Source organism: Nicotiana sylvestris, chromosome 5 (genome assembly GCF_000393655.2).
Source record: "Nicotiana sylvestris chromosome 5, ASM39365v2, whole genome shotgun sequence".
Classification (NCBI taxonomy): domain Eukaryota; kingdom Viridiplantae; phylum Streptophyta; class Magnoliopsida; order Solanales; family Solanaceae; genus Nicotiana; species Nicotiana sylvestris.
The window spans coordinates 122554848-122626936 of NC_091061.1; the positions used below are offsets into that span (position 1 = coordinate 122554848).

Below are 72089 nucleotides of genomic sequence, written 5' to 3' on the forward strand. Positions count from 1 at the left end.
GATTAACTCTCTTTAACCCTCATACTACTATTTCTCTTTCCTCAACTTTTCCAATATTCGTAAGTCGGTCAGCATGCAATTCCAAAGCAAATAAATGCACAAATAGCAAGTAGGATGCATCAGGATGGTCTTTTGTTTCGGGTGCACCTGGCCTAGACAGACCCAACCCCTGTGTTGAGCCTCTAAAGCCAAAATGCACATGATGCAAACAAACGTTCCTACTAGGGATCCGGCGTGAGGTCTTATTATACTAGGATCAAAACCTGGGTTCATTGTTCTAGACCTGTCTTACCCGAGCGGACAGCTCGAGCCGAGGGGGGGCAGCGTACCGGGAATACAAAAGCTTCACCGGCTTTGCAACTTGTCCGAACCTCGTTCTAAATTTGGAATATGACTCTAACAGAAAAGAAGTCACACAAAGTGCACACTTCTTCATAATTTAGAAGACTCAGAGAGAATAGGGATTTCGCAACAGCTTATATACAATTCACGGAATATCAAAGCGGTAAAAGCAATCAATTAGCACATTAGGCCTATATCATGTAACAAAATCAGATAATGGATAAAGCCAATCATAACATTTATTTTAATCTCAAATTCTTGAACCCTGAACAAGAGATTTTGGGTTCGATCCCCAACAGAGTCACCAGAGCTGTCACACCTCCTTTTACCTACACCCCATAAAGAATGTATATAAGGGAGTTTTTCCAATTAAAGGACAATGAAACGGGATTTATTTAGAAGATTCAGAGTCGCCACTTGGGAGATTTATGGTGTCCCAAGTCACCGGTTGAATCCAGAATTAAGGAAAAGCTTGACTCTGTTTAACAGTCCGCGAGCCAAAAATCCGAGTAAGGAATTCTGTTAACTCGGGAAAAGGTGTTAGGAATTCCCGGGTTCCGTGGTTCTAGCACGGTTGCTTAACTGTTATATTCGGCTTAATTATATTATTTTAAAATACTTTTAAACCTATGTGCATTTTAACTTTAAACCGCTTTTAATTATTTTAAATAAGATTTCAACGTCATCTAAAACATGTCTTTGGACCGTGCCACATAAAATGCACCCGCAATCCGAAACATATTTTATTCAACGTTTTAAGATTTGATTTGGGTCACATGAAATGCACACCCGAGTTTAGGAAGGTAAATTATTAAAATAGCGCGCCTAAAGTAACTACGCGCTTTAGCTTTGCGAGGGCCATGGAAGATTCGCTAAATGGTACGCCTCGATTCTAATTTCAAAGGATGTTTGAACTACTCTTTCGAGGGCCATAAAATGTATGTTTGGCTAATATGACACACCTCAACTAATTAATGAGCGTAAGTAATTGATTAAAAGACATAAGGGAATTTCTACTTATTTTAAGCCAATGTTTGAGTTAAACTTTAATAACTAATGAGCTAGCAATAGACAAAACCGATGTTTGATTGTTGAAAGGCCTAGTCATGGCCGTAAGCCCAACGACTGGCTGCCCAGCACGAGAGACAACTGGGCTCAATCCTGAGCCCAGATTGATAATCTAATTGCAGAAGGTGAAATCGATCACAACTGGGCCAACGATGGCAGCCCAATTTCAAGATTTGAAACTAATACTTGAAGTAAACTACATTGTTATGGAGATTTAGAGTTTGAACAAACACCAACGACCTTAAGCCAATGCAAAACACATTCTTGATGCTAACATACATGCTGAAATGAAGTTACAGTTCCTGATTATCAACAGCTCATATGCAGGTCGTTTCATCACTGCAAGTCACCAATTCGAATTTCCAGCAAGAAGAAAACAATTTAGAGTTTCAAAAGACTTCATTTATTAATAATGGACTTGGAACTGCCTAACTCTAAACCCTGAAAAGAAAGAAAACACAGGCTGATTTCACCTAAATCAAATAAGAGATTTTCCCGTACTGCAACATAGCACACTTCATGCTCAAAGAACAGCCAATCTTATGCATCTTAAAGTCAGAACTATTACTAATCAACATTAAAACTAAATAGTGACTTCAATAGAGTATTACAGCCATTCGAATCATCTATCACAATACGATAACATGCAAGGAATTTGTTCAAATGCCTAAACCAAAATCTGGAAGAGGTAAATAACCACAAGTTAATTAACAAGACTACATGAATATAGAACCAAAAAATCAAAAATAGACTGCCATAAAACATGGTATCATCAATATTCTCATTTCCATTTCAACATGTCATTTGAGGTCGAATGGGTACCTGGTTACAGCAAAGAATCAGAAATTTAGCTTGAGATTAGGAGGAAATAGTAATAGCAGCGATCATCAATATAACAGTAACAGCAAAACTCAAACCCAAACTTCTGAAGATCCAAAACTCAATCCATTTCAACCCAGGTGTAAGACTTTGGTATTTTCAGTAGTTTTAAACTAAACAATAAAGATCAGAAAATCAAAACCAAGCAGAATTTTTGAGCAGTTTCGACAATGAAATGCAGGTAATTCAGTGTTATTTTCTCAGAAATTTCAGTTGTTTTCTTCAATTTTTGTATATTTTTCTCTCTAAAGTTCTCTTGGGTCTGCCTTGAAAGGCAAGAAATGATGCCTTTATAGGCAAGGCACCAGGGCAGCAAAGAATGGGTTCAGTTTTGCACTTGAACCCTTTTTGAATTTTCATTTTTGCCCTCATGTCCTCAGTTTTAGAATCAGCATTTCATATAAGTCTCAGTCCCCAGCTTCTAGGAAGCTTCCTAGGCAGTTATTTGAGAGATTCCTCAACTAATTACCTAAACTACCCCCCCCCCAAATGCCCCTTAACCACACTCAACAACTCACAGGTCAAGCTGACCCAAAAGCCTGATTTGATACGGGTTAAAAAACCCAGGTTCAATTCCTTCTTGGGGTTCTGATTCCTCAGAGTCCATTTGAAATCAAATGATGATTCCAATTTTGAAAAACTGACCCAAGCTTTCCCTAAACAAAGAAGCCTGGAACCATTTGTTTAAAAGCAGCCGAAACCAAAAGCAAAATGAATGAACTAACCAATCTAATTTCATACCAGCAATTTAACTAAATTATGGGTCTAATTTCATTAACTAGGTGATCAAACTTATGATGAAAGACTTAGACGAACAAAACAAGGCGGGGCTAAAGACATCAGAAAATCAGGATTTCACAACGAAAAGAAAAGAAGAGAAAAAGAGAACAGGGGATGGAACCAATTTGATCTTCAGAGAACCCAAACAAACTTCGCCCAAACCAAAAGAGAAAGGATGAGGAGAAAGATGAAACGGTGAAAGAAAATACAAGAGGGGAGGAGGAACTTACCAAATCACGGCTCTAAACCTAATGGAAACACTGGCCTAACAAAATTAACACTGATTGTTTGCGTCCAGACTTTGTAACTCGAAGAACAACCCTTCTGACCATGCATGCACCAAGTCCGATAGAAAAGAGCTTTTGAACTTTCAAGGCTCGAACCCATATCTAAGATTCGATCAGCTCCTGCGAGATTCAAGGGAAATGGAGTGAGGGTACAGCGTGAGGGGGTCGTAGTGGCTATGTGGTGTTAATCTGGGGCCGTTTGGGAAAAGTCAAGTTTTGGTTTGATTTTTTATCAAAGATTCGAGAAATAGGGCTGGGATTTGAGAAAAACGGTTTAGGGTTTTGGAATGGGGAGGTAGAGAGGAGTTAGGGGTGTAAATTTGGTAGGGTTTGGACGTCGGACGCCGTCGTGGGTGATTTTCGGCGGGCGGCAGGCGGTGGTTTAGGGCGAGGCTATCAGAGGGTTTCGGATATGGTGAGACGAAGAGAGGGGGTCTGAAAGGTTTGGACATTTAAGTATCAAATGATCCCAGCTTCAGGACCGTCCGATCAAGAAACCTCAACGGTCCTGATCTGTTGCCAAGGAAACGACGTCATTTGGTTTGGGGGGAAACCGGACCAGGTTAGGGTGGTTTGGGCCGGGTATTGGGTGATTTTCATTTGGGCTAGGGACAATTAAATGGTTTTTAGCCCATATTTGGATTTCCTTTCACTTCTTTCTTTTCCTTTTTCAATTTCAAAATTCTTTTCTTTTCCAAAATTAAAATAAAACCTAAATTAATTAATAATAATTTTTAAACTAGATTAACCTAACCAATTAGATTAATCTCTTATCATGGTATTTACAATAATTAATTAAATCCTAAATTTAAAGTAAAATTATACAATTCAAAATTAAAAAGTAAAAATGCAAAATAAATTATTTTAGTGATTTTCATTTTTTTTATAAAACAAACTAATTTACTAATTAATCTAAATATATAAAATTAAATCGTAAATGCAGATGCAACATATTTTTTGTATTTTTCATGAATTAAATAAAATAAACGTGCACAGACAAATGCAAATAATTAACAGAAAATGCCACGAAATCCAACAAAATTGCAAACACTAAAAGAAATTATTTTGTTTTGAATTTGTTGGAGTAATACATATAGGGAAAAAATCACGTGCTCACAAATACTTTTAGCTTGTTTTACCTGAAAGTGATTTTCATAGCCAAATGATGAGGTATCAGGTCCTCAATTGGGCTTTAGCATCCCCAACTTCACTTTGTTTCTTTCAAAATATTCCCTACTTAATGCTTTGGTGAAGATATCTACAATTTGGTCTTCTGTGCTATAGAATTTCATACAGATCAACCCTTTCTCCACATTGTATCTCAGAAAGTGAAGCCTCACATCAATATGCTTGATCCTTTTGTGTTGAACTGGATTCTTGGCCATGTTGAGTGTACTGGTGTTGTCACATAAAAGAGGCACACTCTCAGTAAGTACCCCAAAATCTTCCAGTTGTTTCTTAATTTATAGAAGTTGAGCACAGCAGGATGTTGCAGCTACATATTCTGCTTCAACTATTGAAAGGGCCACTGAATTTTGCATCCTTGTTCCCCAGGAGATGAGACAAGATCCTAGAAAGTGAGCCATTCCAGAAGTGTTTTTCCTGTCCACAAGATAACCTACATAGTCTGCATCTGCATATCCAATGAGATTAAAACTATCGCCTGACGGATAATAAAGAACCAGGTCTTGTGTTCCTTTAAGCTATCTCAGAATTCTTTTGGCAGCCTTCAAATAAAATTCCCTGGGATTTGATGGAAACCTTGCACATAGCCCCACACTGAATACAATATCCGGTCTGGTGGCAGTAAGATAGAGAAGAGACCCAATGATGCCTCTATACATAGTTTGATTCACAGGAGATCTAGTTTCATCCATGTCTAGTTGAGTGGCCATCGCAATGGGAGTATCTATCACCTTTGATGCTTCCATGTCAAACCTCTTCAAAAGCTCCCTGATGTATTTTTGCTGACAAATGAATGTACCCTTTTAGGATTGTTTTACTTGAATACTCAAGAAGAAGTTCAGTTCCCCCCCCCCCATCATGCTCATTTCATACTCACTTCCCATGAGTTTTGCAAATTCTTCAGACAGAGACTCAGTTGTTGCCCCAAAAATGATATCATCAACATAGACCTGAATAATGAGCAGGTTCCTTCCATGTTTCTTTAGGAATAGGGTGTTGTCAATTTTCCCTCTTTTAAAACCATTTTCCAAGAGGAACTTTGATAGCCTTTCATACCAAGCTCTAGGAGCCTGCTTCAACCCATACAATGTTTTGTCCAGTTTAAACACATAATCAGGGTGTTCATACATTCTAATCCTGGAGGTTGCTTTACATAGACTTCTTCCTTAAGAATTGCATTCAGAAAAGCACTTTTGACATCCATTTGGAACAAGGTGAATTCCATATGAGATGCAAAAGCTATTAGAATTCTAATAGCTTCCATGCGAGCGACCGAAGCAAATGTTTCATCATAATTAATCCCTTCCTCCTGATTGTATCCTTGAACCACTAGCCTGGCCTTGTTCCTTATGGTATTTCCATGTTCATCAAGCTTGCTCCTGAATACCCACCTGGTTCCTATAATGGTTCGATCTGAGGGTCTAGGTACCAGGTGCCAGACATTGTTCCTTTCAAACTGATGTAACTTATCTTGCATGGCTATAATCCAATCTGCATCTTTCAAGGCTTCCTTGATATTCTTGGGTTCTATTTGGGAGAGAAAGGCTAAGAAGGCAAGTGAATTTCTGGCTTTTGACCTGGTTTGTACTCCGAAATCTAGAGGGGTGATTATGTTGTAAAGGGGATGAGAGATTTTGTGTCTCCAATTAGACGTTTGAGGTTCGTTTGTAGAGAATGTGGGTACATTTGACTGGTTTTCATGTGTTCTTCTCTCAGGTGCTAGTGCAGTACCCTAAATTGTGTCAACCACTCTTTCTTTAGTTTCAGTGATTGTAATTGAAGTACCTGGTTCCATTGAAGATGATGCAACATTGTCTTCACTCAGCACTTTTACTTGGCTCATCATATCTGCCTTTCCATTTTTCATGTCAATGACTTCACCAAGGACTAGTAAGAGTTCTCCATCTTAATCTTCTTCAGCACTCTTCTCACAGGATGGATAAAACTCATCAAAAATAACATGAACACTTTCCTCAACACATTGAGTCCGCTTATTGTATATCTTGTATGTTTTGCTTTGAAGAGTAGCCCGAAAATATTCCTTCATCACTCTTGGCATCAAATTTACCAAGCTGATCATTTCCATTATTGAGAACATAGCATTTGCACCCAAATATTCTTAGGTGAGTCAGCTTGGGTTTCCTTCCATTCAGCAACTCATATGGGATTTTGTTTAGAAGTGATCTGATCATGCACCTATTCACCAAGTAACAGGTAGTGTTAACCGCTTCAGCCCAGAAGTTCTTTACAATTCCACTGTCGATTAGCATTGTTCTTGCCATCTCTCCAAGAGTTTTGTTCTTCCTTTCCACTACTCTATTTTGTTGGGGAGTTCTAGGAGCTGAGAAGTTATAGATGCCATTTTCATTGCAAAAATCATCAAATTTGGAATTGTCAAATTCTATTCCATGATCTGATCTAATGCATGCGACTCTAGATTCTATCTTTACCTGGATTTTCTTCACAAATGCCACAAACACCTCAAAGGTTTTATCTTTAGTTCTGAGAAACAGAGTCCATGGGAATATGGAGTAGTCATCCACTATCACGAAAATGTATCTTTTTCCTCCCCTGCTCTGCACTCTCATAGGACCACATAGGTCCATATGCAGAAGCTCAAGTGGTTTTGAGGTGCTTACATCCCTTTTAGACTTAAAAGAGGACTTCACATGTTTTCCTCTAGCACAGGCATCACAAACTTTTTGCACCTTGACATTTGACATGGGCAGACCATGGACCAGGTCCTTCTGAATTAGTTTTTTCAGAAGAGAAAAGCTTGTGTGCCCCAATCTTCTATGCCACAGTTCAGCATCATCATCAACAACTTTTAGACAACTCAGATCACTACTTTGTAAGGACTCGAAATCAGCAACATAGATGTTCTTGTATCTCTTGGCCACAAGTACCTTCACTAGTTACCAGATCAGTAACTATACATATCTTGGATAAGAATTTCACCTTGTTTTTTTATCACAGATTTGAGATACACTTAAGAGACTGTACTTAAGGCCATTGACATAGTACACATTTTCAATAGAATGAGTGAGTGACTTCCCGACGTTTCCAACTCCAAGAATGTACCCCTTTTCCCATTGTCAAAGGATACGCTCCCTCCTTGCAAGGCTTTTAGTGAAAGAAAGTCCATGGTATTCCCAGTCATGTGCTTTGAACACCCACTATCCATGAACCATTGTTGACCGCTTCATTTCATTGTTCCCTGCACAAGAAGATCAAGAGTTAGTTTTAGGAACCCAAGTAAGTTTGGGTCCCTTGTAGTAGGCAAGGGGATGAATAAGAGCTCTCTTAATCTATGCAGGTAATATGCGTTTTTTATGAGTGGAACCTGGTCCCTCTTTTGTAGTCACTTTTTCAGCAAACACTTTATTTTTCTGAACAGATTGAATCCTGGCTTGGAAATCTTCTTTGAAGTGCCCATTGTTCCCATAGTGGGTACAAAGCCAGTTATCAGGAGCAGTGACGTAATTGTTGTGAGGGTTGTAAGGAGTTTTCTCCCTTTGGAGCCATATTCACTGCCTGTTTCCACCATTATTAGTGTACATGACAGTGATAGCTTCTGAGGGCCAGGTCCACTTTAGGGACTTTTCAAGATCATTTTTTACTCTTTCCAGTTCAGTTTGGAGGTGCTTGTTTTTCTCAGTTTCAATACACATCCTAGTTCTCACAACTTTCAACTCATTTTCATGCCTAATGTGTTCCTCACTGCTATCTCTTTTCCTTTTCCAGTATTTCCAGGTTTATACTTAGTTCCTAGTCCTTCCATTGGTTCCCTTAGGTATGCAATTTCTACCAATAGATCATCTCTTATTTTATCTGCTTCCCCTAGTTCGAAGATCAGGTCATCCTTATCCTCCACAAGATTATGATAGGCATCAATCAATACATTAGCTAAAGATATAAGTTTCTTAGGAGAGTAGGATTTCTGAACATCCCTAAAATTTACCTCTTTGTCGTCATCGTCTTCATCATCATCTGATTGGTCCATCAAAGCAAAAGTTGAGTCATATTCATTTTCCTCACTTTCAACTGCCATCATGGAACTATTACAAACATCAGTTTGATCTTCAGACTCGCTAGAGGAATCCCCCCATGGTGCAAGAGAATGTTTCATCCCATGGTCAGCAGATCTCAACTACTTGCCAAAAGGAGAGGCCTCAATTAAAAGCTCCAAGATCGGCCAAAGATCCTTTTTAAGGACTGATTTTTTTCAGACACTACACTCATAATAGATCAAAAAAATCATATGTACACCCCAGCAAAATCCTTCCAAAAATTCAACACAAAACCCTAAAAAGAGAAATATTCGGATAGGAGTTGGGGTAGTTAAAGGTACCGTATGAATGTTACAGGAATAAAAGAGAGTGTCACTGGTAAGATAGTCAAAATATCAGTTCAGGAGCAACCCTACAAGTACAAGGGCATGGAGGTAAGTACTTACGGATAATTATAGGCAAGGAAGGACATCAAAAGGTCCGTCGAGTATACGATGTAATAAGCTCGCAGCTTTACAAGAGTCAGAGGGTCCTTCCTAAGTACTAAAATGAAAGACTAGCTGAGGGAATAAGGAAAAAGGCTTCATCCTAAGCATAGTGACCTAAAGAGGAAATGGTCTTGTAACAACAGTCTCACAACAATATTGTATGCACTCCATAAGAAAGTGGCACCTACCGTGGCTAATGAACGGGAAGTATAATCAGAAGTGATATTCAAGATCACATGAGTTGTATGGAATTTGATATATGTGAGAACTAAGGTAAGCTATGTATGCACTCAACAAGGGGGCAGGAATACCAGGAAAAATAATTGCTTACATTTAAAGAAAGATGAGAAGGAATGGAAAGAATCATTCGATTAATGATCCAAAGTTAGTTACATTATGAACGCACTTAAGAGTTCGGAGTTTTATACATGCAGCATATGTGTTAACAATCATATAGACTTAGAAGACTCTGGTATAAGTTAAAAGAAAGAATTGAGTCTAGGTCATAGACAAAGGATTGAATTGTTAGATGAAGGTATCGTAGATATTCCATAGCGCCCATGAAAGGCTAAAGTAATAACTAATATCATGAGCCACAAATCAGAAGATAGCTTAAGTGTTAGTTTGTATGAGTCTACCAAACAATAGAGTACCTGGTCCTCAATGATATTGTACTGAGAATGCTAATAAAATAGTAAGTAAATAAGACACGGGATTTTTACGTGGAAAAATCCCAACTCAAGGGGACAAAAACCACGACCTACACCTGTAGGCTTTCAACTTAACTAACTTGTAAACACCTATTACAAGCCACTTTGTAATGACTCCATTACAAAGAATTCAACTCAACTAACTTGTGATACTCTTACCACAAATCACTTTGTCACTCTCTAGTTATAAAGACTTTAACTTATGACTAAACCTAGTCACAACATAAACTCAGGGAGTTCACGGATTTTACAAGAGGGTTCCTAATCAATGCTTCTTGCTAAGCAACTTAGGAGATACAATAAGAACTGTCACACCTTCTTTTTTCACCTACACCCCCGCTAAGGGACGTAAAGGGAGTTTTTCTAATTAAAGGACAATCGAAACGGGATTTTATTTAAAGATTCAGAGTCGCCACTTGGGAGATTTATGGTGTCCCAAGTCACCGGTTGAATCCCGAATTGAGGAAAAGAGTGACTCCGTTTAACAGTCTGCGCACCAGAAATCCGAATAAGGAATTCTGTTAACCCGGGAGAAGGTGTTAGGCATTCCCGAATTCCGTGGTTCTAGCACGGTCGCTCAACTGTCATATTCGGCTTGATTATCTGATTTTATACAATTTATGAACCTATGTGCAAATTTTAACTATTTACCGCTTTTGTTATTATTTATTGAAAGAATTGCAACGTCGTGAGAATGCATCTCGAATTACGCCACATAAATGTACCCGCAATTTTCAACACGTTCCAACTTCGTTGAAATTTGGATTTGGGTCACATAAATGTGCACCCGAGTTTAGGAAGATAACATTATTAAATACGCGCCTAAAGATACTAATGCGTTGTTATTTTGAGAAAAACCGTAAAATTCGCTATACGGGCTGTCTCAAAATCTAAGCATTTGAAATAACTGTCCGTTGAGGGCCCCACAGTTTGTGTATTCTTGTTTGTCGAGGCTCGTCTCATTCATTATTTTTTTTAAAGGAATTTGCAACGTCATGGAAATGCACCTCGAACCACGTCACAATCAATGTACCCGTGGTTAGCGACACATTTCGACTTTGTTGAGATTTGGATTTGGGTCACATAAATGCGCACCCAAATTTACGGAAATAACTTTATTAAAATATCGCCCTTAAAAGCCACTATACATCTTAACTTTGCGCAGCCATGGAAAATTCACTAAATGGTACACCTTGATTTCTAAAGGATTAAAGTTAATTAAGTGAGGGCTATAATTGTTGGCCTGGCTAATATGGCACATCTCAAACCATTTGAAAGAGTCTAATTAATTAAGGTGAGCTTAAAGGAATTCTAATTATTTTTAGGCTAATGTTCAAACTAACTTAATAACTATTGGGTTTGTGTTAAATTGAAGCTAAGCGTTCAGCTGAAATGGCATTGGGTCGGTAGCTGGAACAAATGAGTTGCAAGGCTATACATTCCTTATTTCATAATGGCCTTATGGCTTAAACAATTATTGAAACGGCTCATTAACAGAATAATTCAGAACCAATATCAGCACAATCAAACAAATATTATATGACATCATTCAAAATCTCAAGTTCGTTCGCCTCTGTTTTCATTGCTTTAGACACAAGCTTTTTGATAACAATAATCAACTAGTATTCAAGCATGAAGAAATGGGTTGTTATATTTCCTTTTAATGGATTTTGTTGCACGGACTTCTGGAAAAAACATGGTATAGAAATAGAAGCAATAGATTGTACCCTTTGTCAATTAGCAGTAAGCAATAAATCACAAACATATTTCAATCAGTCACCAAGGTGGAGCCATGATAGGAATCAAACTTCCAACTAGTCAAGAAGGTCAACAAAACCTTATAACAATTGAGTTCTACCTTAAGATCACCAACAAACAGATACGCTAAACAATGGTTGAATACGTTCTAATGCCAACAATTACAAAATCATCCTTTAAGTAAACTCACTCCTAAAATACTGGTGCAACAGTTATAACCACAAACTCTAGCTCAAATCATGTTTAGGTAAGGCATACTGACAACCTAGCAGCTCAAAGTTGTAAACTAATAGCATGTCAACATGAGCCTAGCAGTTCAAATTTGTAAATTAAAAGCATGTCAACATGAACATAGTAGTTTAGTTAGCTCTTAATTACAATCCGTATGTCTCCACTGTTCACATAATACAAAACACATAGCCAATATTGACTAGGTATAACTGACTAACAATTCATCCAATTATAACAACGGACAGACTACTAATGAACACAAATCTGTGAATATTTTCATTTTTTGTGAACTTCAAGGAACTACATCAAAGGAGTTCGAAATATGCACCTGGTATTGACAACACAAGAAGAAGAAAAAGAGAGTCGGCAGCAGCAGTAGTAGCAAACAGAAGTGGCAACAGCAGTGCAACAACAAAATCAGCAACTATAAACTTCCCCAAGTATAGAGCAGAAGTAAAAGGAAGAAGGTTCTAGCTATTTCAGATTCTAAACTAGGCAATAAAAAATAGCTATTCTTTTTCAACTTTTCAGCTTTCAGAATTCAATTTTTCCTCTCCTTCTTTACAGACCTCTCCCTCTTCCCTCTTATACTTACTACCCTACCCCCCCTTTTTCCACTAAAATTCTGAATTTTTCCACTTTAAATCCCACTAAGGAAAACTCTTCCTTATTTTCAGCCCCCTATTTCCTTTTGTTCCCCATTAGTGTATTAATTTAAAGACACTAATATCCCACTAACAAAACACTAACACTAAAATATTATCCTAACTATTTCATTCCCAAATTACCCCTAAAAACCCCTTAATATTACTGCCCCTAATACAATTATTCAACTGTATTAAAACTTTTAATTCTGAAATTTGTTCCAGCTAACAAAGATTTGAAAATTAAACCTGACTAACAGCTATAACCAAACTTATTTACAGCTAAATGACTAAGGTTCAATTCCAATTGAAACAAATGAACTGAATTTAAATCACCACACAGAACTCAATAGAATCATTTAAACTGAAATTGACAAATTGAATCAAAATGCACATGAATGCAGGTAACATGAATGCAGGTTCATTGTCAACCTATTGACAATGCCCTGAAGCTAAGTGTCCATAGATCAAGCATGTGCAACAACCATTTGACGAGCTTATTGGTTTACAAACAAGAACGAACTAATCGACGAACTATTTATAACCTATATTATTAATCGACAGAACATAAGCTGATGGAGAAGAGAGAAAATATCGGACAATAGACGAATTACAAGGAACCTAATTTAGGTAAACCAAGAGTTGATTGAACTATTCAAACAGCATTGGAATATTTAATCTCACCAAAATCAGAAAAAGAAATAGAATATACATAATGGATTAACTTAAACTAAAAACCCTAAAGAAACGACTAATCACACAGACAAACAAACACATAGAAAAATGAAAAAGAGGTTAAGAAGAACTCACTGTTCTTTTCTCGGATTTCAACCATATGCTCTTTCGAACTTGATTTCCAGTTAGTATTATATGTCTATTTCATCAGAAATAGACTTATAATACTAACCAGAAACCGTTCGACCCTGACAGCTTCAAAATAATCTCGAACTGTCGAGCCCTAGATCTGCCATTCGATGAGTTTTTACTCGGATTCGAGCCAATCTGGTTAGGGATTAGTGACGAGGGAAGTCAGGTGGACGTTGAGTGTTGATTTGGGGGCGATTAGGTGAACTAAGGTTTTGGTCCGATTCTTCAGATGAAGATTCGAGACGTTTGGTAATGATTCGCGGAGAAAGGGTTGTGGATTCATAGAGGGGAAGGTCTGGCGGTTCAGGGGTGTGTTTTTGGTGGTCACCGGCATCGTTGCCGCCGGGTTTACGGCGAAGGGATGGGTGGCGGCTACTAGGGTTCCTCGTCTCTGAAAGAGACGAGGTTTGGGAGATAATGAGAAGGGGGGGCTTGGTTTGGGGGGGTTCATTTGGACCCCTTATATACGTACGTGGGGATTGGATCCAAGCCGTTCGATCAAACGAGATCAACGGATTAGATTGTTTGATTGGTTTGAACGGTGTCGTTTGTTAAGGTTAGAGGCTGGATCGGGTTCAGGGTCGGGTAATGGAAATGGGGCAAAGTTCTGGTCGTTGGATGTGGATGAATGGACGGTTGAGATCTATTGAAATCGAAACGACGTAGTTTTGTCCATATACTATGTCGTTTCGATGGTTTCAGAGGCTGGAAGTTTGGACCGGGTATGGGGCATGTTTTTGGGCTGGGTTAATAGATTTGGGCTTTGGGATTTAATTTAGATTTGGCACAAATTTTATTTCCTCTCTTTATTAACTTTTTTTTTTCTTCTTTTCCTCTCAAAAATTAAACTTAAAAATCTTAAATTAAATTATAAAACACCAAATTAACTTAAAAATACTAATTAACTCTGACTAATAATTATCACAAATAATTAAATGCCAAATTAAAAGAAAATCACACAATTTAACTAAAATTACAAAAATATGTTATTATTATTTTTTAAAATTTTCATTTTTGTAAAACACCTAATTATTAATTAATTCCAAAAATATAAAAATTCAATCCTAAATGCAAATGCTATATATTTTTTATTTTTTAATACATTAATAAAATTAAACATGCACAGAGATCTATGCAAACAAACAGGAAAATCGCACAACATTTCCTAAAAATAACATATAATTAAAGAAAAGACCTAATTTGGGAATTATTTTGGAGTAATTCGTATGAGGCAAAAATCACGTGCTCACAGCTACCCCTCTTTGTCCGGAAACACGAAGAGTTTTCGTGAAAAGATAAAGTGAGCGGATACGAGCGATTTTTGCCTGTTTGAATACTCCGTGGGAAGTATTTTTTTGAAAGATTTGACCGAACCTCTGCTTCAAAGGTTTCCTACATATCTTTGGCTATAAAGAAATCAGGTCAATATAGTTCGGGAAGTTTTGGGTAGCTGAGACTACCATGGGACTGCGATGTTACTGTTACTGTTACTGCTGCTGCATGTTGTTGCTACTGCTTTTCGACCTCCTTATTACACCATTGCTGAAACATAAAGAAGTTATACTAAGCTATGATCTATGCATTACAAAATTTTATTCTCAAACTTGGTCATGTGACTGGTGTTGCCTCGTTGCCTTGTGTTTCCTCTAATGTTACTTTTACTTCTGACTTGACTTGTATTCTCCCTTGATCGTTGATCTCGAACTGTTTATTTCCTTCTTGTGAGTTTCGCGTTATTTTCCTTCGAATCTTGAACTGCCTTCCTCTTCTGGGGATTTTTGTTGCTTCCCGCTGGGTATTTTTTGTTGTTTCCCGCTGCTTTAACAATTACTTCTTAAAATATAACACCTCCATTCTCCAGGCGGGCTCTTGACTTCAATAACTTCTTAAAGATAACACCTCTATTCTCCAGGCGGGCTCCTGACTTCTCCAACTTTTAAAATAAACAACCTCCGTTCTACAGGCGGGCTCCTGACTTCAATAACTTCTTAAAGATAACACCTCTATTCTCCAGGCGGGCTCCTGACTTCTCCAACTTTTAAAATAAACAACCTCCGTTCTACAAGCGGGCTCCTGACTTCTCCAACTTAAAATATAACAGCCTCCGTTCTACAGGCGGTCTCCTGACTTCTTTGACTTAAAATTTAGCAACCTCTATTCTACAGGCGGGCTCCTGACTCCAACTTAAAATTTAACAACCTTCGTTCTACAGGCGGGCTCCTGACTTCTTCGACTTAAAATTATAACAACCTCCATTCTCCAAGCGGGCTCCTAACCCCAACTTAAAATTTAACAACCTCCATTCTACAGGCGGGCTCCTGACTTCTTCGACTTAAAATTATAACAACCTCTGTTCTACATGCAGGCTCCTGACTCCAATAACAACTTGAAAATAATTCAGCCTCCATTCTCCAGGCGGGCTATTGGTCGCTTTTGCAAAGGGGATTGAATTCGCAAATGCAAGTCAGGGTCGCATTTGCGACATCCCCTGGGTTCAGTAGGCAACATCACCTTTGTGACATCCGTAGCTAAACAAAAGGTTGGGATATTGGGACTTAGTCTCATTTATTACATTTTGAGCCCTAGACTCAGTGGGAGGCGATTTTAGGAGGAGATTTTGATATAAAACTATTGGATTTGAGCCGAGTGGAGGTGAATTTGAAAGGAGTATTGATTTGGTCTAATTGAGGTAAGTATCTTATTTAACCTTGTGTGAGGAAAATTTGCCATTAGAGTTTGGTCTATTTGCATTATTTGTTCTATGTGAAGATGTGTACATAAGGTGACGAGTGTGTACATGGGCGTACATGTGGTAATTGATCGGATTAGAACTTAGGCTATTAATATACCTTAAATTGAAGTTATTTGTTATATGAAGCACTTTTATTGTGTCCACTCCTCGTACTCTTGTGTTATTATTGTGACTCTTGTACATATTATTGTTGAGTCGTGGGCTATTATTGTGGCTTTGGTAGTGTTGTTTGTGTGATGTGGTAGCATATGTGCACGTGTGATGTAGTTGATTGTTGTGTTGTGAATGAGATGCACATGCGGTGATATAAGGATGATGTATTTATCAATGCGCATGCAGCGAGATAGGGGGGACTATGCGCATGTTGCAAGTATGGATAAATACTTCACTGTGATGCACAAGCGGCAAGATAAGGGGGCTTATGCACGTGAAACTAGATAGGGAAAATGTTTTAGATGTGAAGCTCACGCAACGTCATAAGGGTTATTTGTGATTATGTTACGTGGTACATTAGGATGATTCTTGTTGTTAATCTTGTGTTTGAACGGCTTGATGATTTGAACATATCATTGTTTTTCCTTAAATGATTTCACTTTGTGTTTTATGTGTTTTGGTTAGTTTGTCATATTAGCATATGCCTACACTTTGTTTCTATTTATTTGGTCATACTTTCCGCTGTTAGTTTCATATTGATGTTCTGCACAAATTACTGGCCTAGTGAGTGTCTTGACTTTAACCCCGTCACTGCTCCATCGAGGTTAGTCTTGATATTTGCTGGGTACCGATTATGCTATAATCATACTGTGTTTCTGCATATTTTTGTGCAGATTCAGTTACCTAAGAGCATGATGGTCATGAGTAAGCTGATTCCGAGTTGCTGTAGAGACTTCAAGGTATACCTACTGTTCCACTCGCAGGCCTCGGAGTCACCTTCTATTATTTCTTTGCTACTGTTTATTTTATTTTCAAATAGTGTTATATTGTGAGATATTTGGTGTACTCTCTATAAAGCTTATGACTCAGTATTACCTGGCTTTGAGATTTATGTGACTATTATATTCAACTTTTGGTTATGTTATGACACTTTTCAACTTTCTTTAATATTTATGTTGGCGATTGGTTCTGTTGATCTTACTATGTGATATGCTTACCTAGTCCTAGGAACTAGATGTCATCACGATCCTTAAGGTGAGATTTTGGGTCGGGACATTATGCTAATTTTCTCAAATCCTTCATCTAGCCTAGCTTCTCCTATTGGTACTTCATGTGTTGCAGTAAGTTTTTTCTATTCTTTTTTTGCTGTTTTTACTCCTTCTATCAAGTCCTTTATAATTGGTTATCCTTTAACCATATTTAGGCTATCTTCAGCAGCTACTTTTATATTTATATTATTTGACCCAATATGTGTTGCCCTAGATCTAATAATTGAAATGTTGTCTTCAATTCCAATTTCATCCGTCCTACTTGTAGGACCACATGGGACTACCCCTTCCACTATAATAGGGTCATTCGTAACATGTTTAATAAATAAGTCCAAATACTGTAAACATTTAAAAAGGCAGGACCCATTCTTCAAGCTTTCTAGCTAAAATAGAAGGTGGATTTGATAGAGATAAAACATTATTTGAGTCTCATAGTAATTTCTAATTTAAAATTTTTTACCGATTCAACTTAAAATTTGTATTTTTAATTTGTAATTAAATTTTAAGAAAATCAATCTGAAGTCTCCTGGAAATATAGTATTTGACTGGAAACAAATCAAGATATGATAGATTGAGAAAATCCTAGACGATCAAGACCCAATTCGACTGAGAAAATCAGGAAGAACAGTACTGTAGGATTTTCGATACACTTTGTGGATCTGTTGGATTACCTCAAGAATTGGGTTCTTTTACCGTGCGGTGGAATCCGATTCTCACCGTCCTCACCATCTGTCACTTCTCCGATTCTCTCTGTACTCTTACTTCAGTATTTTTACCAATCCGGCATGTTTACCGGCAAGGAAGCTCCGCCTTACTCCAGTAATGTTGAATCTTGTCCAATCAAATGCCTCCGGCGATTCGGAACCTTAGAATATTTAGTTCATCAGTAATTGGTATCCTTCAATCCATCATTTTTCTGTGATCTCAAAAGATATAAAACAGATTTTGGCTTTAAGGGTAATTTGTAGGAGATATTGGTTTTCATTTCTGGGTTTTTTGCTACCCTATTCTCTTGGTTCCATGGGTGTTTGTGTATTTTGCAGGTATCACTTTTGGGAGGTGCACGCGCACAAGCAGTAGAGTAGCAGCTATATGCCGGGTTCCGCAGCATCATGAGTATACCAAGTCTAGAGTTCCAGGTTCTATTCGCTGGAATTGGTACCTCCTGCCTCTTGTTTCTCTATCCCATGTATTAATTACTTTGTTAGCGTAGTATTTCGTACTAGTCTAGTAAGTTTAGTGGGCTTGTAGTTACTATTTGCCCCTTTGTTGTTTTGTGTGGGTTTTTTTCTGTTTCATTTTTAGACCTTCGTAGGTATAGAGACTGTGGTTTGTAATGGCAGAGTAGGGTCATGTCCTCGGGGAGGTCGGGTGGTGGGGAGGGGGTAGGGCAAGGATCGGGGGATGGGACAGAGCCCAAAGGGGGGGGTAAAGAGAACAAGGTAGCTTGTAGGTTGAGAGTTGGATCATGGAATAGGGACGTTGACGGGTAAGTCTATAAAGCTGGCGAAGATTCTCCAAAAGAGGAGGGTCAATATAGCGTGTGTGCAGGAGACTAGGTGGGTAGGATCGAAAGTGAGGAATGTAGATGGGTATAAATTGTGGTTCTCTAGAGTCGTGAAGGGCAAGAACGGAGTGGGCATTTTGGTGGATAGGGAGCTTAGAGAGTCGGTGGTAGAGGTTAGATGGGTGAATGACAGATTAATGGAGATTAAGCTAGTAGTTGGAAGGAGCACTCTGAATGTCATTAGCGCTTACGCGCCACAAACGGGCTTGGACGAGGATGTAAAAAGGCGCTTCTAGTAGGCACTGAATGAGGTGGTGAGGGGTATTCCGCCGACGAAGAAGCTATTTATAGGAGAGGATTTTAATGGTCATATTGGGTCGTCTACTGGTGGCTATGATGAGGAGCACGGTGGCTTTGGCTTTGGTGATAGGAACAGGGGTGGTACCTCACTATTGGATTTCGCTAGAGCTTTTGCGTTGGTGATCGTGAACTCTATGTTTCCAAAGAGGGAGGAACATTTTATTACTTTCTGGAGTATGGTGTCTAAGACTTGAATTGACTATCTCCTCCTCAGAAGGTGTGATAGGGGGTTGTGCGAGGATTACAAGGTGATCCCGAGTGAGATCCTCGCAACTTAACATAGGCTCCTAGTGATGGACGTCGGTATTTTGATGAAGAGAAAGAAGAGGTTTGTACGGGGTCCGTCGATGACCAGGTGGGGAGCTTTGTCTAAGGATAATGCACAGGAGTTGGAGGGGCGGCTGACGAATATAGGTGCCTGGAAGAGTGGTAGGGACGCTAGCTCTATGTGGACGGCGACAGCGGACTGTATAAGGGAGGCAGCAAGAGAGGTGTTGGGAGTTTCGAAAGGCTATTATGGCGGGCACCGAGGCGACTGTTGCTGGAATGATGTGATCCAAGGTAAAGTGGAAGCCAAGAAAGCGGCGTACATTAAGTTAGTAGAGAGCACCGATGAGGATCAGAGGAGAGCGAATAGAGAAAGATATAAGGAGGCGAAAGTAGCAGTCGCGGAGGCTAAGACTGCTGCTTTTGGTCGGCTTTACGAGGAACTTGGGGGCAAAGGTGGGGACAAGAAGTTGTTTTGGTTGGCCAAAGCAAGAGAGAAGAAGGCTCGCGACCTGGATCAAGTGAGGTTCATCAAAGACGAGGACAGTCGAGTATTGACGGAAGAGGCCCAGATTAGGCAAAGATGGTAGTCGTACTTTCATAAACTTCTGAATGAAGAGGGGATGGAAACATCGTGTTAGGGCAATTGGGGCACTCGAGAGTCACTAAGACTTTAGGAATTATAGGACATTAAGGTTTAGGAGGTCATGGTGCAATAGGTAAGATGAGTCGGCAAAGCGACCGGACCTGACAAGATTCCAGTAGAGTTTTGGAGATATATGGGTAGGGTAGGTTTGGAGTGGCTGACTGGGTTGTTTAATGTTATCTTCAGGACAAAGAGGATGCATAATGAGTGGCAGTGGAGTACAATGATTCCGGTGTACAAGAACAAATGGGATATCCAGAATTGTAACAACTACGTGGGTATCAAGTTACTAAGTCATATAATGAAAGTTTGGGAGATGATGGTGGAAGGGAGAATAAGGAAAGTTACTAAGTCATATAATGAAAGTTACTAAGTCTATATCGGAAAACTAGTTCGGGTTCATGTCGGGCCGTTCTACTACGGAAGCTATCCACCTTATCAGGAGGTTGGTGGAACTATACATGGATAGGAAGAGGGATTTGCATATGGTCTTTATTGACCTAGAGAAGGCATATGACAATGTCCCTAGGGATGTCCTTTGGAGGTGTCTAGAGGTGAAAGGCATGCCGGTGGCTTACATTAGGGCGATAAAGGATATGTATGATGAAGCTATGACTCGGGTTAGGACTGTGGGAGGTAACTCAGAGCCTTTTTCGGTGGTTATGGGATTACACCAAGGATCTGCGCTCAGCCCGTTCTTATTTGCTCTGGCGATGGACGCACTGACACACCATATCTAAGGAGAGGTGTCATGGTGTATGTTGTTTGCTGATGATATAGTTCTGATTGATGAAACACAAGGCGACGTTAATGGGAAACTAGGCAGGCTCTTGAGTCTAAAGGTTTCAAGTTGAGTAGGACTAAAACGGAATATGTGGAATGTAAGTTCAGTGACGTGACGGGGGAAGCAGATGTGGAAGTCAGGCTTGACTCATAGGTCATCCTCAAGAGAGAAAGTTTTAAGTACTTAGGGTCAATTATCTAAAGAGATGGGGAGATCGACGAGGATGTTATGCACCATATTGGAGTGGGGTAGATGAACTGGAGGTTAGCATCTGGAGTCCTGTGTGACAAGAATGTGCCACCGAAACTCAAAGGTAAGTTCTGTAAAGGGGTGGTTAGACCGACCATTTGTATGGAGCTGAGTGTTGGCCAGTCAAGAATTCACATATCCAGAAGATGAAAGTAGCAGAAATTAGGATGTTGAGATGGATGTGTGGGCATACTAGTTTGGATAAGATTCAGAATGAAGATATTCGGGAGAGGTGGGCGTGTCTCCTGTGGACGACAAGATGCGGGAAGCGCGACTTAGATGGTTCGGACACGTAAGGAGGAGAAGCCTAGATGCACCAGTTAGGAGGTGTGAGCGGTTGACTTTGGCAGGTACGAGAAGAGGTAGAGGGTGGCGTAAGAAGTATTGGGGCGAGGTGATCAGGCAGGACATGGTACGCTTCAGATTGCCGATAACATGACTCTTGATAGAAATATGCGGAGGTCGAGCATTAGGGTGGTAGGTTAGGCGGTAGTCGAGAGTTCTTTCCTCTTTGTACCGGGTAGTCTGATAGAGCTTCGTTTAGGTTTGTTAGCGGTCTTTGTTGTATTCACATTGTTGTTTTGCATAGTTTTGTGTTATTGTCCTTTCACTTATTTGTTGTGGTTATTTTCTTTCTGGTATCTTTTGTTGTTACATGTCTTTTCTCTTGTTTTTTTTATGATATTATTGCTTCTCCTGTTGAGTCGAGAGTCTCCTGGAAACAGCCTCTCTGCCCTTTTCGGGGTAGGGGTAAGGTCTGCGTATACTCTACTCTCCCCAGATCCCACTACTGAGATCTTACTGGGTATTTTGTTGTCGTTGTACTATAAAGGTTTAAAAGGAGAGACAATATTATAAAGATGAGTGCCATTTTCCAACAAAACAAAGTCTTTGGTTTTAGGGTTCAAAATATAGCAACCAACAACAATATTGTACCCAAGATCTTTAGAATAAAACTGCAATTCAACCAAGGAAAAGTGATCTTTGTCATTACCGAAGATTTTCATGTCTCTCTCACCTATATATTTTGGCTTGACATCATTGGTAAAAGTACAACCATGGTAAAATCGGGCTTGAATATATTCACTTGATATAATTGAGATTTTACACTGGAAAACACAACAAAAAATAAAAAGCCCAGCTCAGAAGATGTCTCAATCAGACATGAAAAAGCCGCTAGATTTTCAGAGCAAATTTCAAATTCACCACGACAACTATAACAATCATAAATATAAAGAATATACAAGCTTACCTGTATTAAAAATCTTGATTAATCCTGAAAAGTAATAGCTCATTAACCCGGGCTCCTAAATTGTATACATGCATCCAGCATCTCAACAAATACCTTACTTATAAATCGGTTAAACAACAAAATACACTTGCAAGCATGGAAGAAAATTGAAATCGAATAATAATCGACCAAAATTTTTGTCGGGTTTTATGGTGGGAAGCTAGGTATTGGAAAAACGTATAGATGAGGGGAAATGGATTAAGAATCAGGTTTGATTTAGGGTAAAAAAGAAATCGACATTTACTTTTTAAGGCAAAGACAACTTATGTGGAATAATTAGACATGTGGAGGATTTTCATTGGCTATATATTATACATCAGCAATGTTTACATGTACGCTCCTAATTTTTAAGACCAGATATAAGGTTTGGGTTTAATTGGCGCACTTGGGAGGATATTTGAATGCTTGATAGAAAATACTCAGGCTTTAAGTGTCCATGTAAAAAGCGGTGCCAAATTCCGGTACCTATCTATGTATTTAGCCAATTATAAAGTCCAAGTTAACGGTTCTAGTTTAATGGGCATAACTTCATGCTTGTGTCAGACTCGGCTTACAACAAATTGAAAAATGAGATCGTTATACAAATAGTTGGCCGTGCATTATATATTTTTTAGTTAATATACATATATTATACATTAATTACACATAATTATACATATTATAAATAGATTATCATATATTATATTTCCACAGAATATTTTTAATTTAAGCTATTAGTGAGCTGCTTATAATTTAGTTCTTCCTGGAATACTGGACTCCACCGACACCTATTTCAAATGAAATTGTAAAGTTAGGGCATTGGTTTTTGTTTACTGAATTTCAGTATCATTCGACTCCAACAACTCGTGTCGACCGCTCAATTTTTATTACTGTTAGTCATAATTTTTACTTGTCAGCTAGCTACAGCGTTTTTTCATCCTCAATTCAAAAACTAGATATTTGAAAAATTCCTCAATTATTGTATACTGCTATGTTGTCCTGTACAGCTGCATTGAACTCGAGAGTTATACTACATGTGTTAAATTATACATAGTTGAAATAGTAGAAAGGTAATCAAAGAGGGTTTTCTTTTCCATTCAAGTGGCCCACACAATTATACTTTTTCAAAGAGTTACAATCTTATTTTAGATCAAATTCCATTTAAAGATACTTTTTAATAGTTTCTTAAAAGTATATCAAAGTCGATCAAAATTTTGGAATTAGTTGAGCCGGTTAATATTTTGATTTAGAGATTCATGCTTCTACAATTAATATTAATTAAAACAAGGAACTCATCATCATCATAGATCAGACAAGTTTTAATTGCTCTATTAATTGTCAATTTTCTGACAAAAAAATAAAATAAAGGGATGAGGTGGGGGATTAAAGGTCGACAACTTGCAAAAAAGAAAAAGGAAAAAAGAAAAAAGAAAAAAAGAAGAAAACTGCAACAAGATTATTGAGTCCACGAAGGTTGGAAACTCAAAAGTTTTCAATGTGTAAGCTCTGAAATTGCATAATAAGCGATCATAATGGAAAGTGAGACCAGAATGCCGATGATTACCCTGAAATAAAATTCACATATATAAGATCCATACGGTCAATAATCAGACCATTTCACGGAGTACTCAAGTTATATGGAAAACAATTGCAGAAAGAAGGTTAAATATTCATTTGGTATGGTGAAAATACTTCTTACAAAACACATAATGTGACCTAGTGATTAATGAAATTGGCTGAGAACCATAATGTTCAGAGACGGATTCAGAATTCAAACCCTAGGATTCAGCCTTTAAAGGTTTAATCATGGACTCATTTAATTTTTTAAAATTATAGGTTCATATATACTATTTGCTACAAATTAACTAAATTTCTATACATGAATTCATGACCACATAAAAAATTATAGGTTCAGTTAAACCTAGTATTAAAAGGCTAGGTAAGCCCCATGATGATCTCAGGTTAAAATTTTACCGACCAAAGTATGAACACTAAGTGATTCTTTCTATGTGTCCAAGTTCGATACTCATATCTAATCTGCATCTGTGTTGGTAAGAGATAGCAGGTATTCCATAAAATTAGTTGAGGTGAGAGTAATTAAGTCGGTTATGAACAAAGTTACTTTTTACAAAACCATTTACTTTGGTGAAAAGGTTTGTACTATTAGCCTCATTCACGAATTTCCTCTTATGAGAATACTAGTAATATTTACTAGTCGATGACAAATGAAAAAGAAATGAGTAGTGAAATAACTTACACAGCGCTAACAATCTCAGGGTGCACTCCATATTCTTTTGCCAAAACAAAGGACGCAATTCTTGGGGGTAATGCTGCCTTCAATCATAAATATAATTAAAGCTTGCCATTTGCCTTATAGATTAAGGAAAAATATAAATAAACCAAAAAAAAAAAAAAAAAGTTCCTTTGAAAATTCGTAATATGTATTAATTCCTGAAGGTAATGCTGCCTTCTATCATAGAATTCTTAATTTATTTTACACTTAATTTCCTTGGACCATAATGTTAACATTCAAAATCCTCCCAACCAAATTTGAGCAAATGAAAGATTTTAATTACTGAAAAAAAAATTAATTACCTGGAGAATGGCGGCTCGTAAAACATTACCATGTAAACCTACGACGAAGGATCCAACGGTCATTGTAGCTGGTCCTACAACAAACCTCAATAATAGTCCAAACATTACGACACGTGTTCCTCCGGCCATTATTTTCTCTTGCATTGCCACAAATACACCTGCATTATTTGATAGAAATTATTTTTAAGATTTTGTGAATGCTATAATATAAAAAAATGCTATAATATCCAAACTATCAAATTTAAGGGTGTCCAGACTATCAAATTTGGTATAACAAAAAATATTTTCCGTGGATTGATCTTACAAGTTTGAGTTTTTTTCTATTTACTAAAACAAAATCGATAAAATATATGATATATGTTGCTTTAAACTGTCGAACTTTAAGAGTGAATAAAAGGAGGGAAGAAGGAAAAGAAAAAACTTCAAAGTATGTCTTATTTAGATTGAGATGATTAGTTTCAAAGGAATAAATTTTGAAGAATTAATCTAAATAGGTATTCATCAAACCGCTTAAACTAAAAATAACAGTGAATATATAATATATGTATAATTCATATGCAACATATGTATAATCGAATGTGATCAGTGTAAATCTACATATACCAATTAGAAAAAGTAAATATTGAATCTAACCGATTATTTATTTCAATAATTTTCAGGTGGTAACTTGGAGGTTAAATTTAAGCTATAAGTTATAGATCCTCGATTATTACATAGTATTGTCCTAATTCTCATACAATGTAGTTAAATTAACTGAAAATTATAATAAATATTATAAAAGTTTGGTTTGAAATGATATTTTTTAATAAATAAACTATGACAAAATCCAAGGAATGAAAATCTCACCAATAGTAAACATTCCAATGCCACTTCCTGCCTTTGACATTATTGATATGCATTCCTTCGAATGTGATATATAATTATAATTTGTACTTTTACAAATGTATAAGTGAGTTGAGCATAAAATAGTACGTTCAGTTGAACCCACTGAATTCACTTTCATTCGGCCATTAAAGCTCTCAAAATATACTTAGAAGTTCTACGATAAAAGAACATAAAAAGTGACAAAAAAAGAAATATTTCTAAAATAAAAATAATTTTTAACATACCTGTTAGCTACAAGAGACCACATTATGCCCAGAAAACAAGCATAAAAATTAGGGTTCTTGGAGAGCTTAGTCCATACAACCTTCATGACTGACCCCAAAGTTGGTGTTTTTGTGGCTGTAGATGTTGTATTATTTCCTTCTAAATCCTGATTAGTATTATCAAAAGTCATCTCATTTTTTGCATTTCTCAATTCCATCATAAATTGTATGATTATAGACCATATGAGAAATTGGATAGCCAATGATTGAATCACTAGATCAACTCCTACTTGAGGACTCATGGCATGCAATACAGGAATCCCTATAACAAGAGCATTAGTTAAACTACAAAAGGAGAAACTTGTTATGGACCAAGAAAAGTTTCCTTTTCTATAGAAATTAGCCCACAAAGTAAGAACAAAACCTATGATGGCTTTAGCAATAAGATCACCACAAATGAAGAGATAGCTCATTTTATAGGGATTTACTTGGGAGATGAAGTCAAATGTGAAGAAAGGAAGAACAAAGAAATAGTTCAGTCTATTTATAGCATCACAATGTTCAGCACTAAATTTGTGCCACCATTTTACAGAACCATAACCTAGACCTAATGCCACATAGAGTGGTGCCATGGCTTCAACAACCTTGTAAATATCTGCCCACCCTATCATTTTTTTTTTTTTTTGGAAAGAAATAAGCAGATATATTTGCTTCTTTATTAAAATCTTGAGTTATGTGACCTTAAAATCAACTAGTTATATACTAGTATATATATTCACTTATAGGGTTCCAATGAGATAGATTCCTTTACATGCTGGATACTATGTTAATTTAAGTTTGAATCTGTTGAACAATATAATGTACCTAGTCAAATATGTGAACTAATTATATTGGTAGAATATGGGAAGACCTAGTGAAACACAAAAGCAATATCTAAATCTATGTTGCTCAGGTTCTCCAAAAATGCTGTCGTATTTGTATCGAATCATCCAAATTTGCAAGATGTATCACAGTACTCGTCATTATTGAAGTTGAATAGTAAAAGTAAGCCATGAATATTTAATCAATAATTTTTTTTTAAAAATTAACCAAGTCATAATTTCATAATAATCGTTGATTATTTAGCTCAATTAATTAGAAATTGATTTAAATTGCATTGTTGACTAAAAACAAAAGTTATTTTTCAACAAAACGAGTATGCCGAATCGTATCCCGAATTCTAAAATTTATGTGATAACGAATTTGACCTCCAGATTCTCACCCCATATCGAATCCGCATCCGTATTCAAGTAACTTAGATCTAAGCACAATTTGCAATAGTAAACCAAAATTTAATTTGTAGTCAATTTGCTAATAGACTTAATTATTTTAAACCCAATAAATGCTCATGCATGGCTAACTTGAGAAAATTCTCACGTGGGAGTGATGAAAGTTTTCTTTTCTTGTTAGTAAGATTTGGTTGGCTAATATTGACTAGCAAGTAAGTCATAAAGCCATAATATAAACAACTACTATGCGAATCAAGGATTTAAAACTTATGAGTTCAGTATTCTAATTCTTTTAAGTTATTGAATTTTAAATTAATAATTTATGCATAATTTAATAATTTTTAAGACAAATACATAAGATTTGGACAAAAGTTACTTCGTTCAGCAAAACCCGTATCGAAAGTACTGTGCATTCTCTATTCGTTGAGAGATATATATTTAATTATAAATGTGTTTGGGAACTTTCCCAGTTACTGATCTTGACTGACTTCAGAAAACAGGACTGTTGACTTGTGCTAAAGTGATTAGTAAACTAATTTTTAACATACTAACATGATGAAATAAACTTTTGAAACAAGTGAAGTCGAAGTTGCTTAATTTCTTATTTTTCTTTTTCTTCTCTTTGACTTCCCAACAAGGGCGACTCAGTACTTTTGAGGGTCTAAAGCCAAACTTCCATAAGAGGCCTTTAATTTTTTTTTCCTTAAATAAAAACTTTCATATGTATTACTTATTTGAAATCTAATGTTCTAGCTTTTTGAGATGCAAAATTATGAATAATTGTCTTATCTTCAATTTATTTTGAAAATTCTTTTTCAATTGATAATATAGCTAAATCCGATCCATTCAATCTCTTGTGCCATGGCCGATCCATTCAATCTCTTGTGTCATGGTTGATCTTAAGTAAGATTTTATCAATATAGATTTTAGTTTTGAAAATCTTCTTTTAAATTTCTAGTTTGTGATCGAGGGTGGCCAGAGGTAATTGTTACATGAACTATTATCATTATTCTATAAGTAATATAAGCATTTGGAATACAATCAAGTCTTTTTATCTGATTGAGCATATCGATTAGAGTACTACCATCTCTTCTTTTGGGATTGTATTAAAGATCAACTTTTCTTTTTTTCTTAAGTTTTGAATTACCGGATTCATACTTTCTATTTGACATATTTAAATTTTAATAAATACTAAAAGGATAATATATGCGTACGTATTTAAAATATCAAGAAAAGCAATGTTAGATGAAAATTAGTACCAAAAATTGGAATAGAAGAAGCTGATTCATTAACTCGATGTAAAAATTAATATTTGTTGTGTTTAATGTACTTCTTGTAGGGTTTAGCTTGATTGACAAAAAATGCAGAATAATGAGATTTTTTGAAGGCACAAAGAAAAAATCTAATAGTAATAATGTTTGGTGAGAACTGAGACAATTAAAAAAGAAAATCAAATATTATGGAAATCAAGAAAGGAAGTGGAAAGGTTTACATAATATTTAATAAGAAAAAGACTAAAGAAAAAGAATAATCACTTGTTTCCTTCCAAATTTTTTTGTATTTACAAGTTAGGGGCCCATTTTTAAGAAACAAAGACATCTTTCCTTTTAAGTTTTTACCAAGATATGTAATAGAAGTGAAAATACTTAATTTAAAAAAACATTAAAGGGTAAAAAATTGGGGGTCTAAAGCCTGGGCTTTAGTGGCTTTACCCAAAAGCCGGCCCTACTTTCCAACTCCGTCTATCAGACAATAGCTCGATTGGTCTAAGTTAGACGATTGTGGTGAGTTCATGAAGGTAACGATATTTTAATGATGACAAATCTTTGAAAAAGTTGAAACCAACAAAATTGTAAGGTCCTGTAAACTTTTCCTAAAACAAAAAGGCGGATTTTGTGATGCCGAAGTAGGCGTAGGGGTTAATGTTCGGACTTTTCGGATGGAGCAGCGGAGTTCAAGGAAATATTTTTGCAGAAGTAGACATTTCTGCGGCCCATTATGCGGCCGCATAATCACTCTGCGAGCCGCAGAATAGCTGCAAAGTGAAGCAGTCTTTTTGGCCAACTTTGAGGTCAGTTTCACGGCCAATTATGTGACCATATAACCATTTTGCGGGCCGCACTTTGGTCGCATAATGTTCCTTGGACTTTTGTGAAGGGAGGTTCTGTGGTGCATTATGCGACCGCAGAACAGGTCTGCGGGCTGCATAACAGCCGTAGAGTGAAGCAGAACAACCCAGTTCTCAGGGCCACTTTTCGCGGTCATTTCACGGACCGCATAACCATTATGCGGTCGTATATGCGACCGCAAAACCTTTTCTCGAGCTTCATTTTTGGGGTTTTAAAACCCAATCCAATTTCGTTAAAATAGATGTAAGGGGCCATTTTTAGCTAATTTTCTGATATTTTTAGAGAGAGAAAGAGAGTATTAGAGGGATAAAGTGATCTTCATCAAATTTGCTCTTCAATTCTTGCTTAACACCTTGAAGATTATCAAGAGAGACACTTAGGTCTTCTTCCTAAGAGGTAAGATTCTATCACCCAAACTCATAATTTCAAAATATAACTAGAATATGCCATTAGTAAGGTAATTCATGGGGATGAGAGTGATTACCTTCCATGCATGTGTTCCTAAGGTATGTGAGGAGGTTGTGAGTTAAAGATAGAAAAGAACGGGGTATGGGTTGGTGGAGTCTTTTATAAAAAGGGCCATGAAACCTTAATACACACAAAGTGTTTGATAGAATGCTCAAGTGAGCTAGAATTAAGAATTGTTTTCCTAATTTTGGGTTCAATTTTGCTATATTGCTAAAATGGATTGAAGTTGCTAATATTCTGGAACATCTTAGAGTTTTAAGAGGCTCAATTGAGGTATGCATGGCTAAACCCCCTTCTTCTTAGACTCGAAACCCCTGGTGTTCGTATAGTTGGTGTAAGTCCCCAAATTGATCCTACTAGAATTGACTATTCCTAATGCATTGTGTTGAATGATATATGTTCAATATTTATTCTAAATTCTTATCATGTCATCTTGCCCTTTTGAGGATGTGTTTAAAAATGTGGAATATGTGTTAAGAAATGTTAAGATTTCATGTCAATAATCGAATAAAGATTGTTATGCCAATTTGTATGAAAAAACTCTATGTGCTTAGGATTTTTCAAGTTTTTCCTTACATGTATAAATGCCTTACGTGGTAGGTCTTATTGTTGCTGATGATAATATTATTGAATATGTAAAAAGAGAAACGTGAATTATGAAATACGGCCAAGTGCCAAGAATGACTTAATAAATGAGGTCATTCGTGCCAATGTATTGAAAGATGAGAAAGAAATATGAAGTGAGATGATTGATTGAAAGGTTGATATCTCAAGTGAGATGGCCTAGCCGTTCGGCCCGTGATCGGACACCATGCCGCATACATAATGGTAATTGTGCTGGAAATGATTGACTGAAATTGTGGATATGGTTGATGTCTCAAATGAGATGACTCACCCGATCAGGCCGAGATCGAACTCCGTGTAAGAACACTGTGGTATTGTGGATTGTGGCATATGGAACTATAGATTACCCTAACCTAATAAGATGAAAATTACCTTGAGAACTTATGTGATCCTTACTTGATGTTTTAGAATTGTTTGAAGTTGTTATTGAACTCATGATTGTTTTTCCCCTTGTATCAATGTTCATTCTATTGAGATGATGTTTTAGCTTTACATACTAGTACTATTCGACAGTACTAACGTCCCTTTTGACGTGGGCGCTACATTTTTAAATAGATGTAGGTGGTTCCATAGCAGTCAGCGTTGATCGCAGCTAGTGTTACATGTCACGACCCAAACCGATGGGCCGCGACGAGTGCCTGAGTCCTACCTGTCAAACACCACTAAGCATGCGTCTAAGATATGAATCTAAATAACATATGTTGTATTACGAAAATAACTTACATGAAGGAAACATGCCATCAAGGCATATGTACGTATACATGCAGAATACAGTGGGCGAGCCAGTAAGGCTGCTATAAACAACTATACATCCAAAACTGAAAGCCTCAAAACTGAAAGCCGACAAGGCCACATACAACCCAACTAGACATACTGTCCACAGACCTCTAACAAAAACATAACTGTTCAAAGACGAGGCTGAACCACGTCATACCCACATACAATTATATATATACAAACGTATCGTACCAAAATTAAAAGCAGCTCTGGATCAAATGGAGCACGCCAACTCCCGTTGATCAGGGATCCTAAAAAGGGGGACTGTCAGCTTACCTACATGCACCTGCGGGCATGAAACGTAGGCCCCGTGAAATAGGGCGTCAGTATGAAAAATGTACTGAGTATATAAGGCATAAAAATTTGTACGTAAAAGACATAGATGAAACATGGAATACATAAACACTTCTTTAAACATGAATAACTTTATAAATTCTGAAACGTTTATAATGTCATGCACGTGCGTATAAATATTGTGCCATGCATAGGTGTGGGTGTACATAATATCATCAAGCCACTGAGGGCATCCCATCATATCGTCTCGGCCACTGTGGGCAACATCATCAACATATACCAGCTGATCAGGTGGTGGTGCATATATAACGCCGTAACCTTTTTCCATATCCCATATACATATATTTACATATATACGCGTATATAACACCATCTGATCATGGGTCAATGCACATGTATAAATGAGTGAAATGCATGAAAAATATGTAATAATCTCAATATTCCTTCCAGATAAACTTTTTCAACTGCGTATTATTCTGATACCCATGAACAGAAGATAATAATAATTCTCATGGGGAATCAAGAATATAGACACCCCTACTGTTTCTATGAATAGAGTAATTTATGGAAACTGTGTGTTTGCTCGTTTCTTCAGTATCATATGGACCATGCCAAAAGAAAGAAGGGAGGGCTTTAAAATACATGTTCCTGGAATTATTTGAACGGAATGAAGCTTCTGCTTCCGTGAAATATGTTGATTCTGCCCGAGTCCTTTGAAATTTTGAAGCGAAATTTGTGGTGGCTTCTTTTGAAATTTCAGTCGAAATTCTTTGGCTAAGTAGTTAAATTTTTTGGACGAAAATGTTTTATGTTTTCCAAGTTTTTGATTTCAAGCTAACTTGGCAAGAAATGTGACGAAAGGTTTTCTTTTTCTTGGTTTCAAGCCAAGGACATAAATTGAAGCTAAAGACTCTAATTGAAGCTAAAGGCAGATTCTTGGATAAGATTTTACTAAGTCTTTCTAAAACTTAACTTTAAGCCATTGTTAAGTGATTCATATGTAGCCACCTAGAATAATGACTACTTAGTCATTGTCTAGGCTTTGTGGCTTCTTGCCGTGTGTGTGTGCGGGGTTAATTTATTAATTATTTATCCGTTTATTAGTTAACTGGATAACTGTTACCTTGTAATTAATCAAGTACCCCGTATAATTTAAAAATTACCACCAATTACTTAAAATTTCTTTTTATTTTTAAAATAATTCATATATACTTTATATATTATACTATCGTAGTCATATGCTACCTTGCATGGTACTAGTTTATAATTATCGGGCATTATCGCTCGATCCGTATTTTATTTCAAATTGGCCACTTTCAGCGAAACTCGTTTTCTTTAATTCGCGTACCCCTTTATCCTTCAGAACACTTATTTATCGCTTGTTATAAATAACGCAAGTACGTTAACATCAAGATGATCTCATCCCCAAATCTACCACTACAAGAAATTGGACTAACTGTGGCGACATTTAGTGGCGACTTAATTTGTTGCAACAAAAGTTATGGCTTTTGTGGCGACATAGAAAGTCGCTGCAGTAGGTAAACCTTTAGTAGCGATTTTATTAGGTCGCCTCTACTATGTACAACTAAAGAGAGAATTTTTCGTTCCCGCAAAGAATAAATGTTAAGCTCCAAAGTATTTGTAGCGACAAATAAATAGTCGCCTCTGAATGACCTTTGCGGCAACTTTGTCGCCACTATATGTTACTTTAAAATATAAAAACAAATAAAAGAACAAGCCCTAAAATAATTAAAACAAAAGAGAAGCATAGCCGTATCTCTGTAAAAAAAACAAAATCTTAGTGTCACGACCCGAATTTCCCACCCTCGGGAGTAGTGATGGCGCCTACTAGTGAAAGCTATGCAAGCCAACCAACTGAACTATCTACCTTATTTCCATTTTTAATCCGATAACGGTTAAGAGCCAACAATTAGATAACAACAGAATTGAATAAGCGGAAGACTGCATTGTAGAGATTTAATAATACTGCTAATACCAAACCATAACAAATCTACCCAAGACTGGTGTCACAACTTCACAGACTGTCAAGGAGTACTACAAATAAAGGTCTGAAAGAAATAAATACAATACTGTCTCTGGAAATACATGAAAGAAACAGGAATAGTAGATAGAAGGAGACGCGTCAAGGCCTGCGGACGCCTGCATGACTACCTCGGATCGCCTGATGAACAAGAAAACAACAATCTCACTACGGTCCAAAGTCTACAACACTGGGATCTGCACAAAAGAGTGCAGAGTGTAGTATCAGCACAACCGACCCCATGTGCTGGTAAGTGCCTAGCCTAACCTCGGCGAAGTAGTGACGAGGCTAGGACCAGACTACCAAATAAACCTGTGCAATATAGCGTACAAAAATAATAGGAAGCAGATAACAATGATGGCAATAATGACCAACCAGTGATGTAAATAGCAGGCCACAAGAACACCATAAATGTTTCTCAACAAATAATAGATACAAGTGCAATCAATTCATCAAGTCCTTCAAATATAAATCTTTCGCCTATAAATCCTTCAAGTAATAATCTCCAAGATAATATGCTTTTCAATGAATATATATCGAATATATTTCCTTTAAATAAAATATCTTTCAAATAAGCATCTTTCGAATATAATTCTTTCGAGTAAATGTCACCTTATGACGCCTCATTCACTTAACATAAAGTAGAGTACAACTTCCAACCCAATTAGGAAATGAACAAGAAAATATGAAGTTGTTTTTAGAAATCATTTGATAAAGAAGATACCCTTTTCAATTAAAATACAATATCGAATGAATCCTTCACCTTTAATACGAGAAATCAATAAATCAAAACATAGTAGAAATTCCTTTTTTTGTAAAGCACAACCTCAAACGGTTTAAGGAAAATTTAGTTGAGAAATCAATTGAGTTAAAAAAATGTAACAATTGTTGAAATTTGGAGTATTGAACATTTATAAAAAAAAAGAGTAAAAATAGAATATCAAGAGAATTTTAAAGGAATAAAAATCCAATCACTAACAAGAATAAGGGAAACAAAAGCATATTTCACTTTCTTTTCACATCTTATTGCAGGCGTGCCACCCGCTCCCATTTCATGTATCTCGTGGTAGGCGTACCACCCGCTCCCATTTCATTATATCTTGTGGTAGGCGTACCACCCGCTCCCATTTCATTATATCTTGTGGTAGGCGTACCACCCGCTCCCATTTCATTATATCTTGTGGTAGGCGTACCACCCGCTCCCATTTCATTATATCTTGTGGTAGGCGTACCACCCGCTCCCATTTCATTATATATCTTGTGGTAGGCGTACCACCCGCTCCCATTTCATTATATATCTTGTGGTAGGCGTACCACCCGCTCCCAGTTACAAGCCAACAATAATCACAAGGAATCCCGACAAGGGAACAAGAGCAATATAACAACTTTCCGGCAAAGGAACAACAATATTTCAACAACATCCCGGCAAGGGAACAATACTATCAAAACAAACATCCTGGCAAGGCAACAATAATATCAAACAAACATCCTGGCAATGCAACAATAATATCAAACAAACATCCTGGCAAGGGAACAATGGTGATACTAACATATGAAGCGCAATAAACCACAACGGAGTCATAACAATTATAATACAAGACTCAAGGACATGCTTGACACCAACGTATAGATACTCGTCACCATGCCTATACGTCGTACTCTACAATTAACATGTAGCAATTAAGACACAACTCCTAATCCCTCAAGCTAAGGTTAGATCAAGCGCTTACCTCGCTTTGCAACCAATTCAAAATTTCAACAAGCCTTTGCCTCGCGAATTCGTTCGAAGCTTCAAATCTGGTCATAATAATTCAATATACTCAATATAAATCGTACGAATTAATTCCATATGGAAATACTAATTTTCCAACAAAATCCGAAATTTAACTCAAAATCGCTCGTGGGGACCACGTCTCGAATTCCGACGAAACTTACAAAATCTGATAACCCATTCAACCACTAGTTCACCCATACAAATTTTATCAAATTCCGATAACAACTCGACCTCCAAATCTAAAATTTTCATTTTTGGAAGATTTTGCAAAAATCTTGATTTCTTCCATTTAAATCCGAATTAAACGATGAAAATAACCATGGATTTATGTAATATAAACACTTTCGAGTATATGACACTTACTTGAGTTGAAATAGTGAAGAACACCTCAAAATTGCCCAAAATCCGAGTTTGAAACTCAAAAAAATGAAAAAAACGTGTTGTTCGTCCTTTAACTGCCCAGAATTTTCGGGGGCACTATTCATGCGTTTTTACTGTTCATGGGGTACTATTTACGGGATACTCTTCATGGAGTACTATTCATTGTGTACTGTTCACGAGGTACTATTTCTGCAAATTTTCTCCTATTTTCCCAAGTCCGAAATCACTCAGAGACACCTCCGAAACACTCCCGAGCCTTTGGGGCTCCTAACCAAACATATGCACTAACTCAACAACATTCTACAAACTTAACCGTGCGATCAAATCGCCAAACTAACATCATATACCACGAATTAAGCTTTAAAATCCAAAAATTCTTTCAAATTCCATAAAACATCAAATTTTTCATTTTGAGTCCAAAACACGTCAAACGACGTCCGTTTTCAACCAAACTTTACAGAAAGTGCTTAAACCATATATAAGACCTGTACCGGACACCGGAACCAAAATATGGGCCCGATACCATCACTTTCTAATCAAATTTCATTTCCATTTTCCTTAAATATTTTCAGAAAATAATTTTACTCAAAAATTCATTTCTCGGGCCTGAGACCTCGGAATTTGATTCCGGGCATACGCCCAAGTCCCATATTTTCCTACGGACCTCCTGGGACCGTCAAAATCTTGGATCCGGGTTCGTTTGCTCAAAATATTGACCGAAGTCAACTCAGTTGAGTTTTAAAGCTCTAATTCATAATTTAATCCATTTTTTCATACAAAAACCTTCCAAAAAATTATACGGACTGCACACGCAAGTTGAAAAATTATTGATAGCTATTTTCAAGTTTTTAAAACACCGAGATAATTATTTAATTTAAAGATGACATTTTGGGTCATCACACTTAGTTCATATCTCTCTTGAGCATTCTCCATTCTCTACGCAAATGTCTGCAATTTATCCATGCAAATCACAAAATATGAATTGTGATTTTAGAGATCCAAAATCCCTATCCGAAATTGTGACTTTTTCAGGTATGTTAGAGACTCAAAAGCTCAAATCACAAATCTTCTTCGGTGGTACATGTTGTTTTCTCAAATCACTCATTTCACATTTGTATATTCAGGTTCCACCTCCAATTTCTCAGACCCATTTGAAAATCTACAGGAGCAATGTCTTGTTTGAAGCCCTTATCGGCGGTGAGGAGTCAGCGAAATTTTGGTATCTCCGTAATCTGAAACTTTCTCTTTTGATATCTTATACCTTTTGGTGTTGTTATTGTGACTGTATGCTGGGTAAAAAAATTAACCCATGTCTGACTTGGTGGTTTAGTGATATGGATTTTGGGTCCTATTTTCCATCTAAAAGTCACGACTAGAGATGATTTTGTTGTTATATTGTCTGGTGAACATATTTTTCTCTTAATTCATGTCGTATTTCTAGCCTTATACAACTCAAAGATCTTGTCCTTAGGAATCATTTTATGGTTTGGATAGTTTTGGTATCTTGTATTGTTGGTCTTATTTGAGTTCATTTTCCTATAATTTTGGTCTTGTTCGTGTTCTATTTTCATATCATCTGTAAGCTTTCTTCCTGTAGCTAATAGAGCTGCAGAATTTAGTTAGTTTTAAAACAGTTCAAGGATTCGAATGCTATAAAAAAATCTTAACATTTATATTGGTGGTGAATGCCTTATTTGTGTTTTATCCTTTCCATTTAGAAATTATTTGATTGTATTGGAGTACTGATATGGTTCTTTAATGTGTTTAGCTGTAATGGCAAACCAAAGTACCATCCTTCCATGTGTAGATTTTGCCCTCATCTTTGGATTGCTTGCCTCTCACAGCAATCATTGCCACTATGATGGCTTCTATTCTTATTGAAAACACGAAGTAACGGAGGACAAGTCTTCTCATGATCGACTGGATTGAGGCGGGGAGAAAATCTAGTGGGAGGTGGACCAAGTGGGCTTCTAGGTGGAGGAGGAGGTAATAGTCTTCCCCTTCTCTGAACATCCACCATCGCCACTCACGTCTGTTCTTACCAGAGCATACTAATGCTTCAAATCTTGTCATCTTCTGATTGTTCAATCGACGTCTTTAAGTTATTTTTCTAATAGTTTTTTATTTCTGCATAATTTGAAATCATCTCAGTTATGATTCAAGTTGTATGATTTGGTTTCATTTTTTGCATGTGTTTATTGTTGTCAAGTTTTGTTTAGCATACTTGAAACATAACTTTAATATTGGTTAGTCTTACTAGTTCAAAAATGTGTCTAGGTTCCGGCCCTTATAAAATTTTGTTATTGTTGTCTTTGTTCTTTGAATTAATTAACTGATTGCCTTTTAAAAAAAATAGGAATGAATAAAAGTTGGTTGAATATTAGGAATAGAATTGGCAAAGGTATAGAGATGGAGTCGGCGGCCTTCTCAATCGGGTGTTCAGTCAACCAAGGGTGAGCATTATGATTCCATATCCTTGTAAAGGGTGTATGAACACCTTGTTCCAGTTAAGCATTGGTGTAAGAGGAGACTAGTTGAGGAACGGTTTCTAGGATTCTTATAAAGTGTGGAAATTGCAAAAGAAATGATATTGCTGAATTTGTGTCCTATTTAAGAGACTTAATCCAGATAATTAACCTTTATATCAACTTCTTTAATGAATCTAGCTTTAATCACTGCCTATTGCTAAATATAGCTTCAATTTAACATATAGTTGTTGATTTTCCTAAACCTACAAATTTGCCAAACTCCCAGTTTACTACCAAGTTATAAATGCTTATAAATGCAGTTAGAATGTTACAATGTGATTTAACCTGATCATTAAATGATTCTGTTAGGTAAAAGTTGTATTGCTATTTTTATTTTGAAGAGGATATGGATGTTTTGAGATGGTTGTTTGGTAGGGATATCAGTAGTTGTGTTTTACGCATAGTCTAGTCTAATGTGGCAGCTTACTTGTTTGTTTTGCAACTTTTTGCCTGTTTCCTGGTGAACTTTGGATATGATCGAAGGTTGGGAAGATTAGTCTATATCACTTTTATCATTACGTTTATCTACATTTTCAACATATTAAGGTAAAGAAAATTCTATATGCTTCCTCCTGGCCTCTGGATACCATAGTGCTATGATACCTATGCAATTGATCTGGGTAAATTTGGGTGCAGATGGATAAAAGTAACTTGTTAACTCATTGCTTTCACTTTAAGAGAACTCTTGTAAGAATTGCTGGCTATTTATTTGTGCACAATACTATCTTAAGAAAATTCAGTGCTCTTTTTTATTGCTTTATTCTTAGTTATGTTGTTTGGGGTGTTTATCAAATCAATTTCTTTATTAAGTTTGCTATACTTTCACATGTTATTGCATGATTGAACTGCTAAATTGATGATGAAGCTTAAAAGAGTTCTCATTGAACCCCTGGATTACGTGTGCCATGTGATAACAAAAGATTTACTAATTTAGGTTTGGGAGTATTGAAACTTTCTTTATAGTGTTGCTAAGATTTATCTTTGAATATGCTGAAACTATTTTCATTGATTTAGTCTTATGTGCTTTATGTCACCCTCTTTTCTATTAAGCATTACATTATGAGAATTGTCAAAGTGATCATGTGTTTTTCTTAATAATAGGGACAATATTCTTAAACGATGACGTCCACCAAGGAAGAGATTGAAGGCGGGCAGTGAATATTTTGTGTTTTTGGTCATATGTATATACTTGCAAATACAATGAAGTATAGTGTAGTATGTAGTTGATATTTTTTAGTAATGGAAGCATTTATAATATTTCGCTTGAGGAATACTTTCGGTGTTTGTTAAATACTTTTAGATGCTCTTATTACCTAGATATAATTCTGGTAATTTATTAGTATAATTAGAAAAAATATTGCTGCTGCTTAATTATTTTTAAAAATTTAAAATCTGTTGAAAATTTAAGCTTTAGGGGCGACAAAAAATTGCTAAAAAATAATTAGTATTTGTGGCGACCAATATTGCTACTAAACCCTATGTTATTATTGTGGCGACCAGAGCTGCCACTGAAGGGTATAATTACTTTTGTGGCGACTACAATCGCTACTAAAAGCTTTTTATCAGTGGCGACCAACCTCAAACCTATTTTGTGGTTGGGTATTTACTTCACCTTTTGTGGCGAGTTAAGTCGCTACAAATATATATTTTTTGTGGCGACTTTATGTAGTCGCCAGAAATAACATTCAGTTACAGTAGTACAAGGTGCGACCAGAAAGTCGCCACTAAAGGGTTATACCAGCGACTTTCCATGCTTTAGTAGCGACATCTGTCGCCACTAAAAGTTCGATTTCTTGTAGTGTACGTCGGTTAACTGAAAACAAAATTTTACCGTATGAAACGCGAGACATAACGTTACATCATCATCATCTTCCTAGCAAGCTTGGTGAGCCCTATTTCATCCCGGGGTAATGTATTATATCTTTTGTTCATATTTTTATCACGTTTTAAGGTATAGCCGGGGCCTTGTTGCCGAAATTATCATAACTATCTTTTTTATCTTTAGAGGCTCCGTAGACATTATGTGGGTCGTGTATGGGTGCTAGAAAGGTCATACGGATTATGTTGTATTTTGGACTCTTGTTTTGGAACTTAACAATGATGTAGCAAAATGAAATGAATTAGTAATATTTATATATATGATCCTTCTACTGTTTAACTAATGGAAACACGCCTTCTCTTGATCATAAGCGAATTGGGTAAATAATGTCTAAAAGTCTTGCTCGACCGGGTCCACTCGGTTGAGCGACGATCACGCTCCCCGAGATTCGGCATGACAAAAATAGATACAAGTAATTAATCATATATATATATATAGCAACACTCAACCAGTTAATTATTTAATTTGTGATTAGTTGATACTCTCTAAGTTAATTAATATTAATTTATTCACTAAGAAAAGAGTTGCAACTTCCCCTCCAACATTTATTATTAGCTCAATTGATGTGACTTATGAAGTTGTAACTTGCAATTGGTAAGAAAGCAAATTGGAATGAGCAATTTTTTTATTTTTATTTTATTTTTTAAATTTAATTCAACAACCCGAGCTTTCTCCTCCCTTGGTACTGGAATGAACTAGTAGAAAGGGATCTTAAACCAAAAAAAATGGTCATTATTATAAATGCCTAATTTTTGCCTTTTATATATATATATATATATATATATATATAATATGTATGTGTGTGTTTGTTCTTATTTGTGTATGTATAGGTTTTAAGAGTTGAGTAATGGTTTGATAAATGGGGTAGGGTTTGGGCTAGTGTAATTTAATTAAAATTGCACCAAAATTGGCCCAAAATTTGAGCCCAAACCCAGTCCAAAAGGGGGCTGCCAAGAAAAGCTTAAAACGACGTAGTTTTGTTTTGAAACTACGTCGTTTTGGTTAAGTGACAAGATTCAATCTCATCCACCCATCTTGATTTAATCCAACGGTCCTAGTTTGATCTTCATCCTAGGTATTTATAGCCTAAAATCCCCAAAAATTTGCCCAATTTCCTCATTATTTCCTTTCTCTTCTTTCCCTCTCATCACTCTCTCTTCTCTCTCCCCCCAAGCCGCTGTCGCCGCCCCACCGCTGCCGGCCGGAAATCGCCGCCGCCGGCAGACCACCTCCAAACACCTCTAAATTCACACCATGTAATCTCCACAACTTCCTCTTTCCATATCTCCAAACCAAATCCTTCAAAAATCCCTCAAACTCCTTGAATCTTAGATCTAGGAAACTTTCGCGTCACTTTTTTGCCCAAATTATTGAAGCTCCAACCACTATCACCCCACAATACCTACATCAATGGGTAGAGTTCCTCAAGACCTAGCTATTGATGCCAATTTCACCCTGAAAATCTGGCGACCTCCCCGAACACCCTTTTTTGGCATACCACTATTTTTCGGCCACTTGAATTGTAAAATGGTAAAATCCTATTCTTTTTTCATGGATGATTTTTTATTTTTATTTTTATTTTTTATTATTAATTATTTTAGCATTAGTTTTTGAAGTTTTGGAATGTTAAATTTTCTGTTTTTGCACTTGTTGAAGTAGTAAAATAGCTTTGTGTTGATTAAAGTGAGGTAGCGAGGAAATGCTTGAGAGTATATGGTAAAATCTTAATCCTGCCTCGTTATTAATTTTTTGATATTTTTTAGTTAAAGTTAGTTTCTATCTTGTTTCTTCATTTAATCCATTTTTATTATGTTTGTCTAGTTGGTTTTATTAAATCGCTCCAGCGATAACGTGCGTTTCGTTTGGCTTTAATAGTTAATTTTTGTTTGCTTACGATTGGTTCATAACACATGTGTGAAGTTTAATTACATGTTTTAATATTAGGTTTAGTTTGAATCAACAGGGTGATATTGATGTTGTTAAAATCTGAAGTTTATGTTATTTTATCACAAAATAGGGTGCTAGTAGCCTACTTTTACTAGTTAGGGTGGCTGAAATGATATTTTTTTTTCTTTATTTCTGACATCGTAGATTTCCTTTGACCTTTGGACGGATTTTGAACTGTGTTTAACACACAATGTCAATTTTTGTCGGACAGACATTTGGTGAACCAAAATCTGTCCAAATTTGCCTATTTAAGGGCTGTCCTTTCCTCACTTTGGGGGGACTCCATCACACTTATAGGAGGCATTTTTTATAATTATTTTGTCACAAAAACAAAATAAAAATTCAGCAGTTGAACACATGAAAAGTAAGCTGAAATGGTGAGCTTTGGGAGTGAATCTTAGACTGCAAACTTTTAGAAAAGTATAAGTCCTCTTTAGAGTTCGTTTCTGGGTTCCCTCTCTAAGTTTTCGGGTTGTTTTAACACGGATTTGCTGCTGGTTTTGCTGTTGTTCTGCTGCTATTTTTATGCTGCTTTAGTTGCTGACTACTGTTTATTCTTTTGCTACCAGGTAATCCTTTAAGACTCGTAATGTACGTATTTTCAGCAATGGGAACAACTTGAACATGTTGCACCATTTAAATGTGTTTGATGTGATGAATAGTTTGACAACAAAAGAGCTTGTATGTTATTGTTATGTATCAAGCATGTGATAATGTGAATATAGTCCTTCATAATACTTGAATATTGAGTTGTAAGTTTTTGAATGTGATATGTAAGTCGTTTATGGATTTTTTAAGCATGTTTTCAAGCTATTATATCCGAGTAACAATGCTAAGTATGCCATGAATGACTTTAGGTGTATAACACATAGCATGAGTTCGTTTTAGTTGCTGAAATTTCACTGCCAACATATGCTTCTAAGAATGCTGTGATAATATCTTTGTGAATCTGGCCATTTTGCCGGATTTGCAAAAATGACTATTCTTGTAAAGTGGACGTTTATACAATTGTGACTATGTAGTTAATGGTCATGAACTCAAACTAAGTAAAGAGCTAAGATTGCATCAACTTTGGGCCTTATTGAATCAAAGATAAAAGTTGGCCCATTTACCTTTAAACAACAAAATTACCCCTTTTCTTCTATATAGCATTGAGCCAATTGAAATTCATTTCTTGGCCCATTTTAATAATAAATTCCAGCAGCCCAAAAGCTCCATACAAGCTGACCCATTTTTTTTAACAAGAAGTTGGCTCATTTCTTTTAAAATAGATAAAGTTGGTCCAACATTCATTTGCATAATTTTTTCCAACTATAAAGCTCGAAAAAATAATAATAATATCAGATTTTTCTACTATTTTAATTAACTAATTTCCCTTTAGTTAATTTAAATGTTAGGCAAATAGTAGGTGTGCTTTAACTTCACGGACTCACTTGTGTAGCGTGACGCTTAACTTTTAATAAGTTAATTCATCAATTTCATGTCATATTCAATAGTTTTAATTAATTTATAAATCTTTTGTCATAATCACGGATTCGCTTGCGTAGCGTGGTAGTGACATTTAATAAATTTTCTGAAAAAAGAGGGTTAATGTTTCCTCCAACACAATTGCAGCAATTTTTCAAAAGTAAATAACGTGCTAACAATCGTCTGTCATGACTGCGGATTCGCTTGCGTAGCACCGTTATGACTAAATAATAAATTTCGTCGATCACGCATTCGCTTGCGTAGTGTGGTTATGACATCTTATTATTCAAAAATATTCTTTAATTTTTTCTAATAATCAAGAGATAAAAGAGGATAGGTAAAACATGAAAATAATATAAATCACAGTTTGTCCAAAATTAATTCAAGCCAAGTTTAAGTCAATAAAGCGACCGTGCTAGAACCACGAGACTCGGAGAATACCTTATACCTTCTCCCCGGTCAACAGAATTCCTTACCCGAACTTTATTTTCATGGACCGATTAAAATAAAGTCAAACCTTCCTTTGATTAGGGATCCAAATAAATGGTGACTTGGAACACCGAAAAAATCAATTCTAAGTGGCGACTCTGAACAATAAAATAATCTCTATTCAAATTTTGTCACTTTAATTGGAAAAACTCTTTGGCCCATACACATATTATTATTATTTTGAGGGGTAGAAAGGGGTGTGACAGCTCTGGCAACTCTGTTGGGGAATTATATAAGAATTCGAGCTTGTACATATTGACTTTTTATTTGGCTTTATTAATTTTGTAAATATTGTGATTTATTTGTGCCTAATATGCTACATGTTCGCTTTTTATCATTTTGATATTGTTGAACTGTACATATAAACTATTTTCTCACGCACCCCCTCTGAGTCTTTTTGAAATTAAAAATTGGGCATTTGCTTGACATAGCCCGCTTTCTTTGAGATAGCCGAGGTGTTCGTCACCCGGTGAAGGATTTTAGTCACACCTATTTTAGGCGGGGAGCACTACCAGTTAAGCCGGAAAGTAATGCTACCGGTACACTGACCCTCCTCGGCTCGAGTTGTCCGCTCGAGTAAGCCAGTCTAGATACCTTCTCTAATAGGATCTAAACCTAGAAGAACAAGCCTCATGCCGGATATCCCTAGTAGGTTCGCTTTATTTGCATCACGTGCATTTGACTTAGCAAAACTCGGCACAAGGGCCGGGTTCGTATAAGACAAGTATTCTCTTTGAGACCATCATGTTCACGTATGTGCTACTTGATACATCATCTGGAAGACTTACTTGCATTGTCGACTGGTTTTAAAAAAAAAATTAGTGTAATTATTAAAAATGAAAAAAAAGAATAATTCTCCTAATTTAGTGCAAATAAACCTTTTTTTAAATATATATATATATATATATATATATATTGTAGTAGTCTGATGTGAGTTGTAAAGATTAATTTCATTAAAAAAAAGGGGAGAGTACCCTGTTTTATCGAACTACGCGGGTCTGATTCTCACCAGATGTGAGATACGTAGGCAAACCTTATCGGTTCCGGCCCCCAATTTTTTTTATTTTAAAAAAATAAAAAAATAAAAAATATTTCCCTTTACTTTCTTCTTTAGAAAAGAATTTTTTACAGACCCCAATTTTAAGAAAATAAAAAAAATTCAAAAATATTTTCTTCCTTTTTCTTTTAGAAGTCTTTCTTCCACAAAAAAAAAATTAAAATCAGATTTTATTTTTCAAAAATCACAAAAAATTAAATAAATGAAAAAGGCAAAAAAAAAATCGAAGAGTTGATGAAGGCCAAGCAAATCAGAGGAGGACAATTGCCAATAAAGAACCTAGTCACTGAAGCAGAGGCAGAAGAGTTTTTGAAGAAAATGAAAGCTCAGGATTACTCAATCATTGACCAACTAAGAAATACTCCTGCCCAAATCTCTCTACTATCTCTGCTCATACATTCCAAAGAGCATGCCCATGTACTAATCAAGGTCCTGAACGAGGCACATATCTCAGAGGAGACCACAGTGAATCAGTTAGAGAAGATGGCCAATAGATTTTTTGAAGTAAACAGAATCTCATTTACCGATGATGAACTTCCCGAGGAAGGAGCCGGGCACAATAGGGCTTTGAACTTGATGGTCAAATGTGAGGGGCATTATGTAAAGAGAGTCATGGTTGATGGAGGCTCAAGTGTAGATGTATGCCCTCTCTCTACTTTGCAAAGCATGAAGATCAATACGGACAGAATCCGACCCAGCAATGTTCGCATCCGGGCTTTCGATGGCTCAGCGAGAGATACCATGGGGGAAATCAACCTCACCATGACGATTGGGCCGGTGGACTTTGAGATTGTTTTCCAAGTAGTGGACATGGTCATTTCTTATAACTTTCTTCTTGGAAGGCCATGGATCCATACAGCCCGAGCTGTGCCATCCACCTTGAACCAGATGCTCAAATTCGAACATGACGAGCAAGAAATTATTGTTCACGGAGAAGACAAGTCTTCCATTTATAAAGACCCATTAATCCCCTGTATTGAGGCCAAGGAAGGGTCTGAGTCCATTGTCTATCAGGATTTTGAAGTGGTTGTTGTGGACCATGTCGAGGAAGAAAAGCCCGTTTTGCATCCTCGTCTTTCCGCCACATCTGTAATGGTGGCTACGGTTATGATGAGACAAGGTTATGAGCCAGGAAAAGGTTTGGGGGCATCATTGCAAGGAATTTCAGAGCCTATTTCTCCGTTAGGCAACCGGGGTACTTTTGGCTTAGGCTTCAGGCCAACACAAGCAGACAAAAACAAATCCAAACACCGCAAAAAGAGTGGATGGGTCTTGCAACAGCCTATCCCTCATATTTTCTACACTTTTGTCAAGCCACGACTCCGAGAGGGTCAAAATTCCTCGGCGCATGCAAACATTGATGAGATTTGCCATGGCCTCAGCGAGATATTTTCTGAAGTGAATATGATCCAGGCTGGTGAAGGCACTAGTCGTGCCGATGTGCAATTAATTGACCCAGACACCATGCTCACCAACTGGGAAACAACTCCTCTCCCCACAAGGAAGGAGTCTTGGTAGTCTGCTTTTGCAGCTTCTTTTTTATATTTTGGGTTACTTTCAGGGTTGTAATCCAAATATCTCAGGATGATTGTTTTGTTTTGATGTTAACCCTTCTATCCTTTCGAATTCAATAAAATGCAGTTCAGTTTCCTATTAAGTTTCCTATCTTTTCCTTTTCCTAATTCCTGTCATTTTATTTTCATTTCAGCTTTGTTAATGTCGGCTTTAATAACATGACATGCATGCGGAATTCATGCCCAGATCTTGAAAAGCTGTCTAATATCGAAATAACGCATCAAGAGGTTGAATATGAGGAAGATGAGATTGTTGAGGAAATAAAAAGAGAGTTGGAACAATTTGAAAACAAGCCTAAGCCAAACCTCAATGAAACTGAGACGATTAATTCCGGAAGTCCTGAAGAAGTTAGAGAAACGAAGATAAGCATTCACACTGAACAAAAAACCAGAGATATCTTGATTCAACTATTATTTGAATACAAAGATGTGTTTGCTTGGTCTTACGATGATATGACGGGTTTAAGTGCTGATCTGGTGGTTCATAAGCTTCCTATATATCCTGGTTTTCTACCAGTCCAACAAAAGCAACGAAAATTTAAAACAGACATGAGCGACAAAATCAAACAAGAAATAATGAAGCAACTAAGCGCCAATGTGGTCAGAGCTGTCCGATACACCACCTAGGTGGCAAATGTTGTGCCCGTGCTAAAGAAGGATGGAAAAAACAGAGTTTGTGTCGACTATAGGGACATGAACAAAGCAAGTCCAAATGATAATTTTTCTTTTCCAAACATCCACATTCTTGTAGATAATTGCGCAAAGCATAAGATCCAATCATTTGTGGATTGTTATGCTGGGTACCACCAAATTCTAATGAATGAGGATGATGCAGAAAAGACCGCTTTCACCATGCCATGGGGTACTTATTGTTATAGGATCATGCCGTTCGGTTTAAAGAATGCATGGGCAACTTACATGAGGGCCATGACCACCATTTTTCACGACATGATGCACAAAGAGATTGAAGTATATGTAGACGATGTCATCATAAAATCAAAGACACAAGCTGATCACGTATGTGATTTGAAAAAGTTCTTCGAACGGCTTCGTAGGTATGACCTTAAGCTTAATCCAGCCAAGTGTGCATTTGGGGTCCCATCTGGGAAACTCCTCGGTTTTATAGTCAGCCGGAGAGGCATCAAATTGGATCCATCTAAAATAAAGTCCATTCGAGATCTGCCACCCCCGAAGAACAAAAAAGAGGTCATGAGTTTGCTTAGGAGGTTGGACTACATCAGTAGGTTCATTGCTCAGCTCACAACCACGTGTGAGCCCATCTTTAAGTTGCTGAAAAAGGATGTCGCTGTCAAATAGACAGACGATTGCCAAAAGGCTTTTGACAGGATCAAAGATTATCTGTCAAAACCCCATGTACTGGTCCCACCTGAACCTGGTAGGCCTTTGTTTTTATATCTATCACTGATAGATAATTCCTTTGGATGCGTTGTGGGGAAACATGATGCAACAGGCAGAAAGGAACATGCAATATATTATTTGTGCAAGAAGTTCACCGATTATGAGGTTAAGTACACCCTTTTAGAAAGGACATGTTGTGCCTTGACTTGGGTCACTCAAAAGTTGAGACATTATCTTTTGGCCTACACTACTTACCTCATATCCAGAATGGATCCCTTGAAGTACATCTTCCAAAAGCCAATGCCCACTGGCAGGCTCGCAAAATGGCAAATCCTTCTCACAGAGTTTGACATCGTCTATGTCACTCGCACCGCGATGAAAGCACAGGCTTTGGCAGATCATTTGGCAGAGAATCCAGTTGATAATGAGTACATGCCACTTAGCACATACTTCCCGGACGAAGAAGTCAACTCGATAGAGGAAGTGGTTCCAGACGATCACCCTGTATGGAAAATGTATTTTGATGGGGCTATCAATATCAAAGGAGTTGGGATCGGGGCAATCCTCATCTCACCTATTGGACACCATTACCCTGCGACGGCCTGACTTCGGTTCTTCTGTACTAATAATACGGCATAATATGAAGCTTGTATCATGGGTTTGAAATGGCCATCGATCTGGATATGTATGAACTATTAGTTATGGGAGATTCTGACTTGCTTATCAGGCAAGCCCAAGGCGAATGGGAGACTCAAGACATCAAACTTATTCCGTACAGACAATGTGTGCGAAACTTGAGCAAAAGATTCAAATCTATCGAGTTCAGGTACATTCCCCGTTTTCACAACGAGCTAGCCGATGCATTGGCTACTCTAGCCTCGATGCTCCCTTATCCAGGCAACACTCATATTGATCCACTAGAAATCCAAGTTCGGAATCAACACGATTACTGTAATACAATCGAGACAGAACTAGATGGTGAACCATGCTATCATGACATAAAACAATTCCTGAAAACAAGAGAATATCCATAGCATGCCAAAGGAGATCAAAAAGGAACTATAAGGCGACTCGCCAGTGGTTTCTTCCTGAATGGGGAAATTCTGTACAAGAGGACCCCAAATTTAAACTTATTGAGATGTATAGATGCTACAGAAGCAGAACGGATCATGAGTAAAGTGCATTCAGGGGTATTACTGGCTTACCATGGAGTGAGATTGCTTCAGATTTGTTTGCAAATGTCACCAGTACCAGACTCACGGTGACCTGATTCACTCGCCTCCTTCGGAGTTGCAGCCCATGTCCTCTCCTTGGCCTTTCGTTGCTTGGGGAATGGATGTTATTGGGCCGATCGAGCCAAAGGCTTCAAATGTGCATAGATTCATTTTGGTTGCAATTGATTACTTCACCAAGTGGGTGGAAGCCGTCACTTTCAAAGCAGTCACCAAGAAAGCAGTGGTAGACTTTGTTCACTCCAATATCATTTGTCGCTTTGGTATCCCAAAGACCATTATCACTGACAATGCAACCAATCTAAATAGTCATTTGATGAAGGAGGTATGCGAACAATTTAAAATCATGCATCGCCATTCTACCCCTTACCGGCCAAAAGCCAATGGAGCAGTTGAAGCGGCAAACAAGAACATCAAGAAGATTCTTAGGAAGATGATCCAAGGTTCCAGGCAATGGCATGAAAAGTTGCCTTTTGCTCTTTTGGGATACCGTACGACTGTTTGCACATCTGTTGGCGCAACTCCGTATCTGCTTGTATACGAAACTGAAGCTGTAATACCCGCTGAAGTCGAAATTCCCTCTCTCCGAATTATTGTGGAATCAGAGATTTAAGACACTGAGTGGGTCAAGACCCGATTAGAACAACTGATGTTGATCGATGAAAAACGGCTAGCAGCAGTGTGTTTCGTCCAGTTATACCAACAAAGAATGGTACGCGCTTACAATAAGAAAGTGCGCCCAAGGCATTTTGAGGTAGGCCAGCTGATTTTGAAACGCATCCTTCCGCACCAGGTAGAAGCTAAAGGAAAGTTCGCCCCGAACTGGAAAGGACCCTAAATCATCAAGAAAGTGTTACCAAAAGGGGCCTTGCACTTGGTAGATGAAGAAGGACGGGTACCAGACATGACTATTAACGCAGATGTAGTCAAAAGATATTATGTCTAATATATACCCATTGTAGAATTTTCACGCATTGATTTTCTCAGATTGAAGTGGCGAAGGCTATCATTTGCTCGCTATTCCAAATAGGTGTCACCCTTTTTATTAATCCTTTTGAGTCGTATTTGTCTTCCTTGTTTCTCACTTCTTGGAACTTGTGTACTTGTAAAAAAAAAACAACAAATCTTTGAGTCATTGAACTACGTTCGACCTGATTCCGAAAGGATACGTAGGCAGCCTTACCCTGGGTTCGGTCCCATCAGAACAAAAAATCCATTTTCCCAATACTCCAAAACTGGGGCAGAAGTTTGTTTTATTTCACGGTTTTTTCTGTAAAAATGATTCCAAAAGTTGTAATTCAGTTCAAGGTTCATTTCGCCTTTTTATCTTTCAAGAACTTCTGATCGATGTTTTTTAAGAATGATTGAAGTCCCCATGCCAAAGGCATTGGATAACCTCCCTCATACAGTATCTTAGTAAAAAAAAGGAAATGAGAGAGTCTTATCAGTGAAAAACCGTACGGGCACTATAAGGCGATAGTGAGCAGAGAAATAAGAGAGTCTTATTGGTGAAAACCCAGATGGGCATCATAAGGTGACAGTTAGTAGAGAAATGAGAGAGGTTAGTTAGCGAAAACCTGCAATGGGCGCTACTAGCCGAATAAGGGTCTTTGATTCTCCGGCATGAGCACAACCAAGATAAATTCAAGATGAACATTTGCGGCGGATTTTGAGAATTAGACAGCTCAGATAGATCAGGCATCCAGTCCAAAATGAATGTCATGATTCATTAAAGTCGGCGCATACCTCCAGATAAGTCTCCCTATTCCTTTTTCCGAAAGGGACACCTTTAGTTTAAGCACAGTTCTTTTTCGCTTCCAATTATTATTCTGTTTTTACCCATAGTTTTTCTTTGAGTCCCCTTCGGTTTAATCCTGCATCAAAATCGAAGCAAAGAAAGGACTGCAAAACTGGCTACAGCTTCCCCGTGATGTCGAGCACAATTTGGGGCATATATGGCATTGACGAAGGCACGAATCCATCTCTGATCTCATTCGATAAGACAAAAAAAGTGTCTAAAAAAAAGAGCTGAAAAGGTCGCCTAAGCAAGACCTGCTTTATGAGAAAAGTTAATGAGCACTACGGACACAAACTGATACTGGGGTAAGACAACTAAGTTTGATTTTAGAAAAATGCATTGCCTTAGAGACAAGGGTAGCGGTACCATGGACATCTGGGTATGAAACAGTTGGGGGCAATATTGTGAAGCCAAGGTCTCTAGAAAATGATACAGAGCGGCATAACATCTCGGTACCACGCTGACAGAATCGGTTCTTCGACAGCAGTGGTCGTGAATCAAGCTACTCAGGTCATCTAGGCCACAAACCAACCACCACTTTAAAAACTCACAAGTTTTTCTTTGTTTAAAGCAGGAACAAAGTAGTGCAGAATGTCAGTCCTAAGTAAACGAATGTCACCAAACGTAAGATCCTTAAAATCTCCATTTTTCTTTTATTTTCAGCATGCATCACTATTATTCACACCTCCTATTTCTGAAGCTTAACTCAGGTAGAACCGTTTCGCCTAGGGGATCCAGCTCATAGTTTCCGGGTAGAAGTACTCTTCACTCAGGGTGTTTTCTGAAGCTTAACTCAGGTAGAACCGTTTCGCCTAGGGGGATCCAGCTCATAGTTTATGGGTAGAAGTACTCTTCACTCAGGGTGTTTTACGTAGCTTAACCCAGGTAGAACCATTTCTCCTATGGGGATTCAGCTCATAGTTTCCGGGTAGAAGTACTCTTCACTCAGGGTGTTTTTTGAAGCTTAACTCAGGTAGAACCGTTTCGCCTAGGGGGATTCAGCTCATAGTTTCCGGGTAGAAGTACTCTTCGCTCAGGGTGTTTTACGTAGCTTAACCCGGGTAGAACCGTTTCGCCTAGGGGGATCTAGCTCATAGTTTCCGGGTAGAAGTACTCTTCGCTCAGGGTATTTTACGTAGCTTAACCCAGGTAGAACCGTTTCGCCTAGGGGGATCTAGTTTGTAGTTCCGGGTAGAAGTAATCTTCGCTCAGGTTGTTTAAATACAGTTTAACTCAGATCGAACCGTTTCGCCTAGAGGGATTCAACACTTTATCGATAATACATGGTACTAACACCCGATTCTATTTCCTTTTAGTAAGAGAGGGTACCAGCCTATGATTATATTTCCTTTCAGTTGCACAAGATCCCTGGTTAAACTATCCTTCGTTACCAAATTTTATCTCTTTTAGCTAGTTTATACTACTGTTTCTATCTGCCTTTTCAATAAATTAGATAATTTACAGATTTCTCTAATAACTCATAGTATTTTCCTAGTGCCAGCCTGGGGCAGAAAAATTTTGTTCGTTTTTGTTTGTCTTTAATGGCTTTGCAGGCTCTGCCGTATAGCACAAATGACGATTAAAGCTTGCAGTTTCAGTTTCTCATCAGAAGAAAGAAATCCTTCGATCACAAGATAGTCGGAGTTTAACTTTGATAATGTGTCAGCAGCCCAGCTTCTCAAGATTCATCTTCTCAAATTCTGATCCAGAAAGCAAGCCATCGAGATTGAGTCATAATCTTTTCTTCAAAAGAATTAAGATCCAATCTAAGGTCAACACAAGCGAGCAGGTCAAGAATCAAGATTTGACTCTAGAAGATACGTGGATAGGAATTTTTGTACTCTTAGTTTGCAGACAAATGTAGTGCTATTCTCTTTTTCTTTTGATGTAAGAAGTAGTAACGGTAAGAGTAACAACAACAGCAGCAACAACAACAGTCTTAACTCCAGTGTCTGGTAGTCCCACCTACCAAATTTTCCCAGAACTATACTGACATGATTCCTTTATAGCCAAGGATATATAGGCAACCTCAGAAGCAAGGTTCAGTCACCACCTTTTTCAAAATGCTTCTACTAGAGTGAATGTGAGCAAAAAATTATCCATGGCATTTATTTGTCTTTGCACGAAAACTCTTCATGTTCTCAAGCAAAGAGGGGCAGCTGTAAATGCCTAATTTTTGCCTTATATATATATATAATATGTATGTGTGTGTGTGTGTTTGTTCTTATTTGTGTATGTATAAGTTTTAAGAGTTGAGTAATGGTTTGATAAATGGGGTAGGGTTTGGGCTACTGTAATTTAATTAAAATTGTGCCAAAATTGGCCAAAAATTTGAGCCCAAAGAGCCCAAACCCCGTCCAAAAGGGGGCTGCCAAGAAGAGCTTAAAACGACGTAGTTTTGTCTTGAAACTACGTCGTTTTGGTTAAGTGACAAGATTCAATCTCATCCACCCATCTTGATTTAATCCAACGGTCCTAGTTTGATCTTCATCCTAGGTATTTAAAGCCTAAAATCCCCAAAATTTTTCCCCATTTTCCCACTATTTCCTGTCTCTTCTTTCCCTCTCATCACTCTCTCTTCTCTCTCCCCCCAAGCCGCTGCCCCATCGCCGCCGGCCGGAAATCGCCGCCGCCGACGAACCACCTCCAAATTCACACCATTTAATCTCCACAACTTTCTCTTTCCATATCTCCAAATCAAATCCTTCAAAAATCCCTCAAACTCCTTGAATCTTAGATCTAGGAAACTTTTTCGTCACATTTTTGCCCAAATTATTGAAGCTCCAACCACTACCACCCCACAATACCTACATCAATGGATAGAGCTCCTCAAGACCTAGCTATTGATGCCAATTTCACCTTGAAAATCCGGCGACCAAAATCCGGCCAAATTCCGGCGACCTCCCCGAACACCCTCTTTTGGCATACCACCATTTTTTCGGCCACTTGAATTGTAAAATGGTAAAATCCTATTCTTTTTCATGGCTGATTTTTTATTTTTATTTTTATTTTTCAGATTTTATTTTTTATTATTAATTATTTTAGCATTAGTTTTTGAAGTTTTGGAATGTTAAATTTTCTGTTTTTGCACTTGTTGAAGTAGTAAAATAGCTTTGTGTTGATTAAAGTGAGGTAGTGAGGAAATGCTTGAGAGTATATGGTAAAATCGTAATCCTGCCCAGTTATTAATTTTTTGATTTTTTTTAGTTAAAGTTAGTTTCTATCTTGTTTCTTCATTTAATCCATTTTTGATTATGTTTGTCTAGTTGGTTTTATTAAATCGCTCCAGCGATAGCGTGCGTTTCGTTTGGCTTTAATAGTTAATTTTTGTTTGCTTACGATTGGTTCATAACACATGTGTGAAGTTTAATTACATGTTTTAATACTTGGTTTAGTTTGAATCAACAGAGTGATATTGATGTTGTTAAAATTTAAAGTTTATGTTATTTTATCACAAAATAGGGTGCTAGTAGCCTACTTTTACTAGTTAGGGTGGCTGAAATGATATTTTTTTTTCTTTGTTTCTGACATAGTAGATTTCCTTTGACCTTTGGACAGATTTTGAACAGTGTTTAGCACACAATGTCAGTTTTTGTCGGACAGACATTTGGTGAACCAAAATCTGTCCAAATTTGCCTATTTAAGGGCTGCCCTTTCCTCACTTTGGGGGGACTCCATCACACTTCCAGGGGGCATTTTTTATAATTGCTTTGTCACAAAAACAAAAAAAAAAATTCAGTAGTTGAACACATGAAAAGTAAGCTGAAATGGTGAGCTTTGGGAGTGAATCTTAGAGTGCAAACTTTTTAAAAAGTATAAGTCCTCTTTAGAGTTCGTTTCTGGGTTCCCTCTCTAAGTTTTCGGGTTGTTTTAACACGGATTTGCTACTGGTTTGCTGCTGTTTTTATGCTGCTTTAGTTGCTGAACTACTGTTTATTCTTTTGTTACCAGGTAATCCTTTAAGACTCATAATGTACGTATTTTCAGCAATGGGAACAACTTAAACATGCTGCACCATTTAAATGTGTTTGATGTGATGAATAATTTGACAACAAAAGAGCTTGTATGTTATTGTTATGTATCAAGCATGTGATAATGTGAATATAGTCCTTCATAATACTTGAATATTGAGTTGTAAGTTTTTGAATGTGATATGTAAGTCGTTTATGGATGTTTAAGCATGTTTTCAAGCTATTATATCCGAGTAACAATGATAAGTATGCCATGAATGACTTTAGGTGTATAATACATGGCATGAATTCGTTTTAGTTGCTGAAATTTCACTGCCAACATATGCTTCTAGGAATGCTATGATAATATCTTTGTGAATCTGGCCATTTTGCCGGATTTGCAAAAATGGCTATTTTTGTAAAGTGAGCATTTATACAATTGTGACTATGTAGTTAATGGTCATGAACTCAAACTAAGTAAAGAGCTAAGATTGTATCAACTTTGAGCCTTATTGAATCAAAGATAAAAGTTGATCCATTTACCTTTAAACAACAAAATTACCCCTTTTCTTCTATATAGCATTGGGCCAATTGAAATTCATTTCTTGGCCCATTTTAATAATAAATTCCAGTAGCCCAAAAGCTCCATACAAGCTGACCCATTTTTTTTAACAAGAAGTTGGCTCATTTCTTTTAAAAAAGATAAAGTTGGTCCAACATTCATTTGCATAATTTTTCCCAACTATAAAGCTCGAAAAAATAATAATAATATCAGATTTTTCTACTATTTTAATTAACTAGTTTCCCTTTAATTAATTTAAACGTTAGGCAAATAGTAGGTGCGCTTTAACTTCACGGACTCACTTGTGTAGCGTGACACTTAACTTTTAATAAGTTAATTCATCAATTTCATGTCATATTCAATAGTTTTAATTAATTTATAAATCTTTTGTCATAATCACGGATTCGCTTGCGTAGCGTGGTAGTGACATTTAATAAATTTTCTAAAAAAAGAGGGTTAATGTTTCCTCCAACACAATTGCAGCAATTTTTCAAAAGTAAATAACGTGCTAACAATCGTCTGTCATGACTGCGGATTCGCTTGCGTAGCGCCGTTATGACTAAATAATAAATTTCGTCGATCACGCATTCGCTTGCGTAGTGTGGTTATGACATCTTATTATTCAAAAATATTCTTTAATTTTTTCTAATAATCAAGAGATAAAAGAGGATAGGTAAAATATGAAAATAATATAAATCACAGTTTGTCCAAAATTAATTCAAGCCAAGTTTAAGTCAATAAAGCGACCGTGCTAGAACCACGGGACTCGGGGAATGCCTTATACCTTCTCCCCGGTCAACAGAATTCCTTACCCGAACTTTGTTTTCACGGACCGATTAAAATAGAGTCAAACCTTCCTTTGACTAGGGATCCAAATAAATGGTGACTTGGAACACCGAAAAAATTAATTCTAAGTGACGACTCTGAACAATAAAATAATCCCTATTCAAATTTTGTCACTTTAATTGGAAAAACTCTTTGGCCCATACACGTATTATTATTATTATTATTTTGAGGGGTAGAAAAGGAGTGTGACAATTATTATCTACGCCACAATACAATATGTATGCCTTTGTCATTTTCAAGGTTTACGCATAATAACAAGTTTAAGCTTGGATTAAATAATAACTTAGTAACAAACTCATCTATAAGTAATATTGGATGCTCTCCAAATGCGACAAAATTAATTGCGGTTCTTTGTAACAACTAATTTCTTTGGTGATGAGGAATATAATTAGTGTAGGAATTCCAAGATAGCGTAATAGCCAACCAATACCGGAAGGGACACCAGCATGCCAAAGATTACTCTGAAATTCAATAAATAAAAAAATCAAAATTGATTATAATATTGTAAATAATAAAATTAATGACCTTTTTATGTTGGAGAAAATAACCAATAATTCCCATTTTATAAATAAGTGATACTCCATTAAATATCAGCTACCTATTAGCCTTATTAATTAACAGTTAGGTCGAAAACAAAATAAAATAATTATCAATTAGTTAATAAGTTAGTTATGTCTAACAATCTTTTATTTTAAGGTGATGAAGTTGTTTGCTTACGCAGTGCTAAGAACTTCTGCATGTAAACCATATTCTTTGGCAAATATGAAGGATGTAATGGATTGGGGCAGTGCTGCCTGCATAAGGGAAAATAATTAACAAATTATTAAATATCTAGATGGAAAAAAAACAATTACATTGAACGTTTTCACTATAATAGATAATAGATAGAAAAAGTACCATGAATATTTGTTTATAAAAGACTTGAAATCAAACAAGATTTACAATATTCGACTGAATACATATATTATCGAGCAAGAAAGAGAGAAAATTCTATTAAGATGAAATAAATTAAAGCCAATACAAATTCACAAACCTCCCAAAACCTTAATTGATAATCGACCTCCGCTAACAATACAGATATCGAAAATAACAAAAACTTTTTTGACTTGAGATCGTGCATATTGGATACCAAAAATGGAATCTTTACACAAATAGGCACCATTTACGATTTCTTTTTTCTAGTTGGTATACATAAATTATACACTAATTATTTATAATTATCCATATATTAAACTTGAGTTACATATATTACATATTCATGGATTATTTTTAATTTGTAGTTTGGTGGACCACTGTTTAAGTTAATACTTCTTTTGAAAAAATATTAAATTCCTAAAAAGTTGAACCTACCCCCACCCCAAGAAAAAACCAGGAGTGCAATATAATAAATACATAAACAAATGGAAAACAGTAAAAGTTTGTCAAAAGAATATATATATATATATATACACACACTCCAATAAACGGTATATATACCTGAATTATGGCAACACGTAAGACATCCCCATGCAAACCGATAAGAATAGAAGCAATAGCCATAGATGCTGGTCCAGCTACGAACCTCAACACCATTCCAAACACTGCCAGACTTGCACCACATGCTATCACTTTCTCTTGTAATGCCATAAACATCCCTGCACTCATTTAAACAAACCATATTTCAACTAAATGTTTGATTTTATATTATGGTATATATTGTAATTAGAGTTTATTCGCCATCATATTTCTTTCTAAACTGCTATGATTTTTGTTTTTCTTAAGTTGAGGGTCTATCAGAAACAGTCTCTCTACCTGCACAAGATAGGGGTAAGATCTGCATATATACTATCCTTTTCAGATCTCATTTATAGAATTACACAAGATATGTTAATATTGTTGTAATTAGAGTTTATTTTTCTATATACTGTAATGTAAGAAACAATCTACATAATCAAATATCTTATAAGATATAAGTACAGGTAAATTTTTACAATAAATATTACTGTAATTAATTGGTAACACTAAATCCCTGTAAGAATTAATAAAATGTTATGAATGCACAAATTAAATATTCCCTTACCCATGCTAAACATGGCAGTGCCTGTGCCAGCCCTTGACATTATCAGAATAGAGCCTTCCATGATGCTTGGCATTTGAAAGTGCCACCTAATTAATCAAAATCAACCAAATTAAGATATTAAAAAAGCCAATTCTCAAACTATATGAGCAAAACGAAAATCTTGACTTGGCTCAATGTTATTTAGCTTTATATATATATATATATATATATATATATATATATATCATTTATCTAACTGATTGCCTTTTCATCTAATTTTACAAAAGGTAATTACAGATAAATCTATATAATAATTATTTATCAATATCTGATAAAATTGATAGAATTTAACCTGTATATATTGACTATGTAAAGAATTATTATACTATTAGTGTACTTAAACTTGTTATAGCAGGTACGCTATATTACCTTTTAGGTTATTGATTTCATTTTTTTCTTACGAATGATTACTTATGGTTATCTTCGAGTAACCTAATGGTATACAAGTTTTTTTTTAATACTATTAGGGGTCGTTTGGTAGGGTGTATAAGAATAATGCTAAATAAGGTGTATAATAATGCAGGGGTTAGTAATGCATGGGTTAGTAATGCAAGCATTAGTTATATAGAGATTATTTCTTATGCATTGTTTGGTGTAATGTATTAAAAATTAAAATGCATTGCATAATTTTTCAGAAATTTAATTGTTTACAAAAATGCCCTCCATATTCTTTAACTTAAAGGACTTTAAGGATAATTTTGTCTTTAACCATGCTAATGCATGCATTAATAGCCTTTGTATAGCTAATGCCATGGTTTTCTATGCATTAACTATACATAGGATAATACCAAATAAAGTGTATAACTAATGCTTGTATTAGTTATACATAGGTTGAAAAAGTGTACCAAACAAAACATTACTAATACACAAAGCTAATGTATGCATTATTTTCTCTTTCACACCCTACCAAACGACCTCCTAGTGTATTGAATTTAAGTTCAAAATGGCATATTAGTTAAAAAGGTACTGTACAAACCTGTTCGATATAAGTGCCCAAGTCAGGCCAAAGATACAAGCATATGAATTAGGATTGGTGGCAAGTTTCAACCACACTGTCTTTGTCAAACACCAAAATGAAGGCCTTGTGATGCTTGCCACCACCTTTCTATTATTCATGACTTCCAAATCTTTCCCATTAATCTCCTCATCAGGTACATTATTATTTGTGTCTCCAACAGCAGAATCTAAGCTAAAATCACTCCTTGTTCTCCTCACCTCCAACACAAACAATAGAACAGTTAGCCACACAATTGCTTGTGTAACCGATGACTGTACAACCAAATGTACAGCTTCCTCACCATACATGGCTTTCATAAGAGGTACTCCTACCACGAGCGAATTAGTAAGCGCGGACAAAGAAAAACTCGTTATGGACCAACGATAACTCCCTTTCCTACTACATTTTGCCCAAAACGTTAGCACCGCGACTATGATCGCCTTTGAGATGGCATCAGCTCCAAGGAACTTGTAATTCATATCGAAAGGATCAACGTGGGCTGTGAATTCGAAGGTGAAGAGTGGGAGAGTGAAATAACAAACGAGTTGATTGATGGCAGCGCATTGATCCGTTGTGAAAATTCGCCACCATTTTACTGAGGCATAGCCTAAAATTAGGGCAACATAAAGTGGTGCCATTGCTACCACAACTTTGTAAACATCTTCCCACTCTATCATTTTCAAATAATCAAGAAAATAGATATTTAGAAGAGTATCTAGGTCTAATTTTTTGGATGAATGAAATTAAGTGTTAGGCAGGGTATTTATATGCACAGAACAAAGGAATACGTTGATTGATTGATCATGCATAATTTTGCAGCTTGAGAAGTGTATAGGATTCTCTGAATACCCTAAAAGGTGACATGTTTTTTTTTCTAATTGTTTTTTTATGGTGATTGAATGAAAGGTCGTGTAGTTTTCACCATGCATTGTGTAACTTTTTGTCTTTGCGTTAGCGATCTAAAGAATAAGGAATATAATGCGATCCAGCAGTTAATTCCATCCACCTTTAATTTTCAAATTGGGTTTTGGTGTTTTGTCTATATGCTGTGTGTGCGCGCACTTTTTTTTTTTAAAACCTTTTATGTAGACTTATTTTTTCCGTGTAACATATAGGTCACTATTTCGAGTTGTAGTATAGTTGCATTAGGGCCCCTTGGGGTGCGGCCCATTTTCAAACTCTACGTGAACACGGATTACTTTGTGCATCGAATTGCCCTTTTATTTTCTCAATTCAAATTGCATAAACATCTAATAAGGAGTAATAGATAAGTTAATTTTTCCATGGAAGAAATCATAAAAGACTTATATAGCCTGTTTGACCAGGCTTCTCCAAAGCCAAATGTTTTATTTTTATTTTTAAAGTATATTTTTTTTAAAGTCGAAGTGTTTGACCAAGCTTTAGAAGGAAAAAAATGTGTTTTGAGTAGAAGCAAAAACAGTTTTGGAAAAGCAGAAAAAAATATATTCGATCTCTCCAAAAATACTTTTTTGAAAAGCATTTTTGAGAAGAAAAAAAAATACGTAGAAACACTTTTAAAAATTGGTCAAACAGTAATTGCTGCTCAAAAATGCTTTTCAAATTAATTAGCCAAACACAATCTGCTTCTTACCAAAAGTACTAAGGTTATTATTAGACAGAGATTAATCCAATAAGCTCCAAATCTGGGCTAGCAACTCGGAGCAACCTTTTAGTTATACCCTCTTATCTCTTAATTTCACAGTGTTTACATTTGTAATTAGTAGTAGTATTTAGGGTATTCCAATTAAGAATACAAATGAAGTGCAGAGTGTAAATTTGCTCTTTGGTGAAACATCAACCAATGGAATAATTTGGTGATATCATATTTGAGCCTGTTGGATGAATGAGGTCTTGAAATTGCTTCGCTAAGAGCCTGTTGTTTGATTCTTCAAATGGTTGGCCAAGTAATGGTACACGTAACATATTCAATATGAACGGAATATAGGAATGACTTAGCTTGTTGACAATCAACTCATACTCCAAGTTTCAAGCTTACTATTTGACATAGGCATAAAACAAGATGGAGAAAAAGTAATTAAAAAATTGATTACATATGAAACGCTTAGTTGAGGAGGGAACTATTCTCATGGAAAGATAATACGTGGAGTTTTCTTTCATTGTTACTACCGCTCCCTTATATTTGGGGATCTTGACATCAACCTATTTTAGGTGAGAGACACCTCTTGATTGTTCAGTGTAAAAAGTGGAGTTACTTGATTTTAGAAATCACAGTTTATTCCGTTATTTATGACACGGAAGATATAATATCAACAATTTCTTTTCCTTAGACTAACGTATGTTCTTCCGCAGTATGGCCATTATTTTATAAGCTTAACTTATATGTATTAATAGTGTAAAAATTTATTATATTATATTTCGCAGTACGGCTATTTAACAAATTATTATAGTCCAATTACTAATTGTAATGATAATTAGTAGTATCTGATTAGTACCTTTACATTCTATGGTTGCAAAGGTTTAGTTTTTACCGGACACTACTCTTCTCTTGCTCCTTCTGTTAGGATAGAAATAATCAGGTGTCATGCATAAGCTAGCAAAATAAACTTTCAGCGACGATAAATCAGACAACAAAAAAGAAATATACCAAAAAAGACACAAATATTTAACGTGGTTTGGTCAATTGACCACGTTCACTGCGGAGATGAACAATCCACTATATAAAAGAGAGTACAAAAAATTAAGGTCTTTCTCTCTCTAGAATGGAAGCTTCTCTCAGCTAAGGCTGAATGGTGAGGAAGTCACGGACTGGAGGGCGAGGACAAAGAGGAATATCAAATCAATAGGGGAATATTGCTAGAAAGGTGTTCCCTAATCGGAAGATGCGAAGAAAACTAGAAGTTTGAGTGTGATACAATGCGTAATACCACTTGAATTGAAGCAAACACCAATGGCAGGGTCGTCACTAATAGTGACTCCGATGGCGAACAATCATTTGACAACCTCAGTGGGAACAAGTAACCAAATACATGCACAAAGTTCTGGGAAGAATTCCTGGGCGGACCAGGTTGAAGATGAAGAAAAATCCAAAAATGAACCAGGTAATGCTAAAACCATATATCCTAAATCGTGGAGCACTGCTGTGGGAAAATCGATTATACGTGAGGGCTTTGATTTGGAAGGAGAAGGAGAAACCTCCACAAATGTCAAAATTACTTTGGCAAATGTGCAGGAGGAAATTGAGAACTGGCAGTCTGCGGTAGTTTGCTATGTCCTGGGATTGAACCCCCCATTAACTGTAATAGAGGGGTTCTTCAAGAGAATATGAAAGCCAACATTACGTGACCATTGCAGAAATTTTGGACACGTAAAGGAACACTGTAGGAAACTATAGATGAACACACAAATGAACCAGGCAACATAAGAATGGAAACCTATAAATGGTAAAATCCAAGTTGAAGTGCAAAGAAGAGAAGGCAAGAAAGAAGTGCAGGAAGAGGTGAGAAAGCCAAGGAAAGCAGTAATGCAACCAATTACCACTCCTTTGAGGAACTCATTTGCTACTTTGGAGGAGAAACCAGAGAAGAATGTAGCTCAAATAGGGGTAGTGAATAAGAGGAACCAAACTTGAATAACAGAAGGACACCGGAAAAACAATAGTCTTATAGGTTCAAGTACTATGAGGGGAGGAGGAGCCCCTTCACCTAATGGATAAAGTAGGATTCTGGAATGCCAAGGGCCTAAATAGGCAAGACAAGCAGAAAGAGATGAATCTGTTTTTGCACAACTCTAAAGTTGGCCTATTTGGGTTCCTGCGGGCAAAAGTTAAGAGGTCTAAAGCATTAAAAGCTGCTCTTAACCTTTTTAATTGATGGCATTTCAGTACAAACTTAACTCATCATCCGGGTGGTAGAATTTAGGTGCTATGGAAGCCACAAATTTTCAATGTGAACATCACAAAGTGTCTACTCAGATTATGCATTTTATGGTAGAACATAGAGGAACTCAGTACAAGTTTCAAATAACGATGATATATGGCTTCAATGATCAAGTCCTAAGAAGAGGTTTATGGCAAGAAATTGAACAAATATACAGCACTATGCAAGTACCATGGGCAGTAATGAGAGATTTCAATTGTGTCCTACATAGAGATGAGAGAGTGGGAAGACCAATATCAGTATCATAGACAAAGGACTTCAAAGAACGTGTGGGGAAGTGTTCACTCAAAGAACTCAGGTCTTCTGGATCATTCTATACATGAAACAATATACATGGGGACAATAGTAGAGTCTATAGCAGAATTGACAAAGTCTTAGTAAATGAGGAGTGGTTGTTGATACCTAATTTTGACCTCACATTTTTCAAATAAGTAAATATACTTTCAAAATATCAATTTGCATTATGACTTAATTTACAAGAGTTATACAAGTATTTTTTATAATATTTCATAATTTTTAGAGCTTTAAAATTGATTTCTTTGCATTTAAATTATTTGATTATTTATTAATTATCTCTTAAATTATTTTTGAGATTGACTCAATCATCTAAATTTATTATTTGTATCCACATATAGATTTCATAATATTTTTACCCCATTTTACATAATTATTACATTTTTCACATTATTTGTGCCAAATTACATTTTTTTATATTTGTGTTATGTTAAGTTATTATTTTCAATCAATTTATTACATAAATTATATTAAAATATCCATTAAATATTTTTATAAATTATTTTACTAACCATTTTTGTGTATTTAATTTATAGCCCAATTCAAGGCTAATTTAGGACCTAAGTTAATGGCCCAAACACCCCAAACCTTAGCCCAATCCGCCCCAGCCCAAACTAGATCCCCTCTAATCCTATAATCCGACTGAGACCCATTTTTCTAACACGCCCGTCTCCATTCGATCATGACCGTTGATCTTAATTGATCAACGACCCATAATAAACCCCATTCCCCCTTATATCACATAACCCTGAAACCCTAACCCATTTCCATTACCCAGCAGCCCCTGTATTTTCTCATCTCCACTCTCACACTAAACCCTAACCGACCAAGAAGATCCCTGCTTATTCTTTCCTTATACGCGTCCATACGCGGATTTACTTACCTTTTCTTGTTACTATTACTTATTTTGTGATAACTTTCGTTAACATTTCATTTATGGCAAGCCAGATCCGGCTTTTATTCTATGATTCTGGGTGCTATTATGGTTCTATGCACTGGAAAAGAGAAAATTTCTCTTATATATGGTGTATCTCTGTTGATTCCGCCATGATTGGGGCTTGTGAATGATTTGCCCTAATTTCGATTCCAACTAGGGTTTGGATTCCCATTTTTCTTTTACTGGTTCTATTATAGATTGCGTGCAATATTTTTTTTCCTGATTTAGGTTTTATTGAATATTTTCCTTGTTCATCCTTCTTAATTTGAACACTATATAAACCCCTCCCCAGTTTTCCCTTTGGAAGGACCTTAGACTGAAAATAACTACCGTTGTTCTCTTATTCTCTTATTTTATATACTATTCTGAAATTTGAGACCTTGGCCGGTTGAAAGCCAAGGCCACGAGAAATTTGATTGTTGCTCTTTCTCAATGGGAGCATTGCCCAGGGTTCACTTGAAACCCTTGGGAACTCTGATGCACTGGGAATTTAGGGTGTTATTGTTTGTTTGCTATTAACACTGAAGTATTGGTGAAATCACCCTTCTTGTTACTTGTTCTTCTATAACTAGTAATGTATCTATGACTCTTGCAATTTCCTTTTCCCTCTGTTTGTATTCCTATTCTGCATATCTATGTCTCTAAGAATTTGTATGAATCGACAAACCATTATATTTTATTGAAGTTCTTCTTGGGACTCCATGCCTCCTAGTAGTTCATCCTGTCTATTTTGATTCTGCCTTCTTAGGCTTTCCTACTAATGCATGTGTTCGAGTGCTTGTTACTGTTGTTTAATCTAAGTTTGGTTTCTTTCCTTGTTCAATATTGTCATGATAACTGATGCCCAATATGTGTTCTGACTCCTGTTGAATCATTCATGTATAACTTAGTGCTTTCCTAAGGGTTAGTTCTTGATCATGTTATTAGCTAATCATGCTTTTTTCCCTATTTAATGTGTGCTCCCTTATTTGTTCACTCCTGTGCTCGTTAATATTGCCTAACACTTCTAGGATGAGATTCAATATGTGGTTAAGACCTAATGCTTGCATATCACGAGTTTTGATGTTGTTTTTGAACCTTTATCCAATGATTGATGCTCAACATGTTAAGTCTCATGTTCATCTAAGTGATATAATTACAACTGTTGTAAATTATACCCACTAGCCTATTGTCATGCTATTTGTGACCACATTCTCCTTAGACTTTCGCGTTAAAAAACCTTCATGTGAAAACTGCCATCCACTTGTTCATGTCTATGACTTTGCTAGATTCTCATGGTAATTGTCTAAAGTCCTTTAGGCTAATTATGGACTATGCTTTGCTTTGAAACTCTATCTGGCATAGTTTACTAGCTTATGATGTTCAAACCTGTCATCGAAAACTTGTTTTATTTATTCATATGTGCCTGTAAAGGATTTTGTGTAACCTTATTTGTATGTCTTTGTCCGGAAATCTCTGCTCTCTTTGTTAGCTATAACATTAAAAGATGAAACTCCTAAGTCTTAAAGTTCGCCTAGTACCAAGCTTGTCACCTATGTTGCTATGGTTAATTAGTATTCCATGGGTAAGAAAGGCAGCTGTCTTAATGTTTGGGCCTAGTTGTTGGGCCAGTTCGGTACTCAAATTGAAGCGTATTAATAGTCACTTAGAGTTTAGGCATGTTCATCACCTAAGGCTCCAGGCTTAGTTGAAGACATAATCAGCCTGGGGTATCCTTTATTTGCTTTATTTTGGGCATGCAGCCGCCCTATTAAGCCTGTAACTATTTTATCCTATTTGGGCATGTAATAATCTATAGTAACGAATAATGAGGATATTACTGGAATTGGGGGGAAACGTGTACATTCTAACGTTTGCATAAAAGGGTAAAAAACATGCCTATAGGATCTATGTGGTTTATTTGCTATTTGTTCAATATGCCTTATATGCTATTTAGTTTCATGTGTAGAAAGCATGCCTATAGGAATCATGCATACTTCATTTGTACAATGTTCAAACATGTTAGTCTAAGTATTGGCCATACTTCTTCTATGTTATTACATACATTTAGACATCATGCCTATAGGATGTGATACATATGCATTGCTTAACTAGAAACCATACTTATAGAAATTCAAATAATCAACTAGTCAACTGCTTCTATTACTTTAGTGTACTGCCCATTTAGATACCATGACTACTGGACTATAGATACCTTCCTATAGGATACTGTCACCCGCCTAGAAAATATGTCTATAAGGATAAAGTGTAATAAAATCAGTTGTCAACCGTTAGAAATCCTGCCTATAGGATATTGTTACTCATCTTAGAAAATATGTTTAAAAAATCAATATCGTAAACTCTCAGTTTTCAAATAGATTTACTGCCTCATAGTACGAACAAGTAGAGATTAAGTCTATAGGACCTGCAACTCTTTTGATATACAAATCTGTTAGCTTAAAGCTGCAATGTTGCCTGCACAGTGCTGAAAAACAGAATCATCTAGAAGCCATGCCTATAGGACTTAACGACTATAATACGTCTTAATTTTGAAATGTCCTACTGCCTAATCTAAAAATCTGTGATTGATCGCATGCTTTTTGTGCTTATGTGTGGATGTTAACTTGAGTCTTTCATTGCTATTATGTGTAGTCCTACCTGTTTTTAATGTCGCCTAATTTTTATCATTTTGAGCATCCTAATTAAAGTCTAGAACCACCCTAAATAGTAGGTCCAAATCCTCCTGGACCATAGGCATGGGACGGATAATGCACGCATAGGACACTACTTAGAATTGAAGTAGAGTGCCTTTAAGTAAACAACTTCAATATAGTAATTGTGTAGCAGGAGATGATAGTCTGTGCCTGTCGAATAATATGAGCAACCCCCTTACCTTAAGGGAGTTGTGAAGTATTATTTATGTTGCACGGGGTGATCCTTTAGGCTAAAAAACTTAGGACTCCCCTTTTCCTTTATATACTTGTTATCTACACTTAGTCGTTTAATATAGACCAATGTAGTTGTATCCTTCTAGTCATTAAGATTTGTACCGATACACATGTTATAATAATATTCTTTGACTTCTAATCTCTCTTTATTTATTTGATCACCTAGCCTAATTACACAATCCACATAGCATAAATTTTGGCCGGGACCCACAGTTGTGGACCTCGAAGAGTACCTAATACCTTCTATTTGAGGTAATTTGAGCCCTTGCTCGATCTTTAGTGGCGTTGACTAGTCAAACAGAGTTATTCGCAAATAGGTGCCCTTACACACCTTAAAAATCATTAGGTGGCGACTCTTCTCTTTTAATACTTCATTTTAAAAAGTTGTCACACGTCAAAGTCCACTTTTCCGAGAAAAGGAAACTTAGGCTCTTACCATAACAAAATTGACTTATGTGGATTACTTTATTTTATTTTTTTATTTGTTTTAAAACTGCTATCACATGCACATCCCTTCCCATATTCTCCTTTGTTTGCTATAATATGTATGACCGCTCTCCATCTCTTTCCATCTTGACTGCTATATTATCCTTATCTCTTTACCTGCTTCATTACATTCTCGCACATTTTTCATGAGCCAAGCTGACTTCTTTCTTTTGTCTTTCTTTTCTTTCCTCTTTTTTTCATGTTCACTTTTGCTATTTTATTTTCTGCTTCTTACATGCAAATACTTGGCAATGTGTTATTATTTCTGCATAAAGCATGCTCCGCATCATACTCCACTCGTGCTAATTATCAACATAGCAGCGCTTGATGAGTGTCTGAGCTTCCTTGAAAATTATGCTTTTAAATCGGAAAGGTTTATTTGCGGTAGACTAGTCAATCAGCGGTGCAATTGACAGTCCCGTACCTTTTTCTCTCAAGTTGTCTACTTGAGAGTACCAGTCTAAAATATTCTAGAAATCCTACTCTAACTTGCAATGTACATGCATCATGTTAAACCTAGTATGAGTTGGAGCGTTATTGACATAAAAACCTGCTAAGATGAGCCTTGTCCAAAGTCTGACGGGATTTTCACAATCCCAATTGACACTATCATATTATGTGCATTACTTGGAGAAAATGTGCCAACGTGTTAATCATTATTGCGTAAGTAGTCAAATCTGGAGGGGAAAGGGCTAGCCTTTGTTTGTTTGCAGAAAATCAAGAATGAAATCCCCAGGTTCAGTATGGTCCAAAGCATCCCACCTTTGCTACTTGACTGGTGGAAAGACCTTGCACCTTGCCACAAAAATTATGTGAGAAGAGTACTTGGTGACCTTCCTTCCTTGCTAAACATTCGACTAAATAGGGAATAGATTGAGGCTACTACCATGTTCTGGGATGAAAAAAGAGTTGTTTTTCGATTTGGCAATACAGAAATGACTCATCTTCTAAAAGAAATAGGAGGCTTCGCCAAGTTTTCGTGGGATAGTCTGGGATTATTGGTACTAGAGAATCGCACTCCCTGTGGTTTTCAAAAAATGTTGGGTTTTAAGAAAAATGAAGAGTTGCTCTGTCTAAAAAAATCATACATCTCTTTTGAATTTCTTTACGAGCGTTATGGGCATAGCAAGTCGTATCGTCTTCATCATGATGAACTCACCATTACTTCCTTGGGTTGGACGCACCGCCGGGTTTATGTGTTCGTCATCTGCTTCTTGGGGTTGTTGATATTTCCAATGAAGGGAGGAAGGATTCATACTCGCTTAGCCATGGTCGCCAGGACCTTGATGGAGGGCATTGGAGGACAAAATTATACCATTATCCCTATGATCTTAGCTGAGATGTACCACGCTCTAGATCGGTGCATGCTAGGATTTGGACACTTTGAGGGTTGTAATCTGTTCCTACAAGTCTGGCTGCTGGAACACTTTCAGAGAGGAGAGTATCGTCAGGAGCTTCTGCGAAGGCTATTGAATGACTACATAGCCAACCATCATCCAAAGAAAATGACATTTATTCTAGACAGGTTTGCACAACCTGGAAATACTATAAGTTGGGTGTGTTTCTTCAGCAATCTGACCGACGAGCAAGTTCATTGGATGTTTGAATGGTTTCTTAGCAGTGAGTTCATCATCAGGTCAAGAGGGACTACTCATATGGTACTGATAGGGTTGCGAGGCATCTATCTTAATTCCCCCATAAGGGTAATGAGGCAAGCAAAAAGAAAAGAGGTCATACCTCGGGTTTCACACATGGTCCAGTACAAGGTAGATTTCAAAGGAGATGTCATTCTATTTAAGTTCGAGGTGAAACATATGTGGAACCAAAAGATCATTGTGGAAAGAGAAACCATTGAGCCAGACAGGTATCACGCCGGTCATATGTACTACTACCTATCATGGCTGGAAGATGACATAGCGGGAGACGTCAAGCCAGGAGTTAATCTGAAGGACAAGATCAAAGATGAAGTAGCTGAGGCACAAGTTAAGTATAGAAGGCTACGCAAAAGGGTGTTCAAGTCTGAATTTAAACATTTGGAACATCACAAAGTGAACATGGAGGCGATAAATAAATGGAAGGAGATTGACACTAAGTTAACGAAAAGATTGGAATACTTGGAACAAGGATTGATAAAGATAGAGGGGAAGATGAGAAAGAGACTCTCGGAGTGCCAAGGGATGGATGGCGGTGAATGAGGACATCTAGCAAAAGCTTACTTACTACTGGATATGCGGGATCTGGGGAACCTAATTGATGGGGTAAAAATAGCCAAGCATGGAGAATGTCCTTCAAGGACCAAGTAGATGATGTTCTTTACTGATTTTTAGCTTAGATTTAGATTTCTATGTAATAGGGCTAAATTCCATTAGTAACTTTATTATTATCAATTTAATAAAAGTTTGTTTTGACTCATTTTTCACATTAATGAAATGAAGCACATGTTGACATGAATTTTACCTTACTAACTTGATTACCTTTTGATTTTTCTTTTCTTTTTGATTATTCCCATTCCCAAAGGTTGGTTTGTGTATGCTGGCATCATCAACATACCACACCAGATCTAGAGGTTCTCCACCTCCTCCTCCACTAAGCAACCACAAAGGCAAACGCAAAGGAAAAGGTTAAGATGGATGATTTAAATGGTATCAGAAAAGACAATGCTACTATGGCAGAAAACGTTGAAACTTTAGATGGCCGAAGCACTCGGGGAAAGAATGAATTGGTTTTATATTTGGAGCAGAAAATCCTAGAACCACAGGGCGAGCTTGAGTAAGTCTAGAATTTGACAAATCTCTCCCTTACCCTCAATGTTTCTGACATCAACCAGCAAAACCCGACTACCCAAAACCAAATACCGCCACAAAATACACAAAACCAAAACCAACCACCAAATTCTCCCGTACCACACCAGTATCCCACACCTCCCTAGAATATTAACCAGCTATCAGTACCAACCCCTCAACAACACCACCCTCATCTAACTCAATACCTATAAACCACTATTTATCATACTCCCCAAAATGCACCACAACCTACTCCTGATCCCCAAAACTCGACCACCGACCACCCGTATACCCAAGTTCTAGGAACCCATCAAAGCAATCCGATATATGTGAAAACCTTATATCATACCCTATAACAACCCTATACATACCTGAATCAACCGGGGAGGACATGCTCATTAAAAATATGGCAGAGGAACTCAAAAAGCTCACTGGTAGAGTCCAGAGTGTTGAAGGTGGTAAAGACGTTGAAAGTCTAGACCATGAGGACCTACGTATCCATCCAGATGTGGAACTGCTGGAGGGTTACAAACCTCCCAAATTCGAAATATTTGATGGTACTGGTGATCCGAAGGTACATCTAAGAATATATTGTGACAAGCTTGTAGGAGTGGACAAGAATGAATAAATCCGCACAAAATTGCTCATGTGCAGCATCACAGGAGACTTCTTGTCTTGGTATATCAATCAAAACCCAAAGAAGTGGGTTAGTTGGGTGAGTATGGCATTAGATTTCATGGATAGATTCAGGTTCAACACAGAAAATACACCAAACATTTTCTACATTCAAAACCTCAAGAAGAAGCCGATAGAAACCTTCTGCGAGTATACTCCTCGTTGGAGATCAGAGGTCGCAAAGGTAAGGCCAGCACTTGAAGAAGAACAAATGAACAAGTTCTTTGTTATAGCTCATGATCCGTAGTATTACGAATGGTTGATGGTCATTGAAAATCACAAGTTCTCCGACATCATCAAACTAGGAGAAAGAATAGAAGAAGGAATTAAGAACGGGATGGTGACCAATTTTGAGGCACTGCAAGCCACGAATAAAGCTTTGCAATCAGGAGGCATTTCGAAGAAGAAGAAGTGGGTGCCATGATGGTAGCCCAAGGCCCTAAGTTTCCCCTCACATACCAAGCACCTCCACCCACATATCAACCCTCACCCCCAAGATACCAACACCCTGTCACCACATACCATACCTATAATACTCAACCTGTATATTACCATTCACCTC

The 72089-nt window shown here is 36.7% G+C and overlaps 3 protein-coding genes and 3 long non-coding RNA genes across 7 annotated transcripts; 3 read left to right on the plus strand and 3 right to left on the minus strand.

The window, feature by feature from the left end:
• Positions 1-1911: 1911 nt before the first annotated feature.
• Positions 1912-22505, minus strand: LOC104230552 (uncharacterized). Its single transcript, XR_711884.2, has 3 exons — positions 22269-22505; positions 22035-22125; positions 1912-2232 (listed from the first exon to the last, which is right to left on the minus strand). It is a non-coding gene; the product is annotated as an uncharacterized lncRNA (long non-coding RNA).
• A 1273-nt stretch (positions 22506-23778) lies between these two features.
• Positions 23779-26640, minus strand: LOC104230553 (auxin efflux carrier component 5-like). Its single transcript, XM_009783383.2, has 5 exons — positions 25991-26640; positions 25728-25813; positions 24882-25039; positions 24544-24620; positions 23779-23851 (listed from the first exon to the last, which is right to left on the minus strand). The coding sequence occupies exons 1-5, from the start codon at positions 26638-26640 to the stop codon at positions 23779-23781; spliced, it is 1044 nt and encodes a 347-aa protein (XP_009781685.1).
• A 9999-nt stretch (positions 26641-36639) lies between these two features.
• LOC104239248 (uncharacterized) lies at positions 36640-39524 on the plus strand. Of its 2 annotated transcripts, none has more exons than XR_714074.2 (4): positions 36640-36757; positions 36850-36944; positions 37494-37711; positions 39355-39524. It is a non-coding gene; the product is annotated as an uncharacterized lncRNA (long non-coding RNA). The 2 variants fall into 2 exon arrangements; XR_714075.2 differs by having other exon boundaries at positions 37570-37711.
• A 1740-nt stretch (positions 39525-41264) lies between these two features.
• Positions 41265-42876, plus strand: LOC138891111 (uncharacterized). The gene is made up of 2 exons (XR_011407423.1): positions 41265-41662; positions 42649-42876. It is a non-coding gene; the product is annotated as an uncharacterized lncRNA (long non-coding RNA).
• A 2450-nt stretch (positions 42877-45326) lies between these two features.
• LOC138869252 (uncharacterized) lies at positions 45327-47293 on the plus strand. The gene is made up of 2 exons (XM_070146855.1): positions 45327-46606; positions 46801-47293. Exons 1-2 carry the CDS (start codon positions 45327-45329, stop codon positions 47291-47293), a joined length of 1773 nt encoding a protein of 590 aa, XP_070002956.1.
• A 9416-nt stretch (positions 47294-56709) lies between these two features.
• On the minus strand, positions 56710-60185 carry LOC104239249 (auxin efflux carrier component 5-like). The gene is made up of 5 exons (XM_009793832.2): positions 59488-60185; positions 58473-58558; positions 57890-58047; positions 57131-57207; positions 56710-56874 (listed from the first exon to the last, which is right to left on the minus strand). Exons 1-5 carry the CDS (start codon positions 60183-60185, stop codon positions 56802-56804), a joined length of 1092 nt encoding a protein of 363 aa, XP_009792134.1. The 3' UTR covers positions 56710-56801.
• Between the last annotated feature and the right edge of the window lie 11904 nt (positions 60186-72089).

Bases quoted from the DNA above. Each gene is read 5' to 3' on its own strand.
- LOC104230553 (XM_009783383.2), bottom strand. From the start codon at position 26,640: ATGATAGGGTGGGCAGATATTTACAAGGTTGTTGAAGCCATGGCACCA. The intron at 25,814-25,990 runs GTATGTTAAAAA...CATTTGTAAAAG, and splicing joins TGGTCTCTTGTAGCTAACAG to TACAAATTATAATTATATAT. The intron at 23,852-24,543 runs GTAAGTTATTTC...ATTTTATTTCAG, and splicing joins CCTGAGATTGTTAGCGCTGT to GGTAATCATCGGCATTCTGG.
- LOC138869252 (XM_070146855.1), top strand. From the start codon at position 45,327: ATGAAGGCCAAGCAAATCAGAGGAGGACAATTGCCAATAAAGAACCTA. The intron at 46,607-46,800 runs GTAGTCTGCTTT...TTTTCATTTCAG, and splicing joins CCCACAAGGAAGGAGTCTTG to CTTTGTTAATGTCGGCTTTA.
- LOC104239249 (XM_009793832.2), bottom strand. From the start codon at position 60,185: ATGATAGAGTGGGAAGATGTTTACAAAGTTGTGGTAGCAATGGCACCA. The intron at 58,559-59,487 runs GTTTGTACAGTA...TTGATTAATTAG, and splicing joins TGGGCACTTATATCGAACAG to GTGGCACTTTCAAATGCCAA. The intron at 56,875-57,130 runs GTAAGCAAACAA...ATTGAATTTCAG, and splicing joins GCAGAAGTTCTTAGCACTGC to AGTAATCTTTGGCATGCTGG.